We start from the raw sequence: 72,089 nt of genomic DNA on the forward strand, positions 1-72,089 counted from the left end.
TCGATGAAAGGTGTAAAGTTGACTTGAACGGTTCCAAGTTCCCATAAAACTTGGTGGCGACTCTAATTTGTCTTAATTCGATTCGAAGGAACCTCGAGTCGATTATGCCTAGTGTGGATCCCGCGGACGCAGTTCCCGCGGGCGTTGTTTTCTGATTTGGCGACTCACTGGGACAAGAGGACTAGTTACACTTTGTTTCTAGGGTCTTTTCCTCCGAGGTGAAACTTGAAAAGAAAATATTGGAAAGTAAAACATTACTCGTAGTGCTACGATTCATGCATAAACCCTTAAGGACTTTCCGGGCCGTCCCGCCGCTTCTTTGTGACGCGTGGGGGCGACGTCCCACTATGCCAGGAACTTGCACATTGCTTGCTTCCGCTCCGCCTCGTCGTGGTTCTTGATGGTGGGGATGCTCTTCTAGGTACTCTACCTAAAGGCCCTTGCTCTATAAGACCCAAAAAGGATGGAGGGCATAGACCTTCTTGTAGAAGACTTGCCGAGACTTAGAAATGTCTAGGAACATACATCCTTATAACATGAGAGTGACAATGTGCAAGGTGAATTTCCCGAGTCTTTTCAAATTTTCCATATCAATTTCAAAGCCGAACTTTTGAACAACTCACTTTCAAAATAGCATGGTTTTAAAAACCCGGAATGCTGCCCAAATAGGACTAGACTTTTTTGGCCCAAAATGAGCTTTTGTAGCTGGCATGCTGCCCATTTCAAATCTCATTTTCAAATCAATTCTTCATTTTTCAAAATCAATCCAAAATGTTTCTCGAACCTTGACCAAGCATGAAATGCGTCGAGTCGTGTCCAAGTCCTGGCCGTGTATGGCTAGGCGTGTTTTGTCCCAAGTGTCTAGAACACGACCCTGTTGGGTCACCCAAGCTCACCTCTTGGGCTTCGAGTCATGTTGGTCGACCATTTGGTCTAGCATAGTCCACATAAACGTCCAAGCTAAGCCATCGTGGACGTTTCATATGAACCTAAGGACTATGTTGGTCCAATCACGGGTTTAGTCACACCAAGTCTATGTCAAGTTCGGTCTAAGACCCAAGTCATGAGTCTTTATGTCAAGCACCCTCCACGTATGATCTAGACTGGTTCATTTCAAGGTTTGAGTCGAGCCATGATCCATGTAGGGTAGAAAACCCAAGTCACATGATGTCATTCACACATTTGACCCCTCCCATATGGACCATGTGGTTCATTTCCTGGGTCTGCATTTGTCGTCAATTCTATAATTCAAATCATTTGTCAAGTCAATGTTCACTTGGGTCTAAGACCGCTTTGTCCATTTCTGAGCTTGAGTTATGTGATCAAGTTCATTCAATTCATGTCAAGTCAAGTTAGGTCGAAGACCCGAACCAATTTGATTTAACCTTTCACAAATGAACCACCATATTCGTTTCAAGTCCATACATGTCACGTCGACCTCCATTTGGGTCGAAGACTCAAATCCACTACCAATTGCATTGAATCCTTCACGAACGAACCACAATGTTCATTTTCAAGCCAAGTCTTATCCAGTCCGTTTGCATCCCGAGTCATTCAATAGGGTGAAACCTCTACCAGTTTACAAATAAAGTCAAAACTCTGTCAACTCCTGAACCCGAGTCACATAGTTTTTTTCCTGAAGTCAAACCCGAGTTGCAAAAGTGGGCCAATTTTCAAATCGAGCATCTGAGTCGACTCTTGAAAAGAGAAAAGTTCAAAATCGAGTTTGACAATTACAAGTCGGAATTTCCATTCGAGTCTTAGTCCGAGTCGAGTCTAAGATTTGTTTCCCCACAACTATTTTAAACTCCTTTTAATATCAATGAAATTGATCCCGATTCCAGTCCTGTTTCCATCATCAAATCAATTCAAAATTCACAAAGCACTCGAAGGGTGCTCTATGGTAGAAACATGTATTCCGTTGTAAATGGTAGGATACTTTAGGATCCCGTGTCGTTTCCTTTACCTATTCCATGTCTGGCGGTAGAAAACCTCCATCAGAACCAACCAGTGCTTATGACAAGCTTTTAGATGATTCTATGACAAACCCGGACTAGCTCCTTGTTTCCCATATCTATGACGGAAGGTAAGCCCATTCCCCAACAAAATCATCCCATCTCGAAGAGAGAAGAGATCAACCCGTTCTAAGAAGGAATTGTTAGTTCTAACCCAATTTAGTTGGCGAAGCCCAGTTTTCAAGGTGTACACTTTTGTGACTAAGAGAATGAATAGAAGACCATTTTCAAGAAGAGAAGAAAAAAAAGAGATGAAAAAAAAATGAAAAAGAAAAGAAAAAGAAAAAAGGGACGAAAAAGGAAAAGAAAAATGAAAAAAGAAAAAAAATAAAAAAAGAGAGAAGAAAAAGAAAAAGGGAAAAATAAAAAATGACGAAGTTACAGAAGCGAGTTGTCGCCGATGTCGAAGTTACAAAAGTGAGTGCTCAAAGATGTCAAAGTTACGGAAGTGACTAGTCGAAGATGTCGAAATTACATAAATGAGTGGTCGAGAATGTCGAAATTGCAGAAGTCAGAAGCCGATGTCGAAGTTACAGAGGCCTTTAATCAGTGTGCAAAGCGGAAGCCGAGTACCATAAGACTCGTGGTTGAATGTCGAAGTTACAAAAGCCAAGAGTCGATATGTGAAGCAGAAATCGAGTACCAAAACACTCGTAGTCAAAGTTCAGAGGGCGAAGCCAAAATAGTAAGTTAGTGCCATTTGTAGCCTTTCTACCCCTAAGTCCTTCTCGAGACAGTTGCAAGGGAATAGTCAGGGATTTTGAGGATTCATCTAGCTTGTTTCATTACACCCAAGCCGTTAGGGTCTAGACATGGAAATTTGAACCCACATCATTTTCCAACCCATTTGCACTCGTGGTTCATCAAACCCGAGACACCCATTCCAACCACATCAGCAGCCATAGCCCTTGGCCTTAGCACCACAAAACAAACCTTCAGAATGATGGTCAACCATTCCAACTTTTTATTACCAAGCTCCACATCCCAAAGGATCCAAGCCTCTTACACCTAACCCTAGACACGGGATACAACGGTACCTTACAGGCTAGAATGGGATACGACATGATACCTTAGGTGAAACCTTTGAGTGTGTACACACAATCAAAATGCCATGTTTATGCACCATGATCGAACTACGTCGGATTTGATTTCGCTCCACGCGAATACGTAGGCAGTCCTTTAGAATAAGGGATTCAATCCACTCATCAACCAAGTTGTCATCTTGTCAGTTTATTACGGGTTTTAACAAAGTACAAATGAAGCCACCTTTGTTTGAGTCGGTCTTAGCACTCGATGTAGGCTAGGATGAGGATATAGGTTCAGATGAGTAGTGTCAAGTCTCGGAATGAGCTTTATCTAACGGTGTAGGCAAAGATGCTCAGTCAGATAGGTGTGGGTTTTTGTTGGGAACAGAAAATATGAAAAACCCGCTGAAAAGAAAGAAGGCGTGGAAGAAAAATAGTAAAAGCCCGCTGAAAAGAAAGAAGGCGGTGGCAAGAAATGATGAAAACTCGCTGAAAAGAAAGGAGGCGAGGAGAAGAGTGACAGGATGTTCCCAACAAGAGTGATATGTGATGTCTAAGTATTCTCATAAAATCAACATGTGTTTAGTGTCTGGGCGAAGCCAACGTTGTTGCTCCGTGAGTTTAATCCACCTTGTCAATGTGAAGTGATCTTGATTCCCATATGCCCTTGGGAGCACGCCCATGCCATACGATATCTCCTTCCCAAGTCGACGACCTCGTGATTCCCATTTGCCATCTTTTGGAACCGGAACGGCCAATTTACATTTCTACCCCCCAAAAAGTCAATAATTGAATTAAAACCCGTGCACACTTACGGTTTTATTTTCCTTTTTTGTTTTACGGTAGCGGGCTACGTCCACGTTGTTTACGGGTCATATAGAGTGTCTGAGTCGTATTTCATGCTCACCTATCAAGGTTCGGTTTCAAAATGCCAAATATTTCATAATTCTGAAATTTCAAAAACTTTTTGCAAATTATGGATAGATGATCCAAGTAGTGGTACATTTCAAGTTAAGGTTCAAATCTCAAAGTTCAAAATCAAAATTTGGGTCGACGGCCCAACACCCAAATGATTCATTTCAAATTCAAAATTTGGGTCGATGGCTCAATTATACAAAATTTTCAATTTGTTCAAATCATTCAAATTTAAATTTAGGTCGATGACCCAGCATTCCAAAACTTCAACTTCAAACCTCGGGTCGATGGCCCAACATGCTAAGTGATGTCAAAATTCAAAATTCGGGTCGATGGCCCAATTATTCAAGACTTTCAACGTGTACAATTTTCGGGTCGATGACCCAATCTTTCAAATGATCCAATTTCAAGATCGATGATCCAAATGTGTCTATGTGATGATTATTGCTTGTACATTTTCTATGTTTCAAATATAGCAGGATATGCTTCAACTGGGGGCTCTAAAGTCTTCGACTTTAGAGCCATCACAAATCAGGGCTCTCGGGCCGTTGGCTTCAGAGACCATTATCAAGATGTAAAGGATGACATCCACCAAAAATTCAATTCAATTACAAGAGTAAGAAATGGAAGAATTCCATAGCTGAAAGCAAATGATGAAAGCGGCGGCAACCTCCTCGGAAAGTCCCGTCCCATTTGAGCACCTGCCAGCAGATGATAAGCTTTGGGCAAGTGTCAGCAGATGATGAATTTTGGACAAACGCCAGCAGATGAGTGATGAGAGTGTCGTTGGGGCTCTCAATCAAACACATTTATAATACTCAACAAACTACTAGTTAGCGGTAAGTCGAGGTCGATCCATGGGACGGTGTGCTTTGGGTTCTAAGTCTATCTATCTCAATTTATGCTAGTGTCACGGTTTGATTTGGGTTTGTAGTTGTGTCTAAACTAATGCAAGCAATATAGTAGAACAAGCAATAAAGGAAAGATGTAAACAATTGATTAAGAGTGCTAGGATATCATGGGGTCATAGGGGATTCATGGTATTGATCATACAAACATGTTTACAAAGTTGCAAGCAATTAATGTTGTGGAGAAACCGAGTTGGGTTATATCTTACGGTACTTAGGAAGAGTTGGGTCCCGGAGCCGAATCGATTAGATTGTACAACACCTACAAGTCGACTTACTTTCCTCCTAATCAACTTCTATGCATGGTCTAACAAGACTCGAGTTGGTTTATATCTTACAAGTCAAGTTGAGTGGATAAGAGATGGTAAAAATGCAAGGATTCATAGGCTTAGCATTTCATCAAACATAACATGTGCATAAAGTTTACATCACAACAAGCAAGCAATTTGATTATGAAAACATATTAGATTAAGCATGAATCAATCCCATGTTGGTTTCCCTTAATTACCCATTAATCCTAGCTAAAGAAACTACTCACTCATTATCATGAGAAACATGTCATTTATGGTGTCAATCATCACAACAAGTATAAACATGATAATAGAATGAAGAAATGAACAATAAAGATTAAAGAGTAAAGGAATTATACCAAACTTGAGATGATCCAAATAATAATGCAAGAATAAAAGAAGAAACTTGATGATTGATGGAAGGTTGTCAATCTCCCAATAATAACCCAATAATCTTCAATTACCCAATAATAAACTTGAATAATAAACTTGAACAATAATTAAAGAGAGATTAATGTGTAATTTGTGGAAAGATTAAAGAGTAATCTATTCTAATCTACTCCTAATCTAATCTAAAGAAGGATTTTCTACCCAAAAACAACATGCTTGATTAATTACAAAGATGGGGTATTTATAGTGGAAATTAGGTGGGATGCATTAGGTTAACTAAGGGCTAAACTAGTAATTACACTTTTTAAGTTGAGCAAGGAGACTCCGGTATTTTCTGAGAGAAGGGCTTCTCTTTTCGTAGCTTGGAGAAGAGGAAACCGTGCTGTGCTGGAATCCGGGCGGAATAGGGTCGGGACGGGCGGATTCTGGCGTTGGAATCCGAGCGGATTAAGGTGAATCCGGGCGGATTCTGAAAATGCAATCCGGGCGGATTTGGGAGAATCCGGGCGGATTTGGGAGATGCAATCCGGGCGGATTTGGGAGAATCCGCTCGGATTGTGGTTCACGTAGCAAGGAAAAGTTTCCTGTCCAGGAATCCGCTCGTCCCGAGCGAAATATGGGCGTCCTGGGCTTCAACCCGAGCGGGTTGAATTTGACCCGAGCGGGTTGAGCTGTATCTTGAGCTCGGATTGTAAAACGGACGTTATTTCCTCATCCGGACTCCTATTGGAGTGATTCAAAAGCCTAGATCACTTGATTTTTCGATGCCGTTCCATCTAGCATATTTTCAGAGCCAAAGGAGCAACCCTTGGTTCGGTTTTTGAGCGATTTCTTCTTGTAATGCCTTCCCTCTCGTCATTCTTACTTTTAACTCTTTGATCCTTCTATATACACTTTATTCCTACATACTTGGCCATCATTCTTGCCTCCTCTTCATACTAGTCCATCTAATATCATCAATAAGCTTCCAAATATGCACGAAAGGCGGGAATTTCCGCCTTATTATCTCCTTTTCTACAAAACATATGAAATTCGATAGAAAAGCAAATAGGAAGGTTTTGACGGATAAAATGGCCATGAAATGCTATAATAGTATGCAAAATAGGCTTAATTAGGGGACTAAATGTGCGCTAATTATGGTCACATCAAATATCCCCAAACCGAACCTTTACTCGTCCCGAGTAAAGAGGTGACTAAAACTAGACCTTTATTTAAACTAACCTACTAATATAACCGATATGAGACAATTAGCGGGTCTCACTCCGCCCCTTCAACTCACAACAAGACAACCATGAGGTAGGATGCCTTCTTGCAAGGCAAGGTGGGTCTTGCCAAAATGGCGACACATCCAAACATTAAGCACACAAAATCAAGTAATGGATGCATCTACAAAAGAATAGCCACTTTCCTCATCTAAGTGGCGGAAATTATCTACAAGGGAATCGATTCAAGGGTACACACTCCTTCATAGATGCAATTTCTTCAAACTACTAAGCCTAGAAGGATACCAATAAATCACCTCCAAGTTGTGTCAAGCTAGGGTACCTTTGTCCTCAATCGTTAAATGTTTTCGTCAAGAATAGACTCCCTATGGTGTTAGAAACACTGGAGGATCGCGGAATTCCCCCTCTTGCCTAAACAAGAAGAAGGGTCGTCCCCTCTCTACCATGCACAAAAATGGATACGATGGATAAAGGGATCGATAGAATATGAGTTTCACTTTGGGAGTTTGCTTTTGTTTTTGTTTTTCCCCCCAATTTCTTGTGGCATATACCATTTGAGAACACTTTCTTTTTGCCATTTCTTTGATGTTTGGCATTTCAATACTTGACAACTTTTCAACTTTTGCATTTTCTTTTGAACATTTTCAAAGTCACCCCATATGTAGGGAGGGTGCCTTATATTTGAAGTTTTAGGAGTTCTATTTTTGCTCCTCTTTTCTTTTTGATGCAATTTGCAAACTTTTTCTTTTCATTTCATTTCTTGAACTTAAATTGATTTTCTCTTTGTTTTTGTGCCCATTCCCTTTGATGACAAAATGTATGGTAGAACATGGATGAATGATGGTTGCATGGTTTCAAGGGTCACCTTGGAATAAACGGTAGCCAAGGAGTTATCACACCACAATGTACTCTTGACTAGGCCTTAATCCATGGGTCAAAGGATACTAGCATGACACATCCTAGGGTGTTTTACAAGTATTCTAACAAGCAAAGTCTTAAGAAGAAAAAGCATCTACTAGGGCCTATATACACTTGTCAAGCTTCTCAAGTAGACGGTTTCGCAAAATTTTTCTAACATGCAACTACATGCCATGATGCAACTAGCATATAAACATCCTAATGCATATGATTCTACCAACTAGTATGCCATATAAACTAAATGCAAGTCCTAAGTTCACATTGTTTTACCGCATCAATCAAAATAAAGCCACATAGTCATTAACATAAAGAGGAAAAAGGAGATTGGAAAGATCATACCATGCGGTCTTCAATATCCTCATGTCTCGGATGTGGCGTAGTCGATCAATGTGAACAAGGATGAACAATCACAATATATACAACAATATATACAAGGCTATACTACAAAGGAAATGAACATGTTTTTGGATTTTTCAATTTTTCAATTTTTTATGGTTTTTGATTTTATGAAATTAAAGAACATATTTTTGGGATTTTTTCAAATTTTTTCAATTTTTATGTATTTTGGAATATAAATTCTCATCCCCCACTTTATTGTGGACATTGTCCTCAATGTACATGTAGGAGTAGGGATAAAAAGGAAAACATGTTTTTGAATTTTTTGATTTTTTTGAAATAAAGTACAAATGCAATGATATGATATGAATGAATGCATGCTCTAACTAAATGCAATTCTATATGACATATATAACAAATGAATGCAATCTAAACTATACTATGTGATGCATGTTTTAAACTATGGTCACTTATGATCAAACCTCCCCAAACCGATTTAAACACTATTTCTAGTGTAGAAAAGAATAGGATTGGTCATTAGTGACTATGCATGAATTCTAGTCTATATGCAACTAACTATATGAGATATATTACAATGCAACTATACTATATGAAAATGCAATATGAAATATAATACAAGTGCATGTGAAGGCTAAACTAAATGCAAGTGTAAATATAATGCAAAGTCAAAGGAAAGGATATCTTACAAATGGTGGTTTGAGATAGGACTCCACCAAACTAGTTCACTTTGTAAAAATTTTTGTCCATAGAGCTCAAGGCTCTTAGAAGAAGATCAAAAGCTTGTGAACAAGCTCCAAACAAGCATAAGTATGGGCTGCTCCATTTAAACGTGAAATTAGGCCAAGGAAGCTTGCCATAAGTTCTTTCTTTCACCTGGTCCTTGGCACTAGAGCTTTCCCAATGCTTCAAACCAATAAGCCCATGATTCTCGTCAACACTAGGCATGAAGTATGGCTCATATTCGTCCGGAGACTTCCACTTACCACCTTCTCTTTCAATTTTGGTGATGATGATAGCATTTTGATTATTCAATCCTTCCAAAGTGGAAGGAGAATTGTCATGGCTTTGATGATGGAGTTCCTTAGAAGTTGGCATTGTGGATGCCAAATTTCCACAAGTAGCTTCACGTGCAAGTTTCTCCTTGAGCTTTTCCACCAAGTAGCTTTTGTATGATGCTTTGACCTTTTGAAGAAGGTCCACCATATCCTCTTCAACAATCATTGGCTCCATGGTAGGTGTCAAGTAGTCTTCATGGGATATAAGGAAAGGACATTCACCTTCATGATAGGATATCTCAAAGGTCTCAAGGATAGGCTCCTCAAGCAAGGTGATATTACAAGTCCATCCCTTAGGCTCATCATCATCGCTATCTCCATACGAATCATAGATGGGGGCTTCACTCCTCTTCACCAACTCTCTCTCCAACACCTCAACATCTAGTTCAAAAGACACACCCTCATACTCACAAAGGCTAAGAGTATTTGGCTTACTCAACCTCATGTCTTCATCATCAAATATCACACTTTCATACTCACAAGAGCCCAAAGAGGTTGGCTCTTCCCACTTCTCATCAAAGGTAACTCCTTCAAACTCGCATTCATGGTCAATGTCCAAGGAGTGGTGGGGGGTAGTTACTTGGGATTCTTTCAATTGGGCAATTTGAATCTCCAATTACTCACCTTGGGTAACAATGCCTTGAAGAACATTGTCCCTCTTTTGGCTCTCCTCTAGCATTTGTTTGAAGAAGTTTTGTTGATCTCCCATCATTTGGAGAATCACATTTTCAATGGGTTCATCTTCTTGTTGTGGGTAGGTGTGAAAGTGGTTGTATTGTGGCAATTGAAGTTCATTGTGAAATGGGTATTGGGTGGGTGGTTGTTGTTGATATTGGGTGTGGTGATTTTGGTGGGAAAAATTGGGGTAGTGGTTAGGATTTTCGTTGTACAAATAATAAGGTAGGTTTGTGTTGACTTGCTCCTCAAACTCCCCATACCCATAGTCATACTCCAAAGATTCACCACATACTCCATATGTCAAGTCTTGGGTCATCATAGCTAAGACAAGGAAACAACTACAAGCATGGAAACTACACAAAAACGGTAAAAACAATCCTTGAGGAACAAGTTCCTCAAGGTGAAAGCAAAATCAAAATAGAAAAACAAGTAAGAACTTAATCACATAGCACCGTCCCCGGCAACGGCGCCATTTTGATGAGAGTGTCGTTGGGGCTCTCAATCAAACACATTTATAATACTCAACAAACTACTAGTTAGCGGTAAGTCGAGGTCGATCCATGGGACGGTGTGCTTTGGGTTCTAAGTCTATCTATCTCAATTTATGCTAGTGTCACGGTTTGATTTGGGTTTGTAGTTGTGTCTAAACTAATGCAAGCAATATAGTAGAACAAGCAATAAAGGAAAGATGTAAACAATTGATTAAGAGTGCTAGGATATCATGGGGTCATAGGGGATTCATGGTATTGATCATACAAACATGTTTACAAAGTTGCAAGCAATTAATGTTGTGGAGAAACCGAGTTGGGTTATATCTTACGGTACTTAGGAAGAGTTGGGTCCCGGAGCCGAATCGATTAGATTGTACAACACCTACAAGTCGACTTACTTTCCTCCTAATCAACTTCTATGCATGGTCTAACAAGACTCGAGTTGGTTTATATCTTACAAGTCAAGTTGAGTGGATAAGAGATGGTAAAAATGCAAGGATTCATAGGCTTAGCATTTCATCAAACATAACATGTGCATAAAGTTTACATCACAACAAGCAAGCAATTTGATTATGAAAACATATTAGATTAAGCATGAATCAATCCCATGTTGGTTTCCCTTAATTACCCATTAATCCTAGCTAAAGAAACTACTCACTCATTATCATGAGAAACATGTCATTTATGGTGTCAATCATCACAACAAGTATAAACATGATAATAGAATGAAGAAATGAACAATAAAGATTAAAGAGTAAAGGAATTATACCAAACTTGAGATGATCCAAATAATAATGCAAGAATAAAAGAAGAAACTTGATGATTGATGGAAGGTTGTCAATCTCCCAATAATAACCCAATAATCTTCAATTACCCAATAATAAACTTGAATAATAAACTTGAACAATAATTAAAGAGAGATTAATGTGTAATTTGTGGAAAGATTAAAGAGTAATCTATTCTAATCTACTCCTAATCTAATCTAAAGAAGGATTTTCTACCCAAAAACAACATGCTTGATTAATTACAAAGATGGGGTATTTATAGTGGAAATTAGGTGGGATGCATTAGGTTAACTAAGGGCTAAACTAGTAATTACACTTTTTAAGTTGAGCAAGGAGACTCCGGTATTTTCTGAGAGAAGGGCTTCTCTTTTCGTAGCTTGGAGAAGAGGAAACCGTGCTGTGCTGGAATCCGGGCGGAATAGGGTCGGGACGGGCGGATTCTGGCGTTGGAATCCGAGCGGATTAAGGTGAATCCGGGCGGATTCTGAAAATGCAATCCGGGCGGATTTGGGAGAATCCGGGCGGATTTGGGAGATGCAATCCGGGCGGATTTGGGAGAATCCGCTCGGATTGTGGTTCACGTAGCAAGGAAAAGTTTCCTGTCCAGGAATCCGCTCGTCCCGAGCGAAATATGTGCGTCCTGGGCTTCAACCCGAGCGGGTTGAATTTGACCCGAGCGGGTTGAGCTGTATCTTGAGCTCGGATTGTAAAACGGACGTTATTTCCTCATCCGGACTCCTATTGGAGTGATTCAAAAGCCTAGATCACTTTATTTTTCGATGCCGTTCCATCTAGCATATTTTCAGAGCCAAAGGAGCAACCGTTGGTTCGGGTTTTGAGCGATTTCTTCTTGTAATGCCTTCCCTCTCGTCATTCTTACTTTTAACCCTTTGATCCTTCTATATACACTTTATTCCTACATACTTGGCCATCATTCTTGCCTCCTCTTCATACTAGTCCATCTAATATCATCAATAAGCTTCCAAATATGCACGAAAGACGGGAATTTCCGCCTTATTATCTCCTTTTCTACAAAACATATGAAATTCGATAGAAAAGCAAATAGGAAGGTTTTGACGGATAAAATGGCCATGAAATGCTATAATAGTATGCAAAATAGGCTTAATTAGGGGACTAAATGTGCGCTAATTATGGTCACATCAATGAGAAACTTTGGGCAGGTGTCAGCAGTTGCCGAACTACGACGCGGGTTTGATTCCGTCAGAAACGGATACGTAGGCGCCTAAGGATAAGGCTTAACCCACCATATATGCAACTTTATGGGTCGACGACCAACGACGATAATTTGACGCAACAGAAGCAAGAGTTAATCCCCAACGAAGTTTCAGGTATGATCTCTTCTTATGGCTGACGAGCTTATATACGCAAGTCTAATGGACTATAAACGACCCGCAGAATCCTCAGGTCGAGAGGGACCTGGGGTATACTTTGACTTTCACCTTGTCCAAGCCTCAGTCAAAGTGGGGGCTCTTTAGATACCCGTATCCGTCGATATTGGAATTTATAGAGAACCCGACAAACACCCGATGATGATAGGACACATGTATTCGTTAGTTGTCATTGTCATTATTTGGAGCTCGTTTTACGATGTAGAATGGGCGTCGTCGATGAAATATTTTATCAATTTAAATGATATTTAAATTAATGTTTTATTAAAGTGAATTCATTTTATTGTTTTAATTTGAATTTATTTTCTTAAGTTTATTTTATTGAAAATAAAATGGATATTTTATTTGAAAAACCTTTCTTAAGTTAATTGATTTGAAAAATCAATTTATATCGTTTATAAACCGTATTTGAAGAACTCGATTTTTACAACGATTTTATACGCGATTTTGAGCTCGTTTTCTACTTGATTTGGGCTCGATTTTCGACGCACTTTCGGCCCAACCTCCTCTCCCATGACCCGTGTTCGATTCTTAGTTGAAGCCTACCCCAAACCCTTTGTTTTACCCATCCAATTCCCGTCCCAAACACTCCATAAACAGCCCGCAAATAACACGGCCTCCTCCCCTGTTTTGCTTGCTCAAACCCGAGCCTCAAACCCGCTCCAAACACCACTTAAACCCGTGCCCATTAACCCTAAACCATACCCTAGTATCCTACCCATATTACCTTAGCTTAACCACCAAGCAAACCCCCATACAAACCCTAAAAACCCCACGAAATAGCTGATGGACAGCAGCTATGCAAACCGAGTCCAAGGTCTCTTAACCCTATCAAACCCTACTTTAACTCTCTATAAATACCTCCCCTATGCCATACATTCATTCCTCTAAGTTCTCCCCACATGATACTGCAAATAACAACCAACAATCGTCCAAAAAAACCCTAAACTAAAGCCGTGACAGCCGCTTGAAAACAGGGACACAAATCTTGTTTTCGAGTTTCTGTCGTGGTCTTTGGTCTTGATTCTCGTGCTCAAATCCTATTAAAACCTCTGTTTTATTTCAATATTCACAAAATTCAGTCTTTCTAGTTTCCAAAACATCTTTCGGATTGAAAAAACGTTGAGAAACGAAGTCGTGGTGAGTGATTGAAAATCGCTGCTCAAGTCTGCCTTTTGAACGTGTTGTTTCGTGATTTCAAAATTCAATTTCAATTGTCTTCGTCGACGACGGCCCCTCGAGATAAAATCTACGATCGATTACGACCCAAGACGGTGTCAACGATACATGTAGGTTGAGGGTGCATCAAATCCTCCTTCTTTCCCTTTTTATTTCGTTATTTTTATTTGTTTTTCTATCGCTTATTTTATATATTATACATCGTCTAACATCGTTAACTATGAAACATTAGTATAGTATGAGTATGAGTTAAAGTGTCATTCCGAATACCCGCGTTGACTTGAGTTGGGAAAGAAATCCGCCTTGATTGGTCTGGTCGTATCCCCTTCTCATTTACATATCATCGTATTTGGAATCGGACAGAATTAAATCAATCTAATTGACGTAGTATGTTATTTGTACCTTTGTTTTAACTTTGACCTTTTCATTCATCGTAATAGTAGGCCACCTTTACACAATTCTTTCAACTAATTTAACACCTCAATTTAGTTCGTTAATTCATTAGGCATCTTAGGAGTAAAATAACATCATTGTAAATGAAATTTGCAATCTTCTAATTTTTAATTGAATTCATCTTCCCATTCACTAATTTTCTCGCTAGCATGGAAGTGCGTGCTTAACACCTTTCCATTTGCACTCGTTGACAAATTAGAATTGTTTTTAACCTAGTTCGTAATTATTTAATTTAATTTATAATTAATTAACCTTTAATTTGTTTTACTTGTTTCTAATATTTTAAATTTCGTTTTTATTATTTTTTAAGGTTTAAAATATGTAAATTTAATTTAGTGAATTTTTCCGTAATTTATTTTGCTAATTTCGAAATTAAAATGCAATTAACTTTGTTTTCTACAAAAACCGTGCACTGCACGGGTCTGTTCTGACTTCTGATCCGTGCACTGCACGGGTCTGCCAGTTTTGATTTCTTTTCTTCTTTTGTTTCTTTAATTGTTTACTAATCCTATTTTAATAAATATGGATTGGTGAATAATTTTAATGAGTTGGGTTCAATTTAATCAATAAGTTGTACCTAATTTATTTCAAACCTTTGTACTTGTTTAATTTAATTTAATTAGTTTAATTCTAGTCTAATTTGTTTACTAATTAATAAATCGGCTAACATCTTTAATCAATCTAACTTAGTTTTAGCCTTTTTGTTTACATTTATTTTATTTGTTAAGTCATAATAGTTTAAGTTGTTTTTTGTTAGTTTGTATTGTAATTTTGTATCATGTATATAGGTTTTATTTTAATTGAGTCAAAATAATTTCGATAGTTGCTGTAATTAGATCGAGTTGTAATTTATTTCTCGTTGTGTCGGCATGAAATGCCTGGGTTGTAATAGGATAGATCCCAATGGCTCCCCCATTCCTCCTAAGCCGTGTTTGCGCATTTTTTATTTCAAATCAACCAACATGTTAAAACAACTTTGACAAAGTTAGTATTCATGCATTAAACGACATAGAAATTGTTGTCACATGTTAGGGTTTTAAAACGATGTTTGCATATCATATATCGTAGTAGCTACGACCTTGTTTGAAATCCGATACTTGACTTAGTAGAGGCCGTTATTGACGGGCGGGGTTAGGTGTCCTTATGGGCTTCCTAACACGTACCCTCACCCCTTACTCAAGATCTATGGTTTGTGGATCCGTCTAAATACCATTGGATTACGAGAGTCATTCAAATCGAGTGATATAGGGTACAAGTATTTATCTTTAATCACTCGTAGTCGATTGGCTTTATGCTTTTCGATGAAAGGTGTAAAGTTGACTTGAACGGTTCCAAGTTCCCATAAAACATGGTGGCGACTCTAATTTGTCTTAATTCGATTCGAAGGAACCTCGAGTCGATTATGCCTAGTGTGGATCCCGCGGACGCAGTTCCCGCGGGCGTTGTCCACACTTTGTATCACAATACCATAGTTGAAATAGAAACATAAAAGAAAGGATAGTCATTTACCTACTGGAGTAATCTTTCCAGCCTTAATATCAACAAGGTATTTGGAACAATTTCTTTTCCAATGTCCAACACCATTACAATAATGGCATTTATCAAGAGGACCCTTCTTAATTTTTGAAGTGCTAGCTTCATAAGTCTTAGCTTTGGTGAAAGTGGGAGCTTGTTTCTTACCCTTCCTCCCATTCTTCTTGAACTTCCCCTTGCTTTTGTTGCTAATGTTAAGCACATCCTTGGGTGGGTTCACATTTAACCCCATGTCTCTTTCGGCTTGCACAAGTAACTTGTGCAATTCTTCAAGAGACACATCCTTGTCTTGCATGTTAAAATTCACCCGGAATTGAACATACGCCTTGACTTTGGATAAGGAGTGTAGAATCCTATCTACAATGAGTTCTTTGGGGATTTCAACCTTTTGAATCTTCAAGGTCTTGACTAGCTCCATAAGTTTGAGCACATGAGGGCTAACCTTTTGGCCTTCTTTAAAGTCGAGATCAAAGAATGCCGCGGCCGCCTCATATTGGACGATCCGCGGAGTTTGTGAAAACATTGTCACAAGCTTGGAGTAAATCTCATTAGCGATGCCCATCTTAAAGGCTCTCCTTTGGAGATCCGCCTCCATTGCAAAGATCAATGCATTTTTCATTGCGGCGGACTCCTTATGGTAAGCTTCATATGCTTCCCTTGTGGCGGCGGTCGACCTAGTGTTAGGTTCGGGTGGAGAGGCCTCGGTAAGGTAACGAAGCTTGTCGTCACCTTGGCCGGCTAATTTGAGTTGGGCATCCCAATCGGAGAAATTTGACCCATTATTTTCAAGTTTATATCGATCCATAAAGGATCGGAGCCATGAAGTATTAGCGAGAGGTGTAGCGTTTGGATTTGGAGTAGCCATTGGTTATGAGAAATAGAAGTGGTCTACAAAAACAAAATAGAAGGAGTAAAACAAATGTCGTTTTAATAATAATACTCGTAAAAATAATTTAAACAAGTTATATTAGCATTTTTCTAGTCACCTCTACCCAACTAGATAAATGATTCCGAGATCCAAATTCATATTAACTCGGGCACGGGGTAGCCGATGAAACCCTTATCAATATAACTCGGTGGACTAACTTTTTAATCAATTCTACTTTTAGAACTCTCGGTCGATAAAATTACTCTAATGTTTATCTATAGCCCAAAACACATCCGACAAGGGCACGGGGTAGCCGATGAAACCCTTATCAAAAACTTTTGTTGAGTTCAAACCAAATTTCGAATAAATGTGTCCATGATCCAAACCCATATTAACTTGGGCACGGGGTAGCCGATGAAACCCTCATCAACATGAATTCGGTGGATAGACATTTATCACCCACTTTCCCTACGTAACAAGGTTTGTGCCCCGGGGTAGCCGAGTGCACTCCCTCGCGAAATAGGTTTTCATGGTTTCTACTATTTGGTAAGGCTATATCTCAATTGTTTGTTTTAGCGAGAGGTCATGTCAATTTATTATCTATCACGTTTTAAGTGAACTAAAGCGGTGAACTACGATAATTTTAATTGACACGGTCGAAATACTCGATAAAAAGATAATGCATGTTTTAGTTATGGCGATTTAGCGATGCATGCAACATATAAATAAAATGCAAAACATAAAATAAATCCTAGTATGGCCTTCCTAAAATAGAAAAACTATTTAACTATTACATATTCGGAAACCAACTCCATTGGTCCCTTGAACTTCGGTTATGGCACGCATCTCGAGGTAACACCGTCTTTATGTATCGCCTTCTTGAAGAAATCCGTCTTTATGGAACTCCGGTAAAATAAAATTACATAACAAATTACATAATTTCCTATTATACATTTGTAACTAAAATAAAATAAATCTATTAAATTACAAGACGGTGATACGAGATCATAATAAATTACAACCGAATCGATATTCCCATACATTTCGGGTAATACCAATTAAAAACTAAGGCCATACTAAGTAAAAATTACATAATTCAAAAACTACATAAAGTAAAATTACGACAATCATAAATAAAATGCAGCAATATTATATGTATGAACATGCCCAATTTTTATGCTAAATCGCCTTTAAGGAGTCAATATCGTATATTACACGTTTTTTACGGATTTGCGTGATTCAACGTTTTAAAATCACAAAAAATTGCATAAATTCATATTTATGCACAAGTTAATTACCCTAACCTCTTAGGACTCAAAATTAGTCTTCACTAATTACTTGACTATAATTAACTCATATTTCTAAAATTGTTCATTAATGGACTTAAAATAACAATAAAATGCTATAAAGTTCAAATAAATCACAAAAATTCAAATAAATTTGAAATTTGAAATTTAAACTTATGAAAATTCTGGAAAAATTACCATGACACTCATAATGTTCAAAAACTTAGGTTAAAATTTCGTAATATTATCGGAAAAACTATGTTGCGGTTTATCGGATTTAACAATAAAATCATAAAAATATGAGAAAAATTATATTCATCAACTTTTTAATTTTAGATCTGAAAAATATAATAAAATGCAACATGTGACGTTTTTCCTTAGTCATAGAGTATGTTTTAGCAATTATTCACTAATTAAGTCACTATTTATGCTATTTTTCATCAAAAAATCAAAAATCATGCATAAAGACTTCAATATAGTCTATTATTTTACACACATCTTGTAAAATTGCATGTGACAACATACTAAATTTCTATGACCAGATTCGAAATTTATCATATATTAACCTATTTAACTTCTAAATCCGATTTTTATCATAAAAAATCCATTTTTCGAGCATAAGAAGTCCAAAAATTATGAAAATTTACAGGTCATCTCAAAATAATATATGTGACAACATATCCAAAAATAACTGGAAAATTCGAAGTTTAGCTAATTTTAGTCCGAAAATGACATTTTATTCATAAAATCATATTTTTAATGCCATTATTATGTAAGATGAACAATAAAATCCATAAATTAACCAAAATATCCTAAAAATATTTTAGGACCAGAAACTTTAACATGCATAATGATTTTCGTGATATATCATAATAACACAAATTAAACAAGTTTTATATGTTAATCGTATAATTCGGAAAAACTTTTAACCGATTTGCATGCAAACAACCAAGGCTCATGATACCGCTTGTTAGAAATCTAGATCTCTTTACTAAAATATTCATATATGTTTTGAGTTAATTTAGTCATAAAATTAAATGGTGATCTTATGCATGCAAACAATAAAATAGTTAAAGAAGAAATCTCTATCTTACATTGGAATTTCGGTTTATTTGGGCACAAGAGAGATCTCCTTCTCTCTTGTTCTTGTGCTTTCCTTAATGGATGAACTAGGATCCAAGTATAGGATCCCTCCCAAAGTAAACTACCCAAGGCAAACTCTTAATTAAATTAATATTATGAATACTAGTACAATATTAATTTAGCATAAAAATTGACCCAAAAATGTTTGGTTTTGGTCTCCTAAAACCGGTTAAGAGAAGGAAGAAGAGGAAGAAAATATTTTATCTCTCTAAAATATTTTATGATGAATGAATGAATAATCCAATGCACTAAAAAGTTATGTAGTGTGTATGATCAATTATAAGGCAAAAACCCTTGGTTTTTCCTTCTGTAAAACCGGGTAAGAGGGGAAGAGAGGGGAGCCAATGCATGCATGAGTTTGTCTTCACAATGACAACTAGGTTGCATGGCTAGTTTATTAGGGGAATGATTATGTTCACCACTAACATAATCAACACAATATAATCCTAAATCCTCCCTTAATTTCGGTACATATGTAAAATGGAATCCATTTTATTTTTGTCAATATGTCACATGTCACATAAAATTGTTATGTATTTTTAACATATTAAAAATCAACGTATTAATAAAAATACGTCATATATAAAAATCGACTTAGTAATTCATAATTACTTGTACCAAAATATTTTACCAATTTATAAATCGCAATAACTTGTATTTATAATAATTCATTCAATTTCAATTGTTTCCTTAAACAATAATTTCATCTAAGTAATGAAACAATTCGATTACTTAGACCGTATCTCATTTAATCAAATTTCAATGAGACACGTAAATATTACTTCCAAAATCGTCCGTCAATTTTAAATATTTTAATTGACCCGTATCGTCATACGATCAATTAAATGATCAATTAAGAGTGTTACCCTTTAGGTATGACCTAAGGGGATCAACTGGTCACCACCGTCTCACGACAGTAATGTCAAACTCTAGTCAGCCAATCATTACCGATATGTGTGGACCAGTTGACAGTAAAAATACTTCCCAATTGTATTCTTTATAATGAGACTTAAACATGTGATCATCATGATCAACAGTTGTGATCGCATTATTGTCGGAGGACACATATTCCAACAGGATTTACTTGGTTCAAATGCTCAAACAAGAGACTTTCATAAACATATTGTCACCCAAGGGGAGCTGGTAGAGACACATGATTGGGATAGGATGTGCAGGATTCCTACTGAGGAGGATGTTAGGAATGCTCTGTTTTCTATTCCTGATGACAAAAGTCCTGGCCCGGATGGGTATACTAGTTGGTTTTTCAAGGCAAGCTGGTCCATTATTAAGAATGATGTGTATGCTGCTATCAAGGACTTCTTTGAGCAGGGCAAGCTGCTTAAACAATTAAATTGTACTACCCTTGTCCTTATTCCCAAAGTTGAGAATCCAAATTCAGTCAAGGAGTTCAGGCCAATTGCCTGTTGCAACACAATATATAAGATCATCTCAAAGCTCTTATGTGATAGAATGAGTTGTGTCCTTGGTAAGATTATCAGTCCAAATCAGTGTGCATTCATTAAGGGGAGGAGCATCCTTGGAAATATTCTGATCATTCAGAATTTGGTTAGGTTGTATACTATAAATAGTGTTTCTCCTAGGTGTTTAATGAAAGTTGATCTTAGAAAAGCATACGACTCCATTGAATGGGTGTTTGTTAAACAAATGATGACTACACTTAATTTTCCTCCAAAGTTGATCAGCTTAATTATGCAATGTGTCACTACTACCTCATATCCATTGCCTTAAATGGTCAGTTACATGGGTTCTTTAATGGTAAAAGAGGACTCAGGCAGAGGGATCCTATGTCTCCTCTTTTATTCACTTTATGTAGGGAATATTTGAGTAGGCTTCTGAAACTAGTCAATCAGATGCATGGATTCCAGTTTCATCCTTTGTGCAAAAGTTTGAAGCTCACTCATCTTATGTTTGCAGACGACTTATTGATTTTTTTGTAAAGGGGATGTAAGAAAAATGTTTATTGTGATGGAAGCCTTCAAGAGATTTTCCAATGTTTCAGGTCTGAATATCAACTCTGATAAGTCTGATTTTTATTGTAATTGGATGAGTCCTGCTCTTGTGCAAAAAGTGCTTCATGGCACTGGTTTCAAGAGTGGAGATTTACCCTTCAGGTACTTGGGAGTTAAAATATCGCATAAGAGATTATCTAAGACTGATTGCAATATCCTTGTGGATAGAATGGTCAACAGAATCCGGGGATGAAATAGTAGGAAAATCTCTTACTCAGGTAGATTGGTTCTAGTCAAGTCACTACTGGCTACTATCCGCAACCATTGGGCACAAATTTTTGTGCTGCCAGTTGGGGTTATGGATAGGATTCAGGCTCTTTATAGGAACTTTATTTGGGAAGGTGAGGATAAATACTCAAAGGCTCCCTTAGTGGCTTGGAATGTCCTTTGTCCAGGTAAGGAATATGTAGGATTGGGGATTATTGATAGCAAGTTGTGGAATGTTGAAGCTATTGGTAAACTAGTGTGGTGGTTAGCTAGCAAGCAAGACAAGTTATGGATAAAATGGGTCAATAACATCTATATTAAAGGAGCTAACTGGTTGTAATATGAACCTACCAATTACAGCTCGTGGGCTTGGAGGAAAATTTGTGAAGTGAAAAATACTCTTAAGGCAGGGTATGTTAATGGCAAATGGAGAGGTACTGATGTGCCTTACACTATAGCTGATGGCTATCAATGGCTAATGAAGGGCCCTGTTGTGAAGGTTAATTGGTATAAAGTGGTGTGGAATAGGTATAATATGCCCGAGTGGAACTTTATCATAGTGGACGTAGGTTTCGATTTGTGAAACTGAGCCACTTCAAAAACCGTGTGTCTCCTCTCTTTCATTCTTTCGTTTATTTTGTTATTACTTGTTCATTAGTTGATTAGTTAAAGTTTAATCAATAAACTTTAAATAATCAATTATATTCATACAATTGAAAAAGCTTTCAAAAGTTCTAAATCCTTAATTCATCCCCTCCCCCCCCTCTTGAGTATTTCAGATCGATAGACTCTTCAGTGATGCTGAAGCCGGAGAACCACAACAGCCTATGTTGAAGCTTACTGAGGATGATGTTAAGGAGGAAATTGCGTATTGGAAATTGGCGATTTATGGGTATGTCATGGGCGCGAATCCGCCATGGGATGTCATGGATGGGTTCCTGCGTAGGATTTGGTCTGCATACAAAATCAAAAAGATCTCTTTCCTCCCTAATGGGCTATTTGTGGTAAGATTTGCTAAAGCTGAGCATCATAAATTGGTTTTAGCCAATGGTATGTTTCTGTTTGATGGAAAGCCTATTGTTATTAAGCCGTGGGATCCATCTGTAAGAATCTCAAAGGTGTCTGTTAAGAAGGTGCCTATATGGGTCACACATGTTGGATTAGACCTTAAATTCTGGGGTGCAAAATGTCTGGAGAAACTGGCTAGCCTTGTGGGACGTTTTGTAAGGATAGATGACTCTACCTTGGACAAAACTCTACCGGGCTTTGCTAGGATTATGGTAGAAGTTGAAATAGACTAGTCTTTTCCAAATAGTATAAATTTTGAGGATGAACTGGGGAAGGAGGTTAGAGTGGCTATAGAATATGATTGGCTTCCTATCACTTGTCACCAGTGCAGAGGGATTGGGCATGCCACCAATGCTTGTAGGATAAAGGTGATAGGGGAGGGAGGGAAGGCCTCTGACAAAACAACCTCATAGACAAGTCTGGAAGCCTAAGGAAACTGGTGGGATGGACAATAATACTGTGGATCCAAAGGAGTTCCCCCCATTAGTTCCTAGAGAGATGCATCAGCAGATTGTGCATGTTCCTAGTTCTAGTGGGCTGGTCACACATGTGGTTACCCCTGGACCAGTATACACACCAGCAAGGGTAATTACAAGGATGACTAGGCATGAATCAAGGGCTAATGGAGGGCAGGATACTGTGTTTTCTGTGAATTATCATGCTGAAATGGCGAAAGCTACTGGTGCTACTGAATTGGTTGATAAAGAAGGTTGTGGAGGGGAGAGTTGTTTCCCTAATGATTAAATTTGGGTTATGGAATATTAGGGGCCTTAACAGTGATACTAAACAAAAAGATGTGAAATGGTTTCTACATCAAAATAAGGTAGATATGGTTGGGCTCCTTGAGACCTGGGTAAAACTTGCGTCTCTAAATAGAATTGCTAATAAAGTTTGTGGTAATTGGAAGTATGTCACCAATAATGCCTGTCATCCTGGTGGCAGGGTTTGGATCCTTTGGAACTCTGGTAGCCTTGAGGTGGATGTATTGGAAATGGATCCTCAATACATTCATGTTAAGGTCAAAGTGAGATTAACTGGGTATGAATTTATAGCTACTTATGTTTATGCTTTCAATAAAATTGAAGATATGTCTTCTTTATGGAATAATCTAGTTAAGCTCTGTGTGTCTGGACCTTGGATGGTCCTGGGGGATTTTAATAATATTATGTATGAAAATGAGAGGTTGGGAAATACAAAAAAATATGATGAGATGATCCCTTTCCAAAATATTGTGGCTATGTGTGATTTATATGATCTGAAAACTACTGGAGCTTTTTTTACTCGAAATAACAAACACCCAAGTGAGACAAGAATATTTAGTAGAATAGATAGAGTCCTTGTCAATGGGGATTGGTTGAGTTTATGGTCTGATTGGTTTGCTCATTATTAACCTCAGGGTTCTTTTGATCATTGTCCCTGCATTATTTCGTGTGGAGGAATTGTCAGTGGGAATAAGAAACCTGTCATATTTTTCAATATGTGGACCAAAGTGGATGAGTTTAAAATTTTGGTGCAGCATGGATGGGATAAAACTGTGGTTGGCACTGCTAGGTTCCAGGTGGTCAGAAAACTTAAGTTGCTTAAATCTGATCTCAAGGGTTTGAACAAAGAGCTTTTCTCTGACATTGAGAGAAATGCTGATGTGGCCTTCTGTAGATACCTCATTTCTGCACCTCCCGCAAACCACCCGGTGATGATTGGGTCGCATGTTTGGTACGCGGAACGATTTATGACATTTCGTAAGTTTATCGTCACGTGACAGCTCAAAAACTTGTGTCTACCTCATAGTTGTCATCTATGCGCTGATACGGTCGTTTTGACAGTAATTAGAGTACATTTGAAGTCCGGGTAAAAAACCGTCTTCATTTTCTAATAACCGTTTAAAATGCCGAGTCAAAATGTTCTGAATGTTCCGGATATTTCTATTCCATATTTCAAATTTTTTAAATCTTTGGTAAAATATATCCCGAAATTATCATATAAAATATTAAGGAAATAAGATCAATCCGCTATTCCATAATAGAAACGCGGAAATCTTTCTTCAGCAGGAGGAAACCACTGTGGAAAAGACGCAGCAGGTGTTGCGCCTCTTCCAAGAGAGACGCTTGCTTGCCGCGCCTCTTCCTCGATCCTTTCTCGCGTATTTTTCGTATCTTTTCGAGATTCACTTCCAAAGTTTCTCCGAAACCCTAATTTCCGTCGTGTGATTAGTATAAATAGAGACCTTCGGTCTCACATATTTCTCACGCGAGTGTCCGCCCTTCTCTTCTCCCTTTGCATTCTAGACCACGTTCTTACTTTTTGGCGTCTACGTGCTTGAACTTTCGACCACGTAAGCTCGGATTTTTCTGAGTACCAGCCTCGTTTTGCATGACCGACCAATTCGACCAACTCCACATCAATCAACCTTAATCAATCTTATTCGTTTTCCTCCTAGAGGGCACTTTCGTCGTACATTAGAGTCGAACAATCACTAAACGTTAACTTAGTCAATCTTGTTTCGTCAAACATGTAAGTCTGAGGGTGTCAATCCTTCTTTTATTTATTGTTATTTATTTTTGTAATCATTATTGTAAGATTTACGTCGAAAACACACTTAAAACCGATTTACAAAACCTTATTTTAAACCCTTTTTACGGATTATCAGAAGACAAACGTCGAGAAAGGACGCGCAAGAATCGTTGCGCCTCTTGAAGGGACGCAAGACTGCCGCGCCTCTTCCCGAGGGCGCAGATTCTCGCTTCCTTTCTTCTTCCTTCGTCTTTTGTTCGTCTCATTATTTTTGCTTTGTTATCAATTGTTTATATTTCTTTTAACATAATAATTTAAGTATGATAATTTTAACATGTTAGTTATTATTAATTAATTCATCTTTCAAAATCCCGACTTAAATCCCTTATAATTCATATTTGCGGGTTTTCGTCATTAAAATCAATTCGGGTTTTTAGAGGTTCGATTTATCCATATTGAGTCTGTGGAATTCATCATTGATATATTTTCATCTTTTGTTTATCGTCACTATCATTAGTTCGTCATTATTAATCTAATTAATTTGATTAGTTTGTTTAATTTGTGTTATTAATTCTCATAATTAACCTTTTAATCTTGTAAATAATTCGTTCTAATTAGTTTTATCCATGTTCTACTGTTTTTATGACTCAATCACATGTAAATAATCTGTTAATCACTTCTATCCGAGTCAAGTATCACTAATCAAGCTTTAAATCACCAATGAATATTAACGAGATTCAATTCCGCTTCACGCCTGGGACCGAACTCGAAATGACGCACGATGCACGCGCCTTTCCAAAGGACGCAGCTCTGCTGCGCCTGTTCCGGGTTGAGTTCTGTCTCTGAACTCCCGTTTTTGCTTTGACCTAGTTTATTAATTACGTAATAATTAAATATTACTCGTATTATCACCCTTAATCTGTTCGTTAATTTATTTATTCTTTCTTTTCTCAAACCATCTGTTTTAAGTGTATTTTCGACGTAAATCAATTAACCCGTTGTAATTATTGTAATTTTCTTCATTGTATTTTTATTATATTTTATTATTATATTGCTTGTATGCTCTCACATGTAATCAATCTAAATTCCTACTTTGACCCAATTTCATGTTAAATTACGTGTTTACCGACTTAGTCTAAATTCACATGCTAGGATAAATCTAATGGATGTTGCATTGCATGCATATAATCGACAACATATCGAGTATAGCTAATTTCCCTAATCATTAGTAGAGGCCGCTATCGAGGCGGGCGGGATTAGGTGTTCGATCAAAAGAGCTTCCTAATACGTACCCTCACCCTTTACTCCAGATCTCTGTGAACATCCATGTTCATTGACATCCACGAGAGTCATTCTAGACATAGAATGCTAAGGGTAACGAGTTCTTGTTGTTCATGTCACTACTTTGTGTCTTGACATGACACGAGGTATTCGAACGGTTTCCAATTTTCCACAATAAATTGGTGGCGACTCCACAAATGCAAAAAAGCTTGCTCGCTTTTCGCCCCCGTGGGCCCGCGTCCACAGTTTGGCGACTCCGCTGGGGATAATACACTTACGTGTAGCCAAGGGTGAAACTTGAACAAGGTTAGGGAATAGTTTGTACAAGACAGTTGTTGTTTTTCATAACTCGGTCTTCCTAGACCGCTTATTCGGCCTTCCTAAGGCCCAACCCAACCCATTCGACCAATCGTCCCGTCTCGACGGTCCAAATTCTTATTTGGGCCTAAGGATGGATAGCGATTGACGTCATCCATACCATGGTACTTAATCTTGTTTGTATCAAGGACTTTCACTACTCGAGGAAATGGACTAGGAATCGGCCTTACTCTTGTTTGGTACGAGCCTCTCCACAGACCCCGGGTTTGATTGTTCGGTATGGCAACCCACCCTTTAAACCAAAACGCTTGTAAATTCACTCACCATCCCGTTATAATGCCTGTATAAATGCTTAGCTTGTACCATATGTGATCACCATTTCTAAACAAAACCATGACGATTTTTGTAAAATCAAAATCTCTTTCAAAATGTAAAAATTTCGGAAATAAGGACCAATATTAGCGCAAAACCAGTCAAAACTCTGTCCAATTGTCGAGTCAAAATTCGGGCCTCAAAGCCCATTTCAAAACCTCACTTCGAGTCCACTCCTACAACTACACTACAGTTGACTAGGACCAACATTTTCAAGCTTTGTCATTTCTTCAAAACTCACTTAACACAAGTGGCACACTCCCACTCCACGAGTCAAAACGTTTTTTTAGTAGGTGTGCTAGAATGGTCGATCATGTTTTGATTCGCCGTCGATCTCTAGTTCAGTTTCCAAGATGCCTGATACAAGCGACGTGAGCAACAACCAACCCTAGAATGGTAATGATCAAATCCTAGCTGCGCTAACTCATCTCCAAGTTACCCAAGACCAAGTGTATGATCGCCTCGACACAATCGAAGGCCGGATAGTTGCGTTGGAAACTAGGTTGCCTCCTCGAGAAAGTGAAGTGTCTGATGAATTTGTGAATAACTTCGGGAATGAAAATCCTTTTATGGGAGCACATGAGGTTAACCCTCCCGTAGGTATGACTGCAGCTGAGAAACGACTCCAATACTTGGAGGAACAATTGATGTATCTCAAAGGGGACGATATCTATAAGGAGAATAATCGCAAATATGAGGCCGTGAGTTCCAAATTGCCAACCAACTTCAACATGACGGATATCCCTAAATTCAAGGGGCATGAAAACCCTTTGAACCATATCCGTGCTTTCAAGGATTACATGTCTATGAAAGGCATTAAACCCGAGATGTTCTTAAGGATCTTTCCTTCTTCTATTGACACCATCCCGAGACAATGGATCTATTCTCTAGAGCACAAGAAGATTGCCACCTGGGACGATGCCGCAATTGAGTTTGCTAAGCAATATGCGGATAATGCCGAAATCCAAGTCAATATGCGCACTTTAGAGGTTCTTACCCAAAATGACAAAGAAGGTTTCACCGACTTCCTAAGTAGGTGGAGGAAGACTAGTACCCAACTTGTCGAACGTCCAGATGAAGCTACCCTCGTGGAGAAATTCGTGGACAATTTAAAGCCCATCTATGCAAGTCATTTGAGGTACCAAAACATTATGAGCTTCAAAGACTTAACTGTACTAGGAACAAGGATCAAAGATGACATCCGTAAAGGGCTCTTGTCCAAAACGGTAGGTCGTATCAAGGCTCAACAAGTCGTTCTTACGGCTCTACTAGCAAGACTGATGAACTTAACCTTCTCGAGCCATCTAATAAGAGTACCCCACCAAGAAAGTTCACAAATATTGGGGATACATACTCCAATGCTCTAAAGAGGTTGATGAAACAAGGTAAGCTTCAGCCCATAGGCCCTACGCCTGAACCAGAAAAGAAATCCAAGTTCTGGGACGAGAATTCGTACTGCGAATATCATAGAGGTAAGGGACATGATATAGAAAAATGCTACAAGCTAAAACATGTACTTCAAGACATCATTGAAGACGGTCGCCTACCAATACCACCTGGAGGCAAGCCTAACAATACTCAGAATCCTCTTGGAGTTCTGATGATCACAAGTGACGAATCTACCTTAGATTGCTCACATCTTATCTCCCCAAAAGAAGAGGTAATCAACGGGATATGGACAGATAGCGAGGAAGATGTCTACCTCCAGGATCTTCCCTTAATCAAAAGTGCCGAAAGCATCATAGATGAGATCATTGCCACGCTGGGCACAGAAACCAATTCAAATCAACAGAAAGGATGTATAAAGTCGATCAAGTGGACAAACAACCAAGGAAGACTCTTCAAGCTCACCACTGGAGAAGGAGTGATGTTTAAAGGAGAACCGGAAGACGATGAATTCGAGTCAGAGTCAGAGTCAAAGTCTAGAGAAGTCCCTAGAGAGTCTCCTCCTGTCGTCACTCCCACTCCCCTTGTTTCTCCTAGCTTAGCATCAAGTAGTAACAGTAGTTTGAGAAATGTCCCAACGGTTGTCCCTTTACCGCCACTGACTACTGAACATATGGCTTCTTTGTTTCAACTTTTCTCAAATTTAAATATGAATAAATCAGGTTCTGCTACTCTTCGTGTTATTATGAATGCAATTATGTTTACGATGATAATGAAGATGACCCAGACTCAATCAAAATACCTCCCTACATAGCCAAAGAAATACTACAAGAGGGGGAAGGGGGACCAGTAATAGAAAACACTGAACCCATCAATGTAGGAACCGAACTAGAACCCCAAGAACTTAGGATATGCCAGGGATCGACAGGGATATCGCAGAGCATAGAATCCCGATTAAACCAGGTTTCAAACCCGTAAAACAGAAGCTTCGTCGAATGAGGACAGAATGGGCTCTTAAGATCAAAGAAGAAGTGGATAAGCAATTCAAAGCCAGGTTCATCAAAGTTTCCGAGTACTCAGACTGGGTAGCTAACATAGTACCCGTACCCAAAAAGGATGGGAGAATCCGTGTTTGTGTTGATTTGAGAGACTTAAACAAAGCAAGTCCAAGGGATGACTTTCCTCTACCACATATCGACATATTGGTTGACAATACAGCAGATCGCGCGTTGTTATCCTTCATGGATGGATACGCAGGATATAACCAAATCAATATGGCCATAGAAGATATGCATAAAACCGCCTTCGTCACTCAATGGGGTACCTATTGCTACACGCTTATGCCGTTTGGGTTAATCAATGTCGGAGCTACATATCAACGCACCGCAACCTCGCTATTACATGACATGATGCGTAAAGAAGTTGAAGTATATGTAGATGATATGATTGTCAAGTCCAAGGATAGAGAGGGGCACATTGCGAACCTTCGCAAATTCTTCCCCAGGCTATAAAAGTACAACATGAGGCTCAATCCTCAGAAATGTGCATTCAGGGTAACATCTGGTAAACTCCTGGGGTACGTTGTTAGCCAACGAGGGAAAGAAATAGACCCTTCCAAGATCGAAGCTCTAATCGAAATGTCGCAACCTCAAACACAGAAAGAAGTTAGAGGATTCCTAGGTAAGCTGCAATACATAAGTCGATTCATATCGAAACTCACCATGATCTGTGAACCTATCTTCGAAAAGCTAAAGAAACCAGATCACACCATGTGGGATGATGACTGTCAGAAGGCATTCGACCGAATCAAGGAGATACTAGCCAAACCACCAGTGCTCATGCCACCTCAACGAGATCAGCGGCCTCTTGGTTTATATCTCACGGTAACTGAAACAGCCATGGGCGCCATGCTAGCCCAAACCGTAGTAAAAGAATAAAGAGCTATCTACTACCTTAGTAAGATGTTCTTGGAGTACGAGTGCAAATACACACCACTCGAAAAGACATGCCTCGCTCTTGTGTGGGCAACGAAGAAGCTACGACATTGCATGCTTAGCTATTCCGTAAAAATATACTCCAAAATGGATCCTGTCAAATTCCTCTTCGAGAAACCCGTTCTCGATGGACGCCTAGCGAGATGGACTTTAATGCTCTCAGAGTTCGACCTCAAGTATGTAGCTCTAAAAGTTATAAAAGGGCGCGTCGTTGCCGAGTTCTTCGAAGAAAATTCCATCAATGATGCACAAACAATAGACACCTGGTTATTTCCGAATGAGGATATACTCCAAACCGATGTAGACTCCTGGGACCTTTACTTTGATGGGGCATCGAACTTAAGAGGATTTGGAATAGGAGTGTTGCTCATTTCTCCAGAAGGCGAGCATACACCAATATCTGTCAAACTCGACTTCGAGGTGACAAATAACGCGGCAGAATACGAAGCTTGCCTCATTGGATTACAGGCAGCAGTAGGTTTAGGCATCAAAAATCTTCGCGTACATGGAGATTCATCATTGATCATCAACCAAATTACGGGATCTTGGAAAATCCGAAGTGAAAGCCTAACACTGTATCAAGCCAGAATAGACCAAGTTGCCCAATTCTTCGATCAAGTAACCTACCTACACCAACCTCGAGAAGAGAATCAATTTGCAGATGCTCTTGCAAAACTTGCATCTTTGATTAATATGCCGGATAATATGGTAGAAATGCCTTTATGCATCGAACGACGGTCGGAACCTACTTATGTGCACCAAATCACAAATGAAGAAGAAATCACAGAGGAACCTTGGTTCCAAGCGATCCTGAACTTCAAAATCAACGGCACCTATCCACCAGATATGGACAAGAGGGGACAACATGCTATACGCTTACTAGCTTCCCAATACGTCCTCATGCAAGGAGAGTTATACAAAAGAACACCTCTTAGTGTAATCCTACGTTGCCTTGATCATTCACAGGCACGAAAAGTGATGGAAGAAGTCCATGATGGAGAATGTGGCCCTCACATGAGTGGACCAATGATGGCAAAGAAAATCACACGTTTAGGGTATTATTGGACCACAATGGAATCCGATTGCATCAAATATGTCAGACATTGCCACAACTGCCAAATCTTCGGGAATGTGCAACATGTCCCTCCTTCATTACTCTACACCATGACATCTCCTTGGCCATTTTCTGCTTGGGGAATTGACATCATCGGAAAAATCACTCCAGCTAGAACAGGAGGTCACTGTTTCATCCTGGTGGCAATCGACTATTTCACCAAATGGGTAGAAGCGGCTTCCTACACTAGTCTCACAGCCAAGAACGTGGCAAAGTTCATACAAACCAATATCATCTGTCGATACGGTTGTCCACACGAGATCATCAATGATAATGGGTCACATTTCCAGGCTGAGACTGAGCAATTGTTAGCCAAGTACAAAACCAAGCATCACCATTCCTCGCCATATAGACCACAAACTAATGGCGCAGTAGAGGCAGCAAACAAGAACGTTGTCACAATCCTCAAGAAAAAGATTGACAACTATAGAGATTGGCCAAGCAAGATACCTTTTGCTTTATGGGGATACCGCACATCTGTAAGGACGCCCACTGGAGCCACCCCTTTCTATTTGACCTACGGCATGGAAGCCGTACAACCAGTCGAGCTAGAAATATCATCCTTACGTATTTTATTCGAAAGTCAAATCGCAGAAGCCGATTGGAAGAGGGATAGATATGAAGAACTCATCCTCCTGGATGAACGTAGATTGCGCGCATTACATAATGTGCAAACATATCAGGCACGTATTAAACGAGCCTTCAACAAAAGGGTTAAGCCAAGGAACATCAAAGAGGGAGACTTGGTTCTCAAATCAGTTAGGGCTCTTCTACCTGTCGATCCACGAGGAAAATTCAAACCCAACTGGGCCGGACCATTTCTAGTCAAGTCCATACTTCCGGGGGGTGCGGTTAAAATAACAGACTTAGATGGGAATGAATTTGCCAACCCGACAAACCTCGATCAATTGAAACATTACTATGCCTAGAATAGGAACAAAAACGCGCCTCGCGTAACCTCACGTGTCGCTCCTGTGGCACAAAATAAACGGCCCGTGGCCAAGCTATAATGAAGCTAATGTCACCTTGCTCTTGCATTTTGACAATTTGTCATCCTCATATCATCAAATAAACTGAATTGCACTTTAGGAGTAAGTAAAAAGCTCATGCTTATTTTCTAGTTCATTACAAGCTCTTGCTTAGAACAATTATTCTTTTACATTTACTTGAGCTACGCGCAAGGGTTTGATTTCATTTTCAAATTGAATACGTAGGCAATCCTTCACAGGATAAAACCCATTATTTATTTTAAATGTAAATAGAAGGACATTTGCATCTGCATTTGGAATTCGACAAGAATAATAATAGAAAATCACGACGGTTTCATAATCAATTAACCTTTTTTATTCCATTTCTTTTAATAATAATAATAATACGCCACATAATAAAAATAATGCAAAAAATAATAAATAGGCTAGGATTCTAAAAACCCCACCTTCTTATTACAAACAATAACAATAATAATAATAATAATAAAGACTTAGGCTATTCTTCCATTTTCCCTTTGCCTTTGTCATTTTTGTCATATTTTTTCTCTCGACCTCGAGCTGGGCGCTCCTGCGCTATCTCAGACCTAATCACCAACGGTCTCTCTCATGGTCTAGCTTTGCCATTCTTATCAACCACCTTTTCCACGGCAGGAGAGGTCTTTGGTTTCTTTGATGGATGAACAACTCGAAACCCGGCTTCTTCCTCTCCCTCGGTCAAATGCTTCTCTTTCTCCTTTTCTACATCACGAACCTTGTAGTGAACAGGCTCGCGCTTCCTCAATCTCTTGCGCTCCACCGGAGTAGTAGCTTTCCTCCACTGCAAGTAGGAATCTGATACCCATAGCGCACTAACAGAAGAGTTTAGGAACCACATGTTTCTTTGAGCCCATTTGATGGCCCACTCTCTTCGGCTCTCAGTAGTAAGTGCCATAGCAGTCTGCGGGACAATATCAAGCTTCGGAATCGTGTGCTTCAATCCAACATGTCTCATCAGCCTCTCCGGGAAGATGCATATCATGAATTCCAAGCCTGGAATGCGCACCGATCGGGTAGGATCCAAGGACGATACTCCAGTGACAGATTTGAGATGCCACCATGGTACGATCCATCTAATCAGGGGACCATCCTCGCTCTTCAGCTTATTCTCCCATTAGTCGCAGACTCGAGAAAAGTCCACCATGTAGAGCCTAGTCCTCATTGCGATTGAGCGAGCATGATAGGCAGGAACATTAACTGGAGGCTCGATCAATCGAAGACGCTCCATAAGCCGAACCTAGCAAAAGCAGGTATTAAAGCAAAAAAAAAATGAGAAAAATAAAGAAAAACAAAAAAAAAAGAAAAAAAAAACAAAAAAAAAACAAAAAAAAAAACAAAAAAAAAAACAAAAAGAAAAAAAAAAGTTCTGTTCTTTTACCTGCAAGATGATGGGACTTCCCAAATAAGGAAGGTCGCGGTTGGCTTTCCTGTTATCTAACCCCAACGGGATCTCTCCTAAACACAGGCAAGCTGGGCTCCTGCGCAGCTCCATTTGCTCAATTAGGCTCAAATAACGAGGGTCACCTCTCAAATCCTCATCAACATGCCCTTGAAGGACATATACATGCAGTAGGCAAAACCCGAATGCCCTACGCCTCGTAACATAAGAGATAGTGGGATCTGCCCTATTTATGAATCGATCAATGAAATCCAACATTCGAACTCCTTTTGAGGTCACAAGACGGTCAACCTCAACTCTTGTCAACCCAAGCAAATCTCTGAACTTCTTCTTATACCCTTGAGAAATAGAGGGTATGGCAGGCAAATGTTCCGGGTCCCAACCACCGATTGCAGCAATTTCTTTAGGAAATGGACAGATATCGCCTCCAGGGAAGGCAAATACATGATAATTCGGGTCCCAATACTCAAGAAAAGCATCCAGGAACGGTTTGACTACCTTGATCAGCTTCAAGCTCAGAATCGATCCAAAATTTTAGGCACCCATGTCGTGTTTCTCCACATTCGAAAACTCGTTTGTCCATTCTTTCAGACGGATTTCAAGAGTATTCATGATATATGATTAATTAGAGAGCTTTTATGTAATAAGACGGAAGAAAGGCGAAAGAATTATGTGAATAAAACCTCCATCGACGTCTATATTTATACTAAAAGCTGTTTCCTAAAATCTGTCAGGACGGACACACTGAGGAAGAGGCGCAGCACCTGCTGCGCCTCTTCAAAGAGACGCAGCTCCTGCTGCACCTCTTCCTCAGCCTTCTTTCTGTGATTTTCCGCGTTGGATCTTTCCTAATTCCTCAAAGAATAATTTCCTATTCATACGGGTTATTATTTTGGTAAATCCGTCAAATTACCATGTTTCGCGTTTCCTAATTCCACGGGCACGCATTTCGAGGCAATATCGACATTTTCGTCATTCCAACACACTTACCCATTTCTTTTTAATTTTCTTTTTTGGGGAATCATTTCACCAATTTATTTTTTTTCATTTTCAAACTTATACATTTCTTTTTAATTTTCTTTTTTTGGGGAATCATTTCACTCCCATTACATTTCAAACTTATATGTTTCTGTTTTTTTCTTTTTTTAGGGGGTAACCCTCCCTGCCGTCCGGTCACTTCCAGTAAATTTTTTGCATTTTTGCATTTTCGAGTCTTTGTCTTGCGCTAATTTAGGCCATGTGTACAAATATGTGTTTTATATGCAATTTCTGTGTAAATTTCGGCAGCATGACGGCATAAACCGTCATCTACCAAACCTGTTCAAAGCTAACCTGCAGGTAGAAACAAAGCAACCCAGCAGCAAAGGCACTCAGGCCATCATGTATACAACCAAAAAGAGAATATGTACACGAAACTGGGGTCTCGAGCCCGAAACAAAGTCCGAAAGTCCAAAATGAAGATCCTAAAAATGTACAAAATGTATGAAGCACAGCTAAAAACAACATAAAACAACAAACAGACTACTGCTGGTCGCCGCCTAGCTCGGTAACTCTTGCCTCGAGAGCAGCAATCTCGGCGTCACGGACCTCTAGCTCCCTCAACAGGCAAGCTGTCTTCTCCCGGGACTGGGCTAGCTCTCGCTCTAGGTCACTCACCCCCTGAAAATGCAATAAATTGGCTCATGTCAATCATCAAGCAATGAAAATTCAAAAATGAAGTAAACGGAAGGTTCACACCTGACGTCCTCGACCGCCAACAAGTGCCTCGATGGCAGTAGCCCGTAGCCGGTTGGCTACCCTCCACAAAGCCACAAACCGAGATGGCGCAACCTGCATTACAATAAACAATGATTCTCAATGATCGGACAAATTCAAACAAATGTGTTCTTACACAAAATTATACAAATTGGGGAACTTTGTGACACCCACATACTCCAAGTGCCTTACCAGGACCACTCAGGTATAGAAATTTCACCATCTCGGTTTCCCGAGGCAATGATAATCAAATGACAATGACGAAACATCATTTACATAGTATAAAGTTTAAAGTGATTACCATCCAAATCCAAACTGATAAAAGTATAATACATGTTCTCCAAAAACCAAATGTCTAAAAACTAAACAACAATGTCTGACAACAGCGGAAGACTCTTCTAACTGCGAGTGATGACTCATCCCAGCTAGCCCATAAGCTCCATATCAAACCTGCCCAACAACTGCTCACCATCCACGAATGGATCACCACAGTTTTACAAAACAAAGACGGGGTCAATACTAATCACACAATTATATAATCACAAAAAGACAGAACGCAACACAGCTCAATCGTCACATCAACCCGAACTCTATCACCAACTCCTCAAACTGACTACACACTAAAGTGTGTAGCCCTGCCAGAGTACCCATCGCAACAGGTTACTCCTCGCCGCCAGTGGGGGACCACAGCCGTTACCACCAAAGCCCCGCTCATCTCCGTCGAGCGATAAACCCAAATCCATTAATGTGCACATCCCTTCTGTGGCGGATTCCACAGAAGGCGAATAATGGGCGTGAAGCCACTCCCGCAAGTGACTTCACTCAGCCAGGGATGCACCCCGAAGAACACAGATAGATACAATCACAGCAATCAACAACAACCAAATCCAACAACCGTCACAATATGAACATGATACTTTACAACAATCACAATCAACACAAACCACATTATGTGACTAATACTGAGTAGGGAAACCCTACCTGGAATGCAACACAAGCAGACGATCTCAACAGCTGTATCAAAACCTCTCCTCTACGAATCCTCCTCCTATCACATGATCACATAATTACTACTAGCACAACTAACCATAAAAACCCCCAATCCCCCAAATTAGGGTATGAAACCCTCCATGTTTGATTTTCATGCACAACATGCCCTTTTTGTCGCTATAAAAAAACTCAATTGCGCATAGTTCATAGACCGAAATTTAGAATCGGCCAATTATTTTTTTTTTAAATGATTATCTAGTCATAATCTACAATTTGAGAAAAAAAAATTGTCGACTGACATTTTATAGGATTTTTTTTAATGAAAATCTAAAATCAACCATATCTTCGATTTTAAAATTCCAAATGACCAATTTTGTTTTATCAATTTATAGACCTCGAAGAGGTAATCAATTTGAAAAAAAAAATTTAGTCAATTCCGATTTCTGGTCTATGATTTATGCTCAATTGAAAATTTTAAGAACGATAAAAAGGGCACGTTGTGCTTGAAAATCAAAGCTCAAGGATATCCTGTGCACAAAATTAAAAAGTTGTATACCCCGTGCAAAATGACAAAGTTCGAGGGTACTAAGTGAATTTTCCGTAAATTGTATCAAGAAACGTAAGCAGGCCCAAACATTAAACTAAGTGTACTTCTTTACTTATTATTATTAAGTTACCTTTAATTTGTCAGATTGCCTATAAGCGATATAGCTATCCTAATGGTCTTGACTGACATACGGATACTTCTTTGTTGGTGGTTTCTTGTTCATTTCCCTGGTTTCTTTGTTGAACAAGTGGTTCTCAGCAATCTTTAACTTCCAAGAACTGAGAGCTTCCCCTGTCTTTTTTTAAGGTACTTATCATACTTTTCGGGGACAACGTAAGCTTACCGCATATATGATGAGCATAGTTGGTACAAGTGTTTTGGCTAATACACATATCAACTAGTAACTTAATTTCAACTAAGCATTTATTATTGTATATACATACCTTTATTCTGTTTATTAGCACGGTTTTCCGTATTTTACTCAATTCACTGATACGCGGCGTACCGAGAGGCATATACTGTCTAACACAACAACCAATCCAACTCGCAAAATACCCAGCATTCTCACCATATGGCAGTCCGGTATCTTTATCCCATTGTAAAGGATTAGGTATCTTTGAATTTATCGCTTCAAGGGAAACCATGTGGCGCATTCGACCCGCAGTGTGTTGCAAATTATTCTCATCACCTGAGTCGTCGCCTGACACATTTCCATCGTTTCTTTTCCGCTTTTCGACCATATCTAATGCAAAAATTAATAAACAAATAATAAAAATGCATACTTATAATAACAAACGAACCTCTAGAGACGAGGGTTTATTACTTCTTTAACGAGGAGAATCCGGATTGATCTGGCGGCGGTAATGACGATGACTGAGATGGCGATGGGGTAGGTTGGTGGTTGAGGGGAAGCTCAGTGTTTGAGGATGTTATGTGGGGGAGGGGAAGCTCAGAGTATATATGTGTGAATAATAAAACACTTGCAAGACATTGCTTAATGGAAAGTAATAAACACGGTATAAGAAAAACCGTTGTATTTTGTTTCCAAATAGACAACGGTTTTGTTTGAAACTGTAATTGATTCGTATTATCTACAACGGGTTTGATACGGTCGTTTCTGTACCAAAAATAAACCTAAAAACAACTAACAGAAGCTAGCAGCAAGTAGGGTCGATCTCCACAGGGAGGCTATTTTGCTAATTATCTGTTTAACTTAGTCTGTCAGGATGTCACAGAGATGGGGATTTAAATGTGATTTTCTAAACTAATAAGAATAAGGAAAAGAGAACAAGAGAAGGGGATTAACCAGACAGAGAGAAACAGCTAAGACAAACGGTTCACCATAATCATCCGGTCAAGTAATCTAGGTCTCAGGTCAATGCAAATACGGTCTAAGGGGTAACGAACGTCACCTTTCGGTCCTTAATTCACCATAAAGTGTAAACAGCTTAACTTTCTCCCTCACTGCAATACTCTATTGTTCGCTACTAGTCTCGCCTCTTCCAACCTTTCGGTCCAGGTCGAGGATCACTAAGAAATAAATGCCTAATTGCGTCGACTCGATCCGGACAGATACAATTAATGACATTTAACCAACAAAGACAATACCAGCATTAACCCAATAAATCGATTACTCTCCCTTCATAATTATGGATCCCCTATAGTCTTAGCAGAGGGGAATTAGCTACTCATATTGATGAAACAAATAAAGATAAATAAGCAATTAATTGAAAGAGGCATTATAAGAGAGAGAATTAATCTAAGATGCATAAATTAAATAAGAGTGTAAGAGAGATTAAGAGCAAACTAATTATGAATGAGAAATAAGGGAAGAGAAGTTACAATTAATCCGAAAAATAGAGAGAAAAGAAGAAGCGTCGTCCGTCCCCTCTACTGACTCAAGGGAATGAATGTTGTGCCATTAGGTCTAAACTACTCTTATTTATACTAAGTAGTATTATTATTATTAACTAAATATAAGATAAACATAAGATATAATCTAATTATACTCGACACTATTATCCTCGCTGGAGCTAGTACTCGATCGACCATATATCTACTCGATCGAGTACTTTCCGCTTGCGACTGAACTTCAAACGGCTGCCATTTCTTCGTTACTTGGGAAAATAGGGAGATTCCGGTGGCGTTGGAAAGCTAAGAGGACAAACTTTCATCTCCAATTGGAATCACCTGAATATCTGTTGTATAACTCGAGATATGGCTCTCCAAAGTAGGCACTAGCAATTTGAAGTTCTTCCTTTGCTCGCCTAGCTATTTTACTTCTTTGCGCATCTCAAGACAACTACATTTCCGCTCCAAATTCACTCTTCCTCCAAATGCATGCTAAACGGATGGCAAATGGCTTGATTTCACTGTTTTCTGGTTCATACCTGCAAATAAGACAAAACAAACCAAAGTAGCATATTCGGGGCATTTCGTAGCATAAAACTACGATAAAAGCATAAAGATACGCGCATAAATTAGGCTAAAAAGACTATATAAAATGCACGTATCAGGGTTAAAAATAACCGTTGTCTTAAAGATTTTCATTTTGTTTGATTTTCCCGCCAATAAATAAAGCATCATTTTTATATAAATAACAATGGCCTGAACCGTTATAACAGTATACGTTCTGAACAACGGTTTAGGTATAACCGTTTTATTTTATATTTCATTTTGTTTGATTTTACCGCCAAGAAATAAAGTATCATTTGTTATATATGCCAGCTAATTACAATATGTTTCTCAGAAAATATTGCTTATTTCCATTAATTTAATGGATTAAAACTTTACACATAACAAGTACAAATTACCACCATACATAATAAACTAGGTAAATAACAATTAGAAGAAGAAATTTGACAATTATCTTAAGCCATGCCTCATTATTTTTGAGTTCTACGATATCCATGGTTAACTTCTTGCATTATTCTTTTGCCTTCAATATTTCACTGTCATTTCCCTGCTTCGATTCTTCAAGTTGAGGTAGTATACTTCTCACTTGAGTAATCTCGATATCCATGCTTTTTTTCTCATTCACTAACCTGTTTATAACCTTCTTCTGCCACTCAGTCGTTGGTTCATCAACCCACTTGAAGTAATTGCATCCACGCATTTTTGTCTTGGGATTATAGAATTTACAAGTAAGAAACTTTCTTCCCAGATTTTGCAAAGTCCAAGAAGTCCGCAATGCTGCCAAAACTGAGCAATTACATGTCCCTGTTGAAATAGAGAAAGAAGAAGACTTACCACTTGACATAACTTGAGTAATAAGAGAGAGAGAGAGAGAGAGAGAGAGAGAGAGAGAGAGAGAAAGAAATAAAGAAAGTGATGGGGCATATTCTGCACCGCTGACCAAGTCAACATATTGAGCAAGGTCAAGGGTATCCACAGCAAAGTCAACGACTTAGACAGTCTAGCCGATGCAATCCATCGGCCTATCACCTGGGTCTCGGCCAGACAACTAGCCAGCCGGGACACATATCCGCGTACTCATATCCAAGACCCCTCGGTCGGCCTGCCATAGGTCCATCGGCCGAGGGTAGAACGGTCTTTCCACCTGCTAGCCACTTGGCCACTTGGCCACTACGTGACAAAAGGTGAAAGCCTATAAATACTCCTCAACCTTCATTGAGGAAAGGATCCACAAATTGACCTAATAACCACTATTCATCTGGTAATATCTTCCTTATCTCTCTACAATACACTCTTAGCCAAGTTACAACAACTTCTCTCTAAGTTTACTGACTTGAGCGTCGGAGTGAGTACGCTCGGCCAAAGCCGAGCCCTCAGTTTGTTCATCGTTTCAGGAGACCGCAAGGAGGATTCAAGCAAGGACATCATTCTACTAGCTACGAGTGGTAACGAATATCTGCTCTGGAATTACACCCGGAACAGAAAGAAAGAAGGTTATTTAAAATCTATATTATTCAGCAATTGCATAATCTAACACGGTTCTTATAAGAACCGTTATAATTATATTATTAATATATTCCAATTTCCATTTATTTTTAGAGGTGTTTATTATCTAACACAGTTCTTATGCACTACCGTTGTCATTATACTGTATGTTATTGTAATTAATGTAACTTAAATCGTTATTATTGTTTCATTCACTAGTACAAAAAAACCCTATCGTGACGCCTTTATCACGGCGGTTCTAATAGAAACGTCGCGAAAAGCCCAAAAAATTGGCGGGAGTGCATTTTTCATATTATAAAAGGTCTATTGTGGCGGTTCAAATTAAGAACCGCCGTAATAGTAGTAGCTATTTATGGCGGTTTCATGTAGAAAACGCCACCATAAGTCAATTGTGGCGGTTGTATTAACAACCGACGTTAATAACGGCGCTAAAGGTGTAATACTTGACAATACTTTTTAATAAAAAAAACCGCCATCATATGTTTTTGTGGCGGTTTTAACAAGAACCGACATTAATAGCCACTCAAAAAATAAATCTTCAACCCTTTGGAATTCTCTCTAATAAACTGCACCAGGCCATTTTCATTTTCCATCTATCGTCTTCAAATTCCCGCAAAACCCTCAATAATTAATCACCATGAAATCCATTACTCAAGCCGCCGTCGACAACCATCAAATCCGATTACTCAAGCCATCGTCGACCACTAAGCCACCGTCCCTAGTGAGCCCGCCTCTGAATCAATCCGGCTTTTCGATCTCCCTCTACACGGCACTTTCAACTCCGGTTATTTGAACTCCTTACTGGTTGTTTCCGCCTACACCGTGCCTGCCTCTACCTTCGACGCATCTGCTTTATCCACAACAACATTACTTTATTTTGCCCCTATATAATTCCAATTATAGTTCTTCATTAAAATTATACAAGTAGCATCTTTATCAATGTCATCAAATTGATTGTTCATATTGTTAGTCATATGCCCAGAAAAGCGATCTGTTTCGCCCTTTTATCAATTTCATCTTATCTTGGGTCATATTGTTCATGGTAAGTGGCGCTAGCTCTATATTTTCACAGTAAGGGTTTCAATTTTGTCTAAAATTATAAACCCTAAATTCTGAGTTTGATTGATTTAATCATGGTATTAGTCGAAATGTTTTGCGTTGGGTTTCAATTTTGTCTAAAATTATAAACCCTAAATTCTGAGTTTGATTGATTTAATCATGGTATTAGTCGAAATGTTTTGCGTTTTAGGTTATACCGCTTTATGATCTTGCTGATTTCATCCTAGGATGGCGATGAGGTATCAATTTTTTCTGTAAATCGTCCTACTTTACATTCATTTCATGTTGAATTGTTAGCAGTTATGTGGTTTTATCCTTCAATTTGTCTTCGTGCTGCTCTAATTTCTGCTCAGTTTCTTGCAATATTATCATTACTCTGATGATTTGTGTCGATTTGTGTTGTTTGTCGAATTCACTTTGCTAGTTCAATCTGTGAATTTCACAATGTATTCATCATCATTCTTTCATGATTCTGCAATTTAATATCGTTCTTTTATGGGCATATCCATTTATTTTTCCTTACTGCTTTTGATGTAATGTTATAGGATTCTGTTTTTTCTTTTTCATGTTTTCTACATATTGTTCAATTTATTTATACTGCACTTAAATCAGATGTATTAACTAACTTGGTATTATGATCATAGTGGATATCAACTTGCTCAATTTAATCTACTGGATGTAGTGTCCATCACCACACCACCACCAATAGTCCGATGGCCACTAACCAGGTTACTATCAATCCATCGATGTAAGTTCATGATCATAGTTTAAAGCTTTAACGTACCATTTTTTTTAAACGACCAAACATTCACGTGTAACTAGTAACAAATATTCCAGATTTGTTAAAAATATGCATTCAAAATGGCACGATCGCTCTCCTTTGTAGCTTAGATCTTATATTAGTCACGGGCCAGTTGAGGAAATTATTTGCATTCACCTTTATGCTCAGCCAGCTTTCAACAGAGAAGATGATCTTCCTGCTGTAAACGCACCGAGAAAATAGGTGCATTATTGTTTCTTGTTCTGTTTCACATATGCAACATTTCTGACTTTTAGTGATATGCTTATGTTTTTGAGCTGTCATTTACTTTTGAGAAGGAAGGCATTAAGCTGGAATGGAGATGGAGATGGAGATGGAGATGTAAGCCTTCTCCCCACAACAAAAAACAACAGCTGATGTTTTGAACTTTATGATGGAGTCAAATATGAATTCGAGTGTAAGCCTCTAATAGTGCACTTCTATGCCTTTTGTCAAATAATTTGAGTTTTTCTCTCCATTCTCCAAGTGCTCATAGCTACGCTTTAGCTGTCTCGTCTGCTAGCTTCAGCATTCCCGTCACTGATTCTCCTTTCGTAATTGCTTTTTATCAGATATGTATGAATATGCTAAAGCTGGCAGACCGTTGATGAATCCTTGTCTCTTTATTTTTTTAGTGCTTGTTAGTTTTTATATTGTTGTTTTATTTGAGAAGAGTAGGTTTATAATTAGACTTAGTGGCAAGTTTTCTGTAGAAATGAATTGCTTTTAATTTGCTTTGCTTTGCGATCATAAAAGTGATGCACTTTGAGAATCATCACTTGTTAGAAGGTTAAGCTAAATTTACCACTACTAAATTGAGATGGTTTTGGACTCAGTATTGAGTTTTGCGATTATTTGGGTTTTTTCGATTATGGGTCGTCTATCTTAAATTCTTAATTCAATGTTTTTTTGGTATAATGTGAGATTTTATTAAGCTCATCAAAACAAAATTTCTAATTACATCAAAGAATAATGAACAACCTAGAGTATAGAGCATAAAGAATGTCATACTCCGAGCCTACTCAAACCAAATTTCAGTATTCATGTTAGTAAGATAATTGATTTTGCTTCTAATTCTATTTGTGATCTGTCTTTTGATTTCGTTCACAATTTTTTCAGGTCTGTTATGCCTGCATCTTGGCTATTATGCTTTATTTGACACCACTGTTCCACCAGTTCAGTGACTTTGTAACTATAGCATCAACTAAAAAATAGGTGATGTTGTGTTTCAACTTGCTGGCCACACATATAACAACTGTCCTCACTGCAAAAGCCAAATTGCAGTAACTTATGCTTCATATTTAACTCATTTTGCAGTTTCAACCAGGTCAGGAAAGAGTGCTTTGGGTATGCCTACCCATTCCACACTTGCTTGTGCCAGTTAACTCTAGTACCCTTGTCCTTGATCCAGTTATAGCCATCTCTAATACTGTACAAATGCCCTGCTGACCATTGTTGTAGTCTTGTTTGAATTCATCCTTTGTTTTGCATATTTTTTAGCTGGAGGTTTTAATAGCAGCAGGCTGTATTATAGGAGTCATTTGTTGTGCTGCATCTGCATTCTGACGAGATGAAGGATGTTAAAGAGGTGTAGGCTAACAACTATTTAGGGAATATGTAATGTTGATTAGTCTCATAACTGAGATGTGTATGTGATTATTTATACACTTGGATGTATAATTTTGAACATCGACATTATTGTTCTGTCGGATGATATGCAAGTTCGTTGGCTATGCAAGTTCGTTGGTTGGCATTCTTTCGTATGTATTTTTTTTTATTTGGCTTCTCAAATCTATAAGACCTTGCTATCGAAATTTTGGTAGCAAATAATATTTTTTTTTATTTAAAAAAAATTATCTTTGGTGGCGGTTCTTAATATGAAACGCCACTATTAATTTGCCTTTAGTGGCGGTTTTTTACTAACAACCGACGTCATAGCTACCTTTAGTGGCGGTTCTTTAAAAACAACCGACGTTACAGGGAACCTGTAGTGGCGGGTTGTGGTACAAAGTTATTATTGAAATACAAATGGTGGCGGTTTCAGAAAATAGCCACCACTATAGATGAATTAAAGTGGCGGTTTTTGTCTAACAACCGTCGTTTTATATAAGTTTTAATGGCGGTTTTGTATAACAACCGCCACTATAGGGGAGCTATAGCGGCGGTTGTACAACCGCCTAGAAGCACCGTAAAATTTATATGACGCCGCGATATACGACGCACCCTAAATCTCTGAAAACCGCCACAAAAGGTCATTTATAACCGCCACCGTAGGGGGTTTTTCTACTAGTGATTCATTTGTCTGTTCGCAAGTTGTTTAAAATCTATGTTAATAAGCATTTGCGTGTAATAAAGAGTAGAACTATATATTAAAACGAGTATATCATCCAATGGCAAAAAAAAAACAGTACAACAAGGGAAAAAAAAGGAAACACAATAAAAGATAAAAAAACCACAAAAACAAACAGCTAAATAAGTAAATTAATTAAACATCCTAACAGAAGTTTGACTAGGAGGTGGGTACTGAAGATAAACTTGATTATAAATCAAGCTTACTACATCGGCATCATTGTAACACCCCGTAAATTTGAAGACCTTTATTATATTTTAAAAGTAATATTTTAATCTATTTTAATTTTATATTAATTTATTTGAAATAAAATTTATTTGATAAAATTTAATCTTATTTTATTTTGAAGAAATGTAATTATTTTTGATAGTTTAGAAATGTTTAAAAGTAATTTAAACTATATTTAAACTTTTTTCCCTTGATAAAATAGATTTCGGATAAAAGTCGTAAAATTGGGATTTTCCCATTTCTTACGGTCGTTGGGTAAACGAGTTTGGATATTGGGCATATGAGTACTTAATATTTTAGTAAAATCGTGTTTAAGAACGTTAATTTTCTCGGAAATCGCGTTCGATTTAATATTTCCATTTCGTCGAAACGAACCAAAACGTAAACAATTGAAACTCACCTAAACACCCTACCCCAAACCATGCACCCTCCATCCTCCATGGGTCTCCTCTTCATCTTTCATTTCCTCAATTCTCATTCTCTCTCTTCCTTTCACCAAACACCAATTTCATCTCAAAAACCCTCCTTACAATCCCTAAATCCACCATAAATCCTTCATTTCTCCACCAAATCTCATAAAAATTATATATTTGGAATCCTCTCTTCAATCCCCATCTAATAGTAAGCTTTATTTTCATTTCCCCCAATTTTGTTTTAAGACACATCTTTTAGGGTTTTCGAAATTAAGCTTAATAATTGTGTTTTTGTTGTTCTTATAGGTGAAGAATATGAAGATGAGTTAGGAGACTCATATATTGTTGAAGATGAAGAGTAATTTTGGGTTTTAGAAGCTTTCTCAAGTTATTACTTGTCTCTTTGCTAGCTTAAGGTAACTATTCCGAGTTACTCGACGATTTAATGTCACATTAGTGTTGTTTATGATGTGTTGGATGCTTATGTGATTAATAACATGTTAACTTTAATTTTCACATGAATGGTTGTTGTTAAAGTTTGTTAAATATGTTGTTTTTCACATGTTTAAGTGTTGAAACGGAATGAATATTGTTGAATGTTGCTTGAATATGTAAACTATTGATTTCCTCCCAAGTATACATGTGGAATTCCTTGTTAATTACATGTTCTTGTTCAATCGGATTGTAATGATAATATAAGATTGACTTGAGGATGAAGATTTAGTCCGTATGGGTCGTGGTAATCAGGCCGTTGCCGCAGGCTCCGGCCACCACCGCAGGCTCCCGCCACTATCGCAGGCTGCGGTTTAGGCCTGACCAGTTTTCGTAAAATGGACATAACTTCTTCGTTACTTGTTTGTTTGAGGCTTATGACCTACCGTTAGAACCGTAAGAGGATAAGCTATCATCTCAAATTGGTTTCACCTTATTTAGATATTTAGAACTCAAGTTATGACCGTTTTAAGTTGACCCTTGTTATAGTCGAGTACTAAACTTGTTGTTATAGATTGGGTTTTGAGTTTCTTGTTGGCTATGCATCTTAACCTTGGTTCTAACACTTGTGTATGGTGTGTTGAGACTCTTTTATCATGAGAGTACTAATTTACCGTGATGTGGGCCAAAGTAGGCCAAGACTCTGAGCTGGGCCAATTTGACCAAATGAGTTTGGTCAAACTAGGTTTAAACCGGTCAGCCTCGATTTGACCGATGACCCGTCGCGGGACTCGGGTCGAGGGTTTGTCTTTGGGGTGAGATTGGTTGTTATTGGATGTTTTATGTTTATGCCTTGATATTTGTAACTATCATTTCACATGTTGGTTGTTGGATGCTTTGGATGCCTTATGCTTGAGTCTTATTGCCTCTTTGCCATTTTAGCTTGTTCTCATGGATTATGGTACTGTTGGTTAGCTGGAATTTGGATTATTATTGATATTGGAGATATTGTTAGATTGTCAGCTGAATATGCTCTTGCGTAGTCTTTCATATGCTAGGGTGCGTATGATCATTTGTGTGTGTGCAAGTTTGGACTCTTTGCCCCTCTTATGGTTAATTGGGTGTCCTACTTGTCTTGTGTGGTGTGGGCTAAAGTATTCAAGCTGGGACTAGGTCCTAGGTGAGTATTTCGGCCTTCGTCATAGATAGGCCCTTATAGTCTTTGACGAGTGTATGTTCACAGGTTAATAGCCTTTTGTGTCTTAGCTTGGTGGGCTTATATCCAAGTTAGGGCATGACCTCCTGACGTACTCTTAGAAGTATGTGGTCAGCTTAAGTACTAGCCAACCCTTTGGTGGACTCCTTAGGGGTACTCATGTGTGTGATCATGGGTCTTGGATGCGGTACTTTCCGCATGTCGCTAGGTCTGCGCAGGTTTAGGACTAGGGTGTTTACCTTACCTCGTGGTATAGACTCGAGTTACAGAGTGACTATTGACTGTCCTAAGAACTTATGCTTGTCTCTAGATATATTGTCCTTTCTTGTTTGATGATTCTATGAATCATAGAAGGTGAGATGCAAGCCGGCTATGGTTGATAGAGTTTGGATTCCTGGATGTTATGTGATTCACATGATAGTGTAGTATGAGTCGGTCTAGTATTCACATGCTAGGACTATGTGTTGTTATATTGTTGTTCACATGATAAGCACGGTTGTCTAGCATTTATATGCTAAGGCTATGTGTTATTCATATTCATATTCTTATGTTTACATGTTATATTAATTATGACATTTCGTGGCTGGGAGAACTCGGAGTTACTCCCCACTGACTGTGGCTTTCGTATTTGTATAAAATGCGATTGACAGGTAGGTGATGCATATATGGGGTACATGGACGAGCTAGCGAGAAAAGTAACTTTGGGACCTAGATTGGCTTTATTTTATTGTGACCCTTAAACACTTTTTATGTCACATACATTTTAGGGACATATGTCTCCCTCTTTACATTTGGTTGTATAATTTTGCTATTCGCGACTTTAGCGATGGTTATGTTATGAAACTTCTATTTAGACCTTGTATGTTTTGACACCTTCCAATTTGGATATCTTTATAACAGGTTCAGGTTTTAAAAATTACAGGTTTTTACTCAAATGAACCTATTACAAACATATCCATGCAGTTTTATTCTAGAATTACGTGTTTACTTTTCCGCAATAAATGAGGGTGTCACAGTTGGTATAAGAGCATATTTGCTCCCGACGCACGTTTGTGCACCCCAATATAAATAACTTGACCTTAAAATAATAAACTTGAGAGATAGGTAGGATGGGTAGACTTAGGACCTTATGTTGTAGTCTCTTTGTGTTTGCTCTTTGTTAGGTTCTAACATGTTTGTTGATCGTCATTTAATAATTGTTGCGCCCTTGGATCAATAACGGTAAACTTACCATGTGGTGATCAAGATTTGGTGCCTATTGCGAAGGATTGAAGATTTGTTCAACCGTGAAGAATGCTTCTACTTCCTCGAAGATGTTTCTCATTCTTTGTGTACCTTGCTCTGTTCTTCACTTCCTAATGCTTATTCCTTCTTCTAAATCCTCTTTTCTTTTTCTTTGTAAGTCACTCTTGTATTTCCTAACTTGTCCTTTGTTCCTTGCTTATCCTCCCTTAACGCCTTTTTGATAGTACTCTTTCTTTTGAGGAATGTTGACCTTGGTTGGAAAATTCGAATTTTGAGGAGATTGTTTGTGTCTGACCCTTAAACCTGGTTTTGAGAGGATTTGATGTTGGAAAGACTTAGGTAGTGTGATGAGACATACTTAGTGATTCTTATACCTAATTCCTTGATAAAGTGAGTGTGGTTGTTTAGTGGAGTTATTTGTGTTAACGAGTGTGAGTTGCTTTTGTTGCTAAGATTATGGAACTTGGCTTTGTTGTTTATGTTTGGGATTAGAAAGGCTTGGGAAGTGTAGTGAAGCGTGTCTTGGGATGCCAGTGCTTAGAGCCTGACTTAAAATGGATGAAATTGAATGGTGGATTTGAGGATGTAGAATTGACTAAGTAAGTCGAGTTTTTGATTGGCTTCCATGATCACTTTGGATACGAGTATAGCTTTGTTGGAGCGTTGACCATGATGTTGTGGAAGTTGTTTGTGGATGTTTGAGGATTTGGAGTGATGAGATCACACTTATGGTGGAGTACCTTGTTTCACGGAATTGCTTAGGATGAAGTAACATGAGTGTTTTGAGGAAATCCTTGGAAGTGTTGTGGTTATAAATTTTATTGTTAGGAAGTTTTTGGAACCGTTTAGGATGATGTTGTTGTTTGAGGTTTGAGTACCTGGCATTTCCTTGTTGTCTAATTTCCTTTCTTCTTTGACCATGAGCGTTACCGTTCATACCTCCTTTCCTCGCTTCATCTTGCTCCTCCCTTAAGTTTGATGCTAGTGACCTATAAAAACTCTATCTTTGACATCCGTGTTGACCTTACCTGAGGATGGTGTGGACTACGATGTTTATTGTGATGCTTCAAAGCATGACCTAGGTTGTGTCTTAATGCAAAACCGAAGGGTTATTGCTTATGCTTCTCGACAACTGAGGGTTCACGAGGTGAACTATCCGACTCATGATCTTGAATTAGCCGCCGTGGTACATGCCTTGAAGACATGGAGGCATTACTTTATTGGAGTTCATTGCCGCATTTATACCGATCATAAGAGTTTGAGGTGTATCTTTTCCCAGAAAGAATTGAATATGAGGCAAAGAAGATGGCTAGAGTTGGTGAATGATTATGATGCCGAGTTGATTTATCATGAAGGGAAAGCAAATGTGGTGGCCGATGCTTTGAGTAGGAAGACTAGTCACTCTTTGAGCATTATCCGTGTGTTACCTGACGAACTTACCACGGAATTTCAAAAGTTAGGGATAAGCCTTGTTGGGGAAGGGCTTTGACTATCTTAGTGCCTTGAGTGCAGATCCCGACTTTTACCGTGAGATCCGTACTTGCCTACCTGAGGATACTACTTTCAAGTCCATTCAAGCAAAAATCCAACTTGGGCAAGCTAAGGATTGTGTGGTGGGTAGTGATTGATACCTTCGTTACCAAGGTAGGATGTATGTTCCGAGAGTAGCCGAGTTGAGGAAGAAGATCCTTGATGAAGCTCACCTTTCTCCTTACTCTATTCATCCTGGTGGTGACAAGATGTATAAAGACTTGAGATTACAGTTCTGGTGGCCTAGGATGAAGATTGATGTCCTAGAGTATGTTAGCAAGTGTTTTACCTGTCAGAAAGTGAAGATTGAGCATCAGAAACCTGGAGGTTTGCTACAACCTTTGGATGTTCCCCTTTGGAAGTGGGAGTCCATTTCCATGGACTTTGTGATGGCTTTACCTAAGACTGCAATAGCGGAAAAGATGTTGTTTGGGTGGTTGTAGATCGATTGACCAAATGTGCTAGGTTTATACCTATCAAGGAGACATGGAGATTAGATGTCCTAGCTGGTGCCTACGTGAAAGAGATACTACGCTACCATGGAGTGCCTAAGAATATAGTTTCAGATCGTGACCCTAGACTCTGTTCCCGTTTCTGGACTGCTTTGCAAGAAGCCATGGGTAGTAAGCTACTGATGAGTACCGCTTTTCATGCCGCTACAGATGGGCAGACTGAGAGGACTATCCAGACTTTAGAGAACCTCCTCCGTGCTTGTGCTTTAGACTTCCACACTTCTTGGGAAAAATGTTTACCTCTTGTCGAATTCTCCTACAACAATAGCTATCATTCCTCTATCAAGATGTCACCTTATGAAGCTTTATACGGTAGGAAGTGCCGTAGTCCTGTTTGTTGGGATCAAGTCCAAGATGCTCGTGTGTTGGGACCCGATTTGGTGACTGAGACCATCAATCAGGTTCAGATCATTCGAGAGCGTATGAAAGCCGCTCAAGACCGACAGAAATCGTATGCTGATGCCCGTCGTCGACCACTTGCCTTTGAGGTTGATGATCGAGTATTCCTTAAGGTGTCACCTATGAAAGGGGTGGAACTTTTTGGTGTGAAAGGAAAGCTGAGTCCCAAATACATTGGACCTTTCCGTGTGCTTGAGAAGATTGGTCCCGTTGCTTACCGTTTAGAGTTGCCCCCGAATTTGAGCAAGGTTCATAATGTCTTCCATGTATCTCAGTTGAGGAAGTACATTAGTGATCCGAGCCATGTCAAACAAGAAGAAATCCTAGATTTGGAGCCTAACTTGACTTTGGAAGAAAGGCCAATCCGAATCCTCGAAAGAGCAAACAAGCAACTTAGAAACAAAGTTGTGCCCCTAGTTCGTATCCTTTGGCGTTGTGGAAATGTCGAAGAAGAAACTTGGGAGCCTGAATCTTCTATGTTAGCTAAATATCCCGAACTTTTCTCGTGAGGTGATTCTCTTTCCTTTATCTAATTCTTGTGAGTTTTAGCTATCCTTTCGAGTGTTCCTCTCCTTCTCTTAAATACTCTCCGCGTTAGTAGTCCTTGCTTAGTTGTTTAAAAGTCGTAGTTAGAGTTTGATCATAGCTAGTGGAGTTATTATCCTTATTATAGAGGCTCGAACTAAAGATTTTTGAAAATGTTTTAATGTTTTCCACTGGTTTTAACGTCAATGAGTGGTAAAGCTCGTTATTGGAGATGTCCGATAATTGGTTTTCTCATTTGTTGGTGTAAAATATATATTTTTATGTCTTTAATTTGGAATGTTGATGTTCTTGAACGGCCGACGAGGATTTTCCGTTCCATTGAAAAGACACTTATACTTCATACGTCCATATTTTGAAGATTTTGTTTACTTGATTTTAAAGAGATAGACCTACATATATACAATGTTCCTTCTTCTAAGTTTCGGGGACGAAACTTCTTAAAAGGAGGGATGATTGTAACACCCCGTAAATTTGAAGACCTTTATTATATTTTAAAAGTAATATTTTAATCTATTTTAATTTTATATTAATTTATTTGAAATAAAATTTATTTGATAAAATTTAATCTTATTTTATTTTGAAGAAATGTAATTATTTTTGATAGTTTAGAAATGTTTAAAAGTAATTTAAACTATATTTAAACTTTTTTCCCTTGATAAAATAGATTTCGGATAAAAGTCGTAAAATTGGGATTTTCCCATTTCTTACGGTCGTTGGGTAAACGAGTTTGGATATTGGGCATATGAGTACTTAATATTTTAGTAAAATCGTGTTTAAGAACGTTAATTTTCTCGGAAATCGCGTTCGACGAATATTTCCAATTTCCGTCGAAACGAACCAAAACGTAAACAATTGAAACTCACCCAAACACCCTACCCCAAACCATGCACCCTCCATCCTCCATGGGTCTCCTCTTCATCTTTCATTTCCTCAATTCTCATTCTCTCTCTTCCTTTCACCAAACACCAATTTCATCTCAAAAACCCTCCTTACAATCCCTAAATCCACCATAAATCCTTCATTTCTCCACCAAATCTCATAAAAATTATATATTTGGAATCCTCTCTTCAATCCCCATCTAATAGTAAGCTTTATTTTCATTTCCCCCAATTTTGTTTTAAGACACATCTTTTAGGGTTTTCGAAATTAAGCTTAATAATTGTGTTTTTGTTGTTCTTATAGGTGAAGAATATGAAGATGAGTTAGGAGACTCATATATTGTTGAAGATGAAGAGTAATTTTGGGTTTTAGAAGCTTTCTCAAGTTATTACTTGTCTCTTTGCTAGCTTAAGGTAACTATTCCGAGTTACTCGACGATTTAATGTCACATTAGTGTTGTTTATGATGTGTTGGATGCTTATGTGATTAATAACATGTTAACTTTAATTTTCACATGAATGGTTGTTGTTAAAGTTTGTTAAATATGTTGTTTTTCACATGTTTAAGTGTTGAAACGGAATGAATATTGTTGAATGTTGCTTGAATATGTAAACTATTGATTTCCTCCCAAGTATACATGTGGAATTCCTTGTTAATTACATGTTCTTGTTCAATCGGATTGTAATGATAATATAAGATTGACTTGAGGATGAAGATTTAGTCCGTATGGGTCGTGGTAATCAGGCCGTTGCCGCAGGCTCCGGCCACCACCGCAGCTCCGCCACTATCGCAGTCTGCGGTTTTAGCCTGACCAGTTTTCGTAAAATGGCCATAACTTCTTCGTTACTTGTTTGTTTGAGGCTTATGACCTACCGTTAGAACCGTAAGAGGATAAGCTATCAACTCAAATTGGTTTCACCTTATTTAGATATTTAGAACTCAAGTTATGACCGTTTTAAGTTGACCCTTGTTATAGTCGAGTACTAAACTTGTTGTTATAGATTGGGTTTTGAGTTTCTTGTTGGCTATGCATCTTAACCTTGGTTCTAACACTTGTGTATGGTGTGTTGAGACTCTTTTATCATGAGAGTACTAATTTACCGTGATGTGGGCCAAAGTAGGCCAAGACTCTGAGCTGGGCCAATTTGACCAAATGAGTTTGGTCAAACTAGGTTTAAACCGGTCAGCCTCGATTTGACCGATGACCCGTCGCGGGACTCGGGTCGAGGGTTTGTCTTTGGGGTGAGATTGGTTGTTATTGGATGTTTTATGTTTATGCCTTGATATTTGTAACTATCATTTCACATGTTGGTTGTTGGATGCTTTGGATGCCTTATGCTTGAGTCTTATTGCCTCTTTGCCATTTTAGCTTGTTCTCATGGATTATGGTACTGTTGGTTAGCTGGAATTTGGATTATTATTGATATTGGAGATATTGTTAGATTGTCAGCTGAATATGCTCTTGCGTAGTCTTTCATATGCTAGGGTGCGTATGATCATTTGTGTGTGTGCAAGTTTGGACTCTTTGCCCCTCTTATGGTTAATTGGGTGTCCTACTTGTCTTGTGTGGTGTGGGCTAAAGTATTCAAGCTGGGACTAGGTCCTAGGTGAGTATTTCGGCCTTCGTCACAGATAGGCCCTTATAGTCTTTGACGAGTGTATGTTCACAGCTTAATAGCCTTTTGTGTCTTAGCTTGGTGGGCTTATATCCAAGTTAGGGCATGACCTCCTGACGTACTCTTAGAAGTATGTGGTCAGCTTAAGTACTAGCCAACCCTTTGGTGGACTCCTTAGGGGTACTCATGTGTGTGATCATGGGTCTTGGATGCGGTACTTTCCGCATGTCGCTAGTCTGCGCAGGTTTAGGACTAGGGTGTTTACCTTACCTCGTGGTATAGACTCGAGATTCTGAGTGACTATTGACTGTCCTAAGAACTTATGCTTGTCTCTAGATATATTGTCCTTTCTTGTTTGATGATTCTATGAATCATAGAAGGTGAGATGCAAGCCGGCTATGGTTGATAGAGTTTGGATTCCTGGATGTTATGTGATTCACATGATAGTGTAGTATGAGTCGGTCTAGTATTCACATGCTAGGACTATGTGTTGTTATATTGTTGTTCACATGATAAGCACGGTTGTCTAGCATTTATATGCTAAGGCTATGTGTTATTCATATTCATATTCTTATGTTTACATGTTATATTAATTATGACATTTCGTGGCTGGGAGAACTCGGAGTTACTCCCCACTGACTGTGGCTTTCGTATTTGTATAAAATGCGATTGACAGGTAGGTGATGCATATATGGGGTACATGGACGAGCTAGCGAGAAAAGTAACTTTGGGACCTAGATTGGCTTTATTTTATTGTGACCCTTAAACACTTTTTATGTCACATACATTTTAGGGACATATGTCTCCCTCTTTACATTTGGTTGTATAATTTTGCTATTCGCGACTTTAGCGATGGTTATGTTATGAAACTTCTATTTAGACCTTGTATGTTTTGACACCTTCCAATTTGGATATCTTTATAACAGGTTCAGGTTTTAAAAATTACAGGTTTTTACTCAAATGAACCTATTACAAACATATCCATGCAGTTTTATTCTAGAATTACGTGTTTACTTTTCCGCAATAAATGAGGGTGTCACAATCAAGACGATGATCAAAATGAGGCACTTCTTCGTCTTCCCATGATTTCGGTACATTAATAAAACTGTACGAAATGAACCTTCTCATCAGATGAGCGTCCTCAGCAGTGGCAACCCATAAGTAAGGCCCAGCGTGTACATAACGATCCATAGGGTCGTCGGCATAAAAGTCAATTTTGCTCCTTTGATGGTCACGTGATGCATACCTTGCAGCGAGTTGTTTTGCTTGGCAAAAATCGTCAAGAACATCCCCTCGAAACTCGATCAGAGCATATCCAAGAAACTCACGACCAGAAATCCAAGCCGGGTGGATTGCCTTAACATTTGAAAACTCATTCTCAATAAAGATGTCCCTTAATGGGGTAAGGGTCTTAGAAGCTGGCTTCCCAGCAGCATCGTGTATGACTGGGAGATTGTGAATTATGCACGTAATCGAGTTGATATAGCAGGTTACCGATTGCTGAGGAGGTGCGACTGTGGATGATAAAGATGACGACATTTTAATCATGATATGTATGTATATGTATATTATTTAAAAAGTGAAGTAGAAAGGATAGTAATAATAAAGTGATTCTTATTGTTACTGCAAATGTGATGCTATTTATAGTATAATAAAGCTATAATTAACTAGATTAATTTCATTCATAGGTTACATTCAAACTTGTATTAATTGTGCATGCATACATGAGGTGAATAATGGTCAAACAACCGATAATAATAGGGCATGCATTGGTAAAACCACAAACTTTTCAGTTTTTACAGTGGTTCTTTATTTAGAACGGTTATAAGAAAAACTGTTGTTTATTGGTGTAATATGACAACGGCTTTAAAATAACCGATGTTGATTTATGTAATATGACAACGGCTTAACAATGAACCGTTATCATTTTATGTTATGCATACGGTCAACCAATCAATACTGCAACTTTGAGTCAGAAAAAGTAAAAATTAAAGGCCATGCATTAGTCAAATCACAAACACTAGAAAATCACAAATAATTAAACAATTTATTTTAAAACAGGTTTTGTCCAACCGTTGTTGATATATGTAATATGATAACGGCTTAACAATGAACCATTCTCATTTTTATGTTATAGATATGGTCAAAAATCAATATTGCAACTTTGAATCAAAAAAAGTAAAAATTACATGGCATGCATTAGTCAAATCACAAAAATTACAGGGCATGCAACCGTTGTGTTTTTACTCATTGGACAACGGTTTTTTGATAACCGTTTTGTTTTTACTAATTGGACAACGGTTTTTTGATAACTTTTGTGTTCTTACTCATTGGACAACGGTTTTTTGGATAGCCATTGTAAGTTTATATATTTAACACGGTAGAGTTAACCGATTTTTATTTAACTTGTACCGTTTCCACTTTCCAATTCTTAACTTATTAAGTTTCCCATTCTTATCTTATTATACCGGCTCCAATTCTTATTATCTTATTATACCAATTCCAATACAACCCAAAATCATTATAAATAGAATTATAATTTTCCCTCTTTCAAAAAAAAAGCTAGTCCTCCATTAATTTTTCACATCGATTATGTCGTCAAGTTCATCAACTTATAGTGGTTCATATTATTCATCCGCTGATGATGATGATGATGAAGCATCATATGAACCTCTTGCAGGACGCTTAAGTAGAATTATGTACACTAAACCCTTTACGTGCATCATTCACAATCTCCCGTATACAGAGGATGGGCATGGAAAGGCTATATTCTCTTATAGCCTTGACTGATTAATAGGTTTGATTCGGTTAGCCGGATTGAATTAGGTTCAAACTATCAACCCGGACAATGATGCGCATTCGGTCAATGTTAGGATCGTAAAAGTCTTATTTATGTGTGTTCTAGTTTTGTGAAGTTGTTGTTTCTTTGTACTTACAACTCTAACTTAAAAGGATATGTAATAATTTATATATAAGATGTAAGTTATATTAACTTAAACCATACACTTATATTAATGTATGAGTACTCATGTTTAATTAGTATCATAAACATCATTGCTCCTTATCACATTGATTAAATTAGTATCATAAATTCGTCTCTCGTATTATGTACATAAAAATTATATCATTGCACAGTGTCTGCCACGTCATTAATCCGCGCCACCGTCTCTCCTCCAATAGGAGTCCGCCATTTCGGCAATCCATATATCCACCTTTTGCCCGTTAGTAGTCTGCCATGTCATCAATCCACACCTCCCCTCCCCTCTACCCATTTGATAACAATATTATGTTAATTAATTTAAATTTAATTAAGTTTATGGAAGAAGATTTCTTATTTGGTCCCGTCTTAGTTATTACCTATATTTATATTTTGTTTGTATGGATTAAATTTACATTTACTTGTCTAATTCATACATTTATTTACCACTTATGATATTTTTTTATTACTTTTACGATTTTCTAGGTTTAATTTAAGGCGTTTAGGTTTGGTTTATTTTAGGGTTGGGTATTTTTAGGGTTTTAGTGTTTCTATGTTTGGTTTATTTTAAGGTTGAGTGTTTTTAGGGTTTTAGTGTTTTTAGGTTTGGTTTATTTTAGGGTTGGTTATATTTAGGGTTTATTTTAGTGTTTCTATGTTTGGTTTATTTTAGGGTTGGGTGTTTTTAAGTTTAGTATTTTTAGGTTTGGTTTATTTTATGGTTGAATTTTTTTAAGGGTTTATAGGGTATATACTTAACTAAACTTTAGTTACTACCAAGAGTAACTACGCTAGATTTCTAAGTCTAATTCCATTTCCAACTTTCTATGTTTCGTTTATTTTAGGACTGACGTAGTTGCTCTTAGCGCTGTTCAAAATGTGGTCCGGACCGGCAAACCGGACCGAACCGGACCGGTCGGTCCAGACCGGCCCAGACCGGTTCACCACCGGGTCGGTCTTCGGTTCTTACAAATAGGCACTTCCGGTCCCCGGTCCAAGCCGGTCTAGAACCGTACAAACCCGGACCAAGACCGGAGACCGGCTTTTGGTAACTGTCTGTTAATATATGCGGTACTCCATGTTCTAATAACTGAAGTCCGTCTATCATGGGGAATTCAAGAGTCATAATTTTAGTCAATGCATGCTTGCCAACTGTCATTATTTCTCATACATTGGAATTTAATTTGATTAATAAAAGCATATTTAAAAGCCCATATGTTCGATTGATATTCTTTTGTATTTTAGGGTTTAAGCTTGTTTTCCTATAAATTCCTCATCTGACTATTATATTGTTTACCTTGCCTCTCTAATTCTCTAATGCTATTCTCCCTTGAGTCATTCTCGAGTCTCAATTCTACATTTCTACAAGTTTTCTTCTGCATTTTTTTTGCTTTTATTATATTTTGTTACAAAAAGCTTACTTCATATGATTGTGGTGGACGGATTATCTGTGCGAATTATTGAGAGCCACAGATTTAAATATTTTATGTGTGTTCTCTGCCCCGATTACCACATTCCATCACTCAGTACAGTAATTCGTGACTACCATCATATATATTCAAATAAAGAGGACATCAATGATATGGAGGAGAACTTAAATACTCTCAAAAAACTTGAAAAAGGTATGTAAACTTGACTTGTGCATTTCTGTTTTGATTGTAATGATTTTAGTTTTCGCCATCAATTACATTTTGTTAATTAAATGTGCTTTTTTCGTTTGTAGATCTGGAGAATATGAGAATAATGGAGGAAGAGTTTGGAGAAGTATCTAAAGAATTTTAGATCGGAATACTTAAGAACAATGGATGCAGGACGGAATTACAAAGATATTATCAATTATTGATATATTTTATACTCATAATAAAAATCAGAAAGCAGAAGTTTGTATATTTAAGTAATTTCTTATAAGGAATTAATTAATGGCATTAATTTAGAGTATATTATTTGGTATATGACAGCTTCACTAACAGTATGCCTCAAGAAAACTAATTGGCTAATTCTATTAGCGATATAAATGAAATGAAAACGAACTTCTAATGTTACATTCGGTCCACGTGGTCCGGTCCGGGTTCTTGGACCGTACACCCGGTCCGGGTCCGGTCTTAGAGTGGCAGATCCGGTCTTCGGTCCTTGTCTTTCGAGGCATCCGGTCTACGGCTTTTTTTGTTTTAATTTTATAGAAACCGCTTAAGGAATAATAGAAAACCGATTGAAAGAAGACAGGATTTAGATTAGACTTTAGTAGGCAATTGGATCACCAAAGCAACCAAATCCAGCGTCTAAATTCCGTCTCTACCATGAACATTAACATGGTAACACCATCCCACCACCATTTCATCCACCAGATGCGGCCCCAAAACCCGAATTCGCTGCCCAATTCGAGCGGCTTAAAACCGACAACAGTTTGCTATAATCAAGGCTACCATACCCGCCAGCAATCGACAACGCCAGTCTCCGCACCAAACACCTCGCGCGACCAGTCCTAGTCGGCCTGCAACTCTAGCATCAACAAACAAACCAACCCCACCTACTCCGCCACCATCTCACCAATCCGTCGTTTTGCACGCACCAGTTTCCCACCACCAGTCCAGAAGTCGGGATGACATCATGTAGTACAAGCAAGTTGCACTACACTATCCAAATTCCTCCTCCCCATTGTTGTAAAAACTCACTCATATGAGTCGTGCCTTTATGGTGAAGACTATTCAACTCAATCAAATAACAAAACCAACATATAGTCCAAATAATTACTCTAAATTCATCCTCCTACCTCCAATATCAAACTTTAAATTAATATAACCCATAATCTAATCAACTCAATCAAATAATTATGAAATCAACCATTCATCCTCTCATCTCATACCACTATCACTTGAAACCACCCTTGATCGTATGTCGACGAAGTTCTGATGGTAACTCTTTAAATTATAGAGTCAATTTTTGTAGATCTGGCTTTTAAATCTTGATTTTTGTCGTTGACGGTGATGTTATAGCGTCGTCCGTGGTGGTTGATGATATCGCCTGCGTAGGAGCTGTTGGGGATGTGTGGGTTGCTACATTGGGATGTGTGGGTTGCTACAGTGAAGGGTGAAGGTGACGGTGGAGGGTGACGTGGGTGGGAGAAGAAATGGGAGGAGAGGTAAGAATTGACATGAGGGAAAATTGTATATTACGTAAATTAATATTTAAAAATAATTAAAAGCATAAAAAAATTAATAAAAGTACTGGTAGAAAATTAAAAGATCATAAAAAAAGAATGATTATTCAACTTCCTAAATTTGAATTTGAAATTCAAAATACTACCAAAAATTACAATTGAAAAAGATTCTATATAGAGCCCACACCTTTATACATGTCATGTTATTACAGGTCTGTGTACAAAGGGTCTTGTAGACCCCGTGTACATGTAGCCTTTTCGTACGATAATTTAAGCACATGTTTTCTTTGATTTGTCTTGGTCTTGAATTACACGATTCATAATTGATCTGTTAGCGGATTACATATTTACGTAGCTAGAAAGCAACTTATCATTTAAGGCCAATCATGACTTACAACCGAGCAACTTCAGCTTTTACGGAGTGAATAAAAAACAAAAATTTCGTCAAATATATAATATTATAAATAAATTTCAAGTCTTACCTTTCAAGTTCCCAGCGGAATCGCAACTGTGAGATCCCTGAAAAAATCCCCTTTTTTAAAATAAATAAATAATATGGAGTCGCCAGTAGATTTTATAAAAAAACATACAAAAATAAGGTTAACGGAAAAGTCCCCTTTTGATCCCTGGAATGGGGACTGGTCCGTCACTCTGGTCTGAACCAAAGATTGTGGATTCGGAGGTAAAGGTACGGTCAGGGAAGGTGTTAGGCGCCCGGACCGCCCATCAAACTGACGGCATCTACTATTTATTTGTTATATTATATATTTGACGAAATTAAGACAAAGAAACGAAAGTTAGAAACAAACTTTATACAATTATTTACAAGGACAAGTTTATTAGGTTAGTCAATACAACAAACAGAGAAAATAAATAAAATACCCAATAAAAGAATTAAATAAAAAGAAAGAGTAAAGAAAAACTTATTTAATATTGGTAACCTCAGGCCTATTTATTGGCTCTTATTCGCTTATATGGAAACTGGGATGAATTTTATGTATGGTATGATTTGAAACTAGGGTAGTATATTTAATACGGTGTATTAGAGTATAGAATTTATGGGTTTCGTCTTGTATCTCGTATGTATCGCTGGTCATGAATATTCCCCCGTCTGTTCATGTCTCAGGGTGTGGTATATTTATAGTGTTTGGAGTTTGGAGTTTGGGGTATACTCAGCCACTTGCTTTCGTCGTACAGCTTGCAAAGAACATATGATTGCATGTGGTATATGATAACTCCAATTCTACGCACAATAAACATCCTTCGTTATTCCAACCTAACCTGTGTGCCAACATCCTTTATTTTTCCTAATCCCATAGTCCCTCTACTTATCATAATTATTAATCACTAATCCAATAAGAGTGGAATTCTCATCTTATAAGACGAACAAGCACACATGCGTACATTTATACGGATCATTCGTCTCTTGGGCTTATCAAATTAACATGATTTTGGACCTTTGGATCGAAAATGGGCACAATTATAAGTTAGACTGGCTTAATTTATCGGGCCTATTTGAGACCGCTACAATATGAACCCGATTCGTTTTAGGCGGATGATACCCCATTTAACGACTCGTTACTCCATAGCTTAAAAGTATAATTATCAAGGTGAAATTAAAGGAAATGGAAGGCTTAAGCTGGTTTTGTGTCATTTTGAGTAATTTATGAGAAATAAGCGTAAAGAGCCATTTAATTATAACATTGTCAATTTCCATTTAGTCACTAAATCTTAGCCTCATCATCGGGTACCCGTAAAGCTAGTAGACAACTTTGAGGTGTCGACAGTGGGCACCTAGGCAAGATTGGGAAGGTGGCCGAGGACGGGATGAAAACCCGAAAGGCCATTCCAGGCAAAATGAAGAAACGAGTTGCGAGCCACCATAAAAGGTAAGGAAAAAGGTAAGGTAAAATAACCGAAAGGGCACCTTAGGCAAAATGAGGGATTTTCGAAAAAAAATAGAAAAAAAAGGAAAAAAAAAAGGAAAAATTGAAAAACATTCAACACCAAAAAGATGGAGGGATAAGAAGGGAGTGATAAGGAGGGTCTTGGAAGGAGGTTAGATTAGGATTTAATTTCTTTTTGAGTCACAAAAATTTATTCTAAATTGGTGGTTTTTGCATTGGCTACTTATGTTGTTGATTCTTGTAGGTGTGTGGCCAACCAAGTAGCACAATTCTCATTGTGTGGAGTTATATAAGGAGGGTAGTTGTGGGATGATGAGTAGGAGTTGGAGTGTATCGTGCCTTGTTTGAGGGATGATATAAGGAGTAGGAGTGAGAGAAGAGCATATGTCAACTTTGAGTCTAGATTTTCCTTTAATCGGCGGATTGTTTATGAAGGAGATATAAGACACTACGCCAAATCTAGCAATCAATAAGGAGCGTATCACAACGGTTTAATGCATTTAATAACGACACTTAGATTACCGTTTTCCAAATATTGGCGGAAACCTAGACCGCGCTAATAGGAATAACGGTTTCCCTCGAAAACCGTTGTTATTATAATTTGACAACGGCTGCTTAACAAACCGTTGTCAAAAATTTTTAACGGTTTCCAAAAACTCGTTATAGAATCACTCTTATCAACGGTTGTTAGAAAACCGTTAGCAGTTTAAGATATCGTCATTTCGAAAACCGTTACTAAATTAACACCAGCAACGGTTTTTGTTACCCGTTGTTATGTTATAGCGACGAATGTTTTGTAACCGTTATTATTTTCTATTATGAAATAACGGGTTTTCAATTCAACCATTGTCAGTATTTGATTAGATTTTTCAATTTGTTTACTGCATTCATAACTGAACTTTAATAAATATTCAATTTGACTAATAATATTCAATTTGACCAAAATAATTCTATAAATATGTCTTCATAATGTTTTAGGTCAAATTCTAAATTATCAAACATTTACTCTCTAATTTCTTTCTAAATTTCTCTCTAAAAAAATATGGCTGGTGTATCGGAGCTACAATCACATTCTCGTTACGCACAGCCTTTTACTTGCATTCTCCATAATCTCCCGGTTCATTATGGTGTGAATGGAAAGGGTTTAAACCCTAATCTTGGGTGGTTGACGCAAATGCTTCATAACTCCGGTTTCACCGCAGTTAAAAAAGTGTACCATGTGTCTACAAACAAGCAATGTTTTGTTAGTAATCTATATCTCATTATTACAACATATTCATATATGTTTCAAAATTAATTTAGTCATAAAATTAATTGTTGATCTTATGCTTGCAAACTAAATAAGAAGAGATAAGAAAATCGATTTCTCACCATCTAAATTTCGGTCATTTGTGGGCACCAACAAGATCTCCTTCTTGTTAGTTCTTGAGCTTTCCAATAATGGATGAACATTCATGACTTCAAAATAGAAGCCCTCCAATAAGTAGCACCCAAGACTATCCCAAAATCCCACAAACTAATATGTACTAGATATTTGTAATGTGGTTTACCTTAAAATCGGTTACTAATACTCATATACTACTACTAGTATTATTAGTGATTGATTTTGTACAAATTAGATTCATAAAAATGAATTTTATGAAGAACAAGAGAGAGAAGGTAGTTATTTTCATAAAATATGAGAGAATGAATTTTTTAGAGAGAAAAATCTCTCAAAATGGTGGTTACCAAAACCGGTGGGGTGGGGATGATTTTAGGCCATTTTTTTTTTTTACTTTTTGTCTTCAGAAGACAAATTGTGTAAGTCTTTTTCCATAGTCACGTCACTATCAAGTGTCATAGACAAATGAATAAGACAAATGGAAAAAGACAAAACTTCTAAACATAGCCCACCAATTTCGGTTTTGATGTGTAATATGGAGTCCATTTTATTTTTGTCAATTGTACAATTGTATGTCATGTGACATGTGACATGTCTTATGTCATGTTTTAATTTAAAATGCATATTTAATAAATTAAATATCATTTACAAATTAAATAAATCACATTTAACAAATTGACTAGTAATTCAAAATTACTTTCACATAAAATGGTCATTTAATTACTAGTTAGTATAATTCAAAACATCTTGTAATTATAACTAACTTATCATTCTCATCTCGCGTGTCTCGCAAACACTGATTAATTTTAGTAATATAACTTCTTAAATTACTAAATAAAATCTTATTTAATCACATTATAATAAGATGTCATTTTCTCTCTTATGATGATAATTTGTTCAATTTTAAGGAATTAATTAATCTGTATCGACATACAATTAATTAACCTTTTTCAATTAAGAAAATCGTCCTTTAGGTGTGACCTCAAGGGATCAACTGATCACCACCGTCGCACGACAGTAATGTAAAACTCTAGCCAGCCAATCATTACCGATATGTGTGGACCAGTTGACTATATATGTAATGTATCATCCCTTTCGTATTCTTGTAATGAGATTTAAATATGTGATCAATATGATCGACAATTGTGATCGCATTATTGTCGGAGGACATATATTCCAACAATCTCCCACTTGTCCTCGACAAGTGTGCGTCACCAATTCTCTTGTCCTATTACTATCTCCCACTCAATGCAAGGTGTCTTTCGGGCCGTACTTGCAAGTGATCATATCGAGAGTGGTTTCCTCGATCTGGAGAATAATTGATTGACCGGAATTTATCTACCATAGATACTTTCCGAGCGTGGCCACACATTTCCAGTTCATTGCTCCTCGAGTGGCCCTGAGATATTGTTTTAACCCTAACAAAGGGGTGGACAATTCCTATCGCACTATTCCCTTCGACTAGCCACAACCATCATAACCCAAAATATGCCCATTTGACCCTATTTACGAAGGTCGTAGTAACACAAATCAAAGTTAATCTGAAACTGTGCCACCTTAGGCGAACAGTCTTTAGTCAAAAGAATCGACTCATTAGAATACTATAGTAGCTCTCGGCACGACCAGGCTTTATAAATTTGCCAGAACTCTATAAGCGGTCACTGCCCGACAAAGTGTTCCTAACAGTCTGCCTATGTGATCGACTAGTCATCTCACATGACTCCATGACACTTTAATTTGCCATCAATCGCATCACACTCTAGTCACTTCGAGACGTCACCTCATACAAGTGACTATGGGCGAATACTATGTTAATCCGAGTTCACTTTAACGGGGTTCAATTATCTCTACAACCCGTTTGGATGTAACAAAGTATAAAAGGAGTTTTTAAGATTTAAAACTCGAACGACAAATGTGATTATCACATATGAAGAGTCAATACCTGATTACTACTTCATAATTTTATAATCCATTTTCATCTTATATGTAGTTGTTCATCTCAATGCAATTGAAATGACATGACTCATCATGTTAAGCCTATGAGAAGGCTTTGGTTAGTAGGTTTTATCAACTTCTTGTACCTTACTCAACCTTACTACATACTCGTTTTCCTTTGTAATGTATACATTTGCATTACAAAACTTTCTGAGTACGTGTCGAGATCCAATCAAGACATAGGCCCTCTAGCCTTAGAATAGCTCCCACTGTTTTCACAGTGTGCGGGACTCATCCTTCTTGCACATCACATGATTGCAAGTGTACTCAATTTCCGTTGTAAATATTTCTCATTGTTCTTTATTGCCTAGAACGATTCTAGAAAATCTATTTCTTAAACAACATAGCCACAATGGTATCTTAACCATCCTAATGTGTTTTGATTATGGTTTTGTCGGAAACCATGCGCAATCTTAATTGTCATTTGTCATTTGTGTAACATCCTTACACAAAATTGCATCAAAAACACTTTGCATTACATCCTTAATGCTTCTGCAAGCACTTAAGGGTAATTTTTATGGCTTACATGGTAACTATTACTTAAATTCGATTTGAAACAATTCATCATACTCAAAGTATATGAAGTGTTATACATCATTTCCTATTTAATTGATTCGGCAGCGGAAGCAAATGGAATCAATCAAATATGTTCAACTTGATTGAACTAGTCATGAATCTTATCAACATAAGACTTCTTATTTGACGCTAATATCATATGGATTTATCTCCAAAAATCTTGATATTAAAGATGTATTATAATACTCCATAAGTTTTAAATCATTCCCAATGATCAATGTGTCATCCACATATAAGACTAATTAAAATAACCGTAACTCCCACTAAACTCTATGTATAAACACAACTTCTCGACTTATCGAGAAAAGTTTTATAACATGATCAAAACATTGATTCCAACTCATTGATGTACAACTTAAGACAATCTCTTAAGTTGCACATTATCTTAGGATTGTATGAATCTATAAAAGTCAAGACATGTATTGAATACATTCCTTCTAATTTAAGAAGTGGGTTTTAGATTCACTTGCTATATTTATATCATCATAATGAAACACAATCCCTAAGAAGATCCAAATAGACTTAAGCATTTCAACTAGTGCAAAACCCTTTGCTACCAATCAAGCTTTGAAATCTTTCTTTATTAGTGCAAAACCCTTTGTCACTAATCAAGCCTTTAATCTCGGATTTTCATGGCTCTAAGCCTTGTATTGAGTTGTGACTTAAATACTCTCTTGTAAGTCATATATTCATTACTTTCTAGAAGTAACTTGAATCAAACAATTTCATTGTAAGTTGTAAGCTCTTTACTTTAAGCTCTTTACTTTCTTAAAAGTAACACTAATTCATCATCTTCAACAAGTGATGGCTTTAACCTCCTAGGTTTTGAAGAAACAACGTCTTACACAAAACGTCTCATGTAGCCAAGAAAGACCAGTTTCTTGCGACATAACATTCTTTGTGGCTGCTCTTGAATAATTTCTCCCACCCTGTCTTCTAGAAATAAACTTGTATTCTAGAAAGACAGCTTCACGAGCCACAAACTTGTTGTACTTGTGATAATAGGAAGGGAAAAATGAGCATTTGTTTCTTGTGAAAACTTACAAGCATGGTACCCTACCATTTCATATCTCATATGATTCGTTTTAGATTTAGTGGAAAAATAATTTAGACAAAACTGATAAATTCCCCAAAAGTATCAAGTAACTCAAAGTAACTTGATTGAAGTCCAAACCATATCGAATAGCGTTTGAATTCTTATCCAACCACACATTATTCCATAATGCGTGCTAAGAGAGATTTAACTTGTGATACTATATCACATTTCCTTTGGCTTATATCAAAGTCTTCACTTAGATAATCCCATCACGACTAAATCGTGATTCTTTGAACTCTTCTTCAAAGATTTGTTTATTTACCTTATTAAGTGAACATATTAGTGTCAACTTAAATCGTTGGTAAAAGTAAATGATCAACCTATTCTGTATCAATGATTTACATTCTCGATCTCCTTTTCAACCAAAAGGCAGGAGACATCTTGCTTTGAATACAAGATACGCATATACCATAAGATCTAATGGTTTCAAGAGTACTCGATAACTCTTTGCGTTCATCATTCCAGAATCTAAGGTTCAATCTTGGGTTACCAATTTGAGTCTTGCATCATCTACATGATATGTCATTCTAGTTTGGTTTAGAATATAATCACCTTGATAATGGGCTAGCCATGCATCAAATCATGGTGTATAGGGTCACAAAAGTGAAACCTCTTTTGTATCTTAACAAGTTTATATTATTATTTAGAGTTTATGCACTTAATAGTCACAATTAAGTACAACTCTAAATCCAAAAACTAGATTGAGTACACAATGACTCTATCTCTCAACATCATTGTTGCTAGTCGTCATATTCTAATCATTCTATGTATCAAATACAATGATGAAAACCACCACCGGTTTCTAATATTGACGAAGTAGTACTAGCAAAATTTATGTCAATCAAATAAATATTTAAAGAAGAAGGTTCCATTAGATGTCCCACAACTAACTTGTTGATTCTTCAATAATTTGGGGTAGTTTCCTTTCTAGCGTCCAACAATTAAGACAATGGAAACTTTATTGGTCGGGATTGATAGGTTTAGTATCGTTATTCTCAATAACTTTACTTTTAACATTACCTTGTATCAATTCCATTCTAATTTTACTTCTTTAAAACCTTATTCTTTTCTTAACGGTTTAAGAGTATGCTCCCACTCATTTCAAAGAATCTTTACTTAGAGAAGCAAAGTTGAATCTTATGAAGACTACTCTTCAATTCAATCGTTTTAGTCTTAAAACTTTCATTGAAGTGGTTGCGTTATTTTGGTCAATTACGATTTCTAACAAATCTAATTACCGAAACAATTTATCGTTTCAAGGTACTTAACTCAATTAAGTATGTGAGAAACAATTCATTGTAAGTAGATATGTTAGTCGAAAATCAAAAACCCTTTTGATCACAAATAACTTTTATCTATACTCTTCACAAGAGATCCTAGCAATGGATAATTCGAGGTTTTTAGAAGAAAATTCAAATTTTGTCTTTCGTTACGATGTTTTAATGGAGATTTGAATCAAAAATCGAAATGATATCGTATATGAATTCTGGTAAAGAAATAGAACAATATGATAACGGAATAGTGGAAAACTTAACATTTATCGTTTTATTAATACTTGTAAATAACAAGTAAAGCATTTACATAGTGACCTCTACCCAACTATGATAAATGATTCCAAGATCCAAATTCATATTAACTTGGGGCACGGTGTGCCGAAATACCCCTCATCAATATAACTCGGTGGATTAACTCTTTAATCGATTCTACTTTTAGAACTCTTGGTCGATAAAATTACATTAATATTTATCTCTAGCCCGAAACACATCCGGAAATCATCGTGAATACTTTCGTTGAGTTCAACCCAAATTTCGAATAAATGTGTCCATGATCCAAACTCATATCAACTTAGGGCATGGTGTGCCGAAATACCCCTCATTAATATATATTCGGTGGATAGACATTTATCACCCACTTCCCCTACGTAACAAGGTTTGTACCCCGGTGTGGCCGAGTGCACTCCCTCACGAAATAGGTTTTCATGGTTTCTACTTTTTGGTAAGGCTATGTCTCAATTGTTTATTTTAGCGAGAGGTCATGTCAATTTATTATCTATCACGTTTTAAGTGAACTAAAGCGGTGAACTACGATAATTGTAATTGACACGGTCGATAAACTCGATTAAATGATAATGCATGTTTTAGTTATGACGATTTAGCGATGCATGCGACATATAAATAAAATGCAAAGCATAAATTAAATCCTAGTATGGCCTTCCTAAAATAGAAAATCTAACTAACTATTACATATTCGGAAACCAACTCCATTGGTCCCTTGAACTTCGGTTTTGGCACGCATCTCGAGGTAACACTGTCTTTAAAGGATCGCCTTCTTGAGTGGGACCGTCTTCAAGAATCTCCGGAATAATTAAATTACATAACAAATTACATAATTTCCTATTATACATTTGTAATTAAAATAAAGTAAATCTATTAAATTACAAAACGGTGATACGAGATCACAATAAATTACAACCGAATCGATATTCCCATACATTTCGGGTAATACCAATTAAAATTAAGGCCATAATAAGTAAAATTACATAAAATTAAACTTATGACAATGATAAATAAAATGCAGCATTATAATATGTATGAACATGCCCAATTTTATGCTAAATCGCCTTTAAGGAGCCAATATCGTATATTAATCGGTTTTTACGGATTTGCGTGATTTAACCTTTTAAAAATCACAATAATTACATAAAAATCATATTTATGTACAAGTTAATTACCCTAACCATATTAGGACTCAAAATTAGTCTCCACTAACATTTGACAATAATTAACCTAGATTTCTTAATATTGTTCATAAAAGGACTTAAAAAATACAATATTATGTCATAAACTTCAATTAAATCATAAAAATTTCAAATAAATTCAAAATTTGAAATTTAAACTCATGAACATTCTGGAAAAATACCATGACACTCATAATGTCCAAAAACGTAGGTTAAAAGTTCGAAAAATTATCGGAAAAACTATGTTGCGGTTTATCGGATTTATCAATTATAATCATAAAAACTTGAGAAAAATTATATTTATCAACTTTTCAATTTTAGATCTGAAAAAGATAATAAAATGCAACATGTGACGTTTTTTCCTTAGTCATGAAGTATGTATTAGCAATTATTCACTAATTAAGTCACTATTTATGCTATTTTTCATCAAAAATTCATAAATCATGCATGAAGACCTCATTATAGCCTATTATTTTACACACATCTTGTAAAATGGCATGTGACAACATACTAAATTTATATGACCAGATTCGAAATTTATCTCATAATAACCTATTTTTGATTTAAATTTGATTTTTATGATGACAAATCCATATTTCGAGCATAAAAACTCCAAAAATTCTGAAAATTTACAGGTCATCTAAAAATATTATATGTGAAAACATATCCAAAAACCACTGGAAAATCCGAAGTTTAGCTAATTTTAGTCCGAAAATGACATTTTTATCATAAAATCACATTTTTAATGCCATTATTATATAAGATGAACAATAAAAATCCATAAATTAACCAAAAAATCCTAAATACATTTTAGGACCAGAAACTTTAACATGCATAATTTATTTCGTGATATATCATAATAACACAAATTTATAAGTTTTATATGTTAATCGTATAACTCGGAAAAACTATAACCGATTTGCATGCAAACAACCAAGGCTCTGATACCGCTTGTTAGTAATCTATATCTCATTATTACAACATATTCATATATGTTTCAAAATTAATTTAGTCATAAAATTAATTGTTGATCTTATGAATGCAAACTAAATAAGAAGAGATAAGAAAATCGATTTCTCACCATCTAAATTTCGGTCATTTGTGGGCACCAACAAGATCTCCTTCTTGTTAGTTCTTGAGCTTTCCAATAATGGATGAACATTCATGACTTCAAAATAGAAGCCCTCCAATAAGTAGCACCCAAGACTATCCCAAAATCCCACAAACTAATATGTACTAGATATTTGTAATGTGGTTTACCTTAAAATCGGTTACTAATACTCATATACTACTACTAGTATTATTAGTGATTGATTTTGTACAAATTAGATTCATAAAAATGAATTTTATGAAGAACAAGAGAGAGAAGGTAGTTATTTTCATAAAATATGAGAGAATGAATTTTTTAGAGAGAAAAATCTCTCAAAATGGTGGTTACCAAAACCGGTGGGGTGGGGATGATTTTAGGCCATTTTTCTTTTTACTTTTTGTCTTCACAAGACAAATTGTGTAAGTCTTTTTCCATAGTCATGTCACTATCAAGTGTCATAGACAAATGAATAAGACAAATGGAAAAAGACAAAACTTCTAAACATAGCCCACCAATTTCGGTTTTGATGTGTAATATGGAGTCCATTTTATTTTTGTCAATTGTACAATTGTATGTCATGTGACATGTGACATGTCTTATGTCATGTTTTAATTTAAAATGCATATTTAACAAATTAAATATCATTTACAAATTAAACAAATCACATTTAACAAATTGACTAGTAATTCAAAATTACTTTCACATAAAATGGTCATTTAATTACTAGTTAGTATAATTCACAACATCTTGTAATTATAACTAACTTATCATTCTCATCTCGCGTGTTTCGCAAACACCGATTAATTTTAGTAATATAACTTCTTAAATTACTAAATAAAATCTTATTTAATCACATTATAATAAGATGTCATTTTCTCTCTTATGATGATAATTTGTTCAATTTTAAGGAATTAATTAATCTGTATCGACATACAATTAATTAACCTTTTTCAATTAAGGGAATCGTCCTTTAGGTGTGACCTCAAGGGATCAACTGATCACCACCGTCGCACGACAGTAATGTCAAACTCTAGCCAGCCAATCATTACCGATATGTGTGGACCAGTTGACTATATATGTAATGTATCATCCCTTTCGTATTCTTGTAAT

This window comes from Silene latifolia, chromosome 6 (assembly GCF_048544455.1).
Source record: "Silene latifolia isolate original U9 population chromosome 6, ASM4854445v1, whole genome shotgun sequence".
Lineage (NCBI taxonomy): Eukaryota > Viridiplantae > Streptophyta > Magnoliopsida > Caryophyllales > Caryophyllaceae > Silene > Silene latifolia.